The sequence below is a fragment of the Euleptes europaea genome, chromosome 11 (assembly GCF_029931775.1).
Source record: "Euleptes europaea isolate rEulEur1 chromosome 11, rEulEur1.hap1, whole genome shotgun sequence".
Lineage (NCBI taxonomy): Eukaryota > Metazoa > Chordata > Lepidosauria > Squamata > Sphaerodactylidae > Euleptes > Euleptes europaea.
Window position 1 is genome coordinate 22,310,443 of NC_079322.1, and position 71,928 is coordinate 22,382,370.

At 44.8% G+C, this 71,928-nt stretch overlaps 1 protein-coding gene across 2 annotated transcripts; it reads left to right on the forward strand.

The window, feature by feature from the left end:
• The first annotated feature begins 23,412 nt into the window (after nt 1-23,412).
• HERPUD2 (HERPUD family member 2) lies at nt 23,413-43,635 on the forward strand. 2 transcript variants are annotated; one of them, XM_056857385.1, is made up of 8 exons: nt 23,413-23,547; nt 29,709-29,786; nt 34,459-34,572; nt 35,986-36,140; nt 38,319-38,441; nt 39,863-40,186; nt 42,180-42,297; nt 43,340-43,635. In XM_056857385.1, exons 1-8 carry the CDS (start codon nt 23,416-23,418, stop codon nt 43,496-43,498), a joined length of 1,203 nt encoding a protein of 400 aa, XP_056713363.1. In that variant the 5' UTR covers nt 23,413-23,415; the 3' UTR covers nt 43,499-43,635. The 2 variants fall into 2 exon arrangements, with proteins under 2 accessions (XP_056713363.1, XP_056713364.1); XM_056857386.1 differs by lacking the exon at nt 29,709-29,786.
• The last annotated feature ends 28,293 nt before the right edge of the window (nt 43,636-71,928 follow it).

Sequence of the window (71,928 nt, forward strand, 5' to 3'; positions counted from 1 at the left end):
CAGGTCTTTCAACCTCTTTCCACCTCTAAAATTGACAAGTTAAAATACATTTGTCAGCATATTAAAATACAAAAGAAAAAAGAGGAAAAAATACATTATACCATGCTTCCCCCATCACTCATCATCTGGTGCATTGCAAAAAGTATAATCCTTTTTATTTTGAGTGTTCCTTTCAGTAATGGCCTTCCAACAAAATTTAGCTACGTCGTAAGATATAGTGGGATTTTTATCCTCGAGCAGAAATTGAGTGATTGAACTCTCATTGGTTATAGATTGATGTAAAAGGCCAATTTGTTGTAACCATGGGTCGATTATAGTTCTTCTAAATTCCAGGTACAATTCACAGTGTAATAAAATATGTGGCAGGGATTCTTCCTCTCCCGCTGTACATAAACATTTTCTCAGCTGTCTTGATTTAGAAATCTACCTAGGAGAATAGCCAAAGGAAGGGCATTAAATCGTGCTCTGGAGAATGCCCATCTCAGTTGAGGTGATATAATGTTAAAGAGATATGGTGGCTTTGCCACCACACAATAATAAATCCCTATACAATAATAAATCCCTATACACCCCAGAAGGTTGTGCAGTCGCTGATTGGAACTCCCTATCACTCAAGTTTTGATGGACTATAGCTTTTGCTCTGTCTAACCCTAGATCCATTAAATGCAAAGGATCGATGCCAATTGAAGTAAGTTTATGGATTATCCTAGCTGACCACTGTGGATACGGTGTAGCTGATAGAAGATATCTTAATAGACCAACTGGGTTAAGATGCACTTTCAGCCAGTAATTGATAGTGATACGCCATATCTTTGTTTCTACTTTGGGGAGGCCAGCCTCCAATCTAAGTGCAGCATTTGGTATACAGTTAGGTACATTAAAAAGAGCCCTAAGATAAACAGATTGGACTCTTTCCAAAGTGGTGAAATTATTATAAAATCCCAATTGTGCACCGTAACAGAGTTGGAATAAGGATTTGGCATTAAAGACCTTTATGGACGCAGGTATACATCCCCCACCTCTTGTCTCGGCGAACCTTAAAACAGCATTGGCACTCCTCTGCGCTGACGTAGTCACCTACTGGGTATGAGCTGTACTCTTGCTATTATATGAGTATACTACTCCCAAGTATCTAAAGGTTTTAACGTGCTCAATCTGACGTTCATTGATTTGCCATGATGATTTCCTATATCGTGAATTAAAGCGCATTATCTTGGACTTGTTTGCTAATACTTACAAGATATCGTGCTGCTCACAGCTTTTGAGCTCTTTTTGAAGGCATTTAATTTCCATTTGGGAGTTCTTTAAAATCTTTTTTAAAAATCAAGACATGCAAAGGTTGGAAGTGAATAATGATGCAATTGTGCAACATTGGGGGTTACCGCACTTGTATCCCCAGCGATGTATTAAGAGTTTGAAAATGTTATAAAAAATACTGTTCACACTTTGTTTGGCCCCTTTAGCTGTGAAGACGTCTTCCAACCATTTATAAGCCATGGTATCCAAAAACCCTTTTAAAGTGATGTTTTTTACAACATTTTCAAACTCTTAATACATCACTGGGAATACAAAGTGCGGTAACCCCCAGCATCTATCTATTGGCCAATCTATCGGCCTATCTACCCCATTTTCCTGGAGACTGGAGAAAGAAGGCTGAAAAAGGGTCATGGTCCAGATTAGGTAGGGGGTTATCTGGTCAACAGTGAATCCATGGTAGGGGGCTGGTTGCACATATATGGTTCAGGGGTTAATTTCCACAGGACAAGAGTTCATAGAGTTCACTGAATGAGCTTTAGAGCCAAACTAGAAGCTACCTGTGATGCAAGCTGAGCGTCCTGCAATCCAACCTGTAGTCACATATAACATTGGCTGACTAAAGTTCCCCACTGCTCCAGGGCCCAGCTCAGCTTGGGAATGCAGTTCCCGGGAAGGGGCAGCCAGTGTGAGAGTGCGCGAGAGAGAGGGGCACGAGTGTGATAAGTACGGTAACAATGCCCCACTTAAAATATCCATGGTAGATCCCACATGAATAAAGGATCATTTTCTTAGACATACATAACTCACTGTGCGTTTCTTTGGACCCTGGCCTTTAAGTCATGCCCTCTTTTTGTCGTTTTCCCAATGAAAATTTTGCCTTTCTCAAGGAGATCTTTGTTCAGTTTGTTCCTATCATGAGATCTTTGTTCAGTTTGTTCATATCACACTGTCCAAAAAAGCACCTGTGCCAGCTCAATCCAACCTGAAGAGAGGCCTGTGGTTTTGAATTTGCCTGCGAGAGATTTGGCACTGAGTTCTTGCCCATCTCAATCCGCTGCCAGTTTCTAAATGCTCTTTAGAATTGCTCTGGGACTGGACAGGTAAAAAAAGAAGCTGCTCCTGCGGGACATGATCACTGAACTATAAATTATCACTGCTTTATAAAAAAAATACCATTTCAAAGAAAGAGGTTTGGATTTTCAATGTTTTCACCACCCAGTGAACTCTGCTGGGACCCCACATTTTAAATAAAAAATAGCTCCCTTTTAATAGCATGAACACTGAATTCCCCTCTGATTTGTAGGGAGCTCATGAGATCAGCTGAGACAGAGTGCACAAGACTATCAAACCCGCTGCTATATCATTTGTTAAAAGGAGGAAGCCATACGATATCAATTCAAGGGTAAGAGGCTGGAAATGTGTATGTAGGCTTGCCAAATGTGGGTTGGGAAATGCCCGGAGATTTGAGGGTAGAGCTGGGGGAGGGCGTGGTTTAAGAAGGGGAAAGACTTCAGCAGCATGTAATGCCATACAGTCCGTCTTCCAAAGCAGCCATTTTCTCCAGGGGAACTGATCTCTGTCATCTGGAGATCAGTTGTAATTCTGGGAGCTCCCCAGCTCCCACCTGGAGTCTGGCAACCATCTATGTCCAAGGTCATTAATGTGGGACACATTGTATAAACAAAGTGTCATACCCAAACTTTTGCAGGGCAGGAGTAATTTGGGCTCACATGAAAGAAATGTTGGGGGGGAGGGATGGAGGGAGAAAAATGATTATAGGAAGCCCTTATAGGGCTCTTGGGAAGGATGAGAAAGCAGAACAGGAAATGTTTATGCAGATAAAGGAAGCCTGTGAAAACAGCCAAGGCAGTGTTGGTAAGAATTCCAGTCTGTAGACTCTTGAGCAGGATTGCAATTGGGAAACATTAAAAGAAGCAAGTTTGGAGTCTGAAACGCTATTACTTTCCTGGCTGCCTTATCTGAGCAGAGCTGGAAACTGAGGAGGTTCCTCAGAGTCTCCCAGCGTCTGCAAAATAACCTAGTTCTGAAATAGCCAGAATTTGTTGACCTACAGGGGTCACACTGTACAGATCTGTTTTCTCAGGCTTTGCAGAAATAGCTGCGATGGGGGGATGGTTTGCTCTGAGAGGAGGAGATATTTCTGCACTAAATGGGTTGTAATAAGGGAGGAGGATGAGAGAGATAGGTTGTGGGGCTGGAATATTTATTTTAGCATGAATCGGACAATTCACACTGGGCGCTGGAGGTTCTCTTGCACAAGAGCTGCTGAAATGAACAGGAGCTACAACCCCCCCCCCATAATTACCCCCACTTCATCACCGTGGACCATAAGGGATGGGGGAAAGAACCAAAATATGAGGCCCAATGTGTTTGATGATAAATGAACTATATCTTGAACCAGTAAGTCACAAGATCATACCATGAAACAATAGTAACAATTAGGGGCATTGCCTGTAGAAGAAAGCTTAGTGGGTTATTTCATAGAGTCATAGAATCATAGAATTGGAAGGGACCACCAGGGTCATCTAGTCCAACCCCCTGCACAATGCAGGAAATTCACAATTACCTTCCCCCCACCCCCAATGACTAGGGTTGCCAACTTCCAGGTAATAGCTGGAGATCTCCTGCTATTACAAGTGACCTCCAGCCGACAGAGATCAGTTTCCCTGGAAAAAATGGCCGCTTTGGCAATTGGTCTCTATGGTGCTGAAGTCCCTCCCCTCCCCAAACCCTCCCCTCCTCAGGCTCTGCCCTAAAAACCTCCTGCCGGTGGCGAGGAGGGACCTGGCAACCCTACCAATGACCGCTAAAAACCTCACCACCTCCCAAGGAATCCTGTTCCACTGAGGAACCGCTCTGTTAGAAAGTTCTTCCTAATGTCTAGACGGAAACTCTTTTGATTTAATTTCAACCTGTTGGTTCTGGTCCGACCTTCTGGGGCAACAGAAAACAACTTGGCACCATCCGCTATATGACAGCCATTCAAGTACTTGAAGATGGCTATCATATCACCTCTCAGTCTTCTCCTCTTCAGGCTAAACATACCCAGCTCCTTCAACCTTTCCTTACAGGACTTGGTCTCCAGACCCTCACCATCTTTGTTGCCCTCCTCTGGACATGTTCCAGCTTGTCTACATCCTTCTTAAATTGTGTATGTGTTGTTTCTCATCCTCCAATGGTCTCAGGGCGGTTTGCATGGCTCTCCCCTCAGTTTTATCCTTACAACATTGTGAAGTTGGTGAGAATATACATTGCACCTCACATGTAATTTTCATGGGGTCCCACGGCCATATGGCAGCTGCAAGTTCCCTGTGGCTCCTCAATTTACAAGCACTAAAGGGGCCCAATTTGGATCAGGATTACTGTCTCCCCCTGTGTCATTTTCCCAACCCAAAATACACATGCAAATAATGCTCCCCAGGGCCATCTCAGGTTGGGAAAATGACACCGTCCCAACCAGAATCGTGCCCTTATGTTGCTTCTAAATTGAGTTACCATGGGGAATTTGCAGCTGATTTCTTGCTACCAGTCCCTGTTGGGACCACACGTTAAACTTTATGTGTAGATTGGCACTCAATGACTGGCCTAAGATCACCCAGCTAGAGTCAGAGATCTGAACCTGAATATCCCCATGGGTGGTGTAGTGGTTAAGACTCTAATCTGGAGAACCGGGTTCGACCCCGCCCCCCACTCCTCCACACGAAGCCTGCTGGGTGACCTTGGGCCAGGCACAGCTCTCTCTGAACTCTTTCAACCCAGGTGGAGGCAAGCAATGGCAAACCACCTCTGAATGTCTCTTGCCTTGAAAGCCCTAAGGGGTGATCATAAGTCAGCTGTGAGTTGATGGCAAAATCACACACACACATACCCACACACACAGCAAAAGGGGGTGGGAAGTGAGGTGCAGACAAGGTTTGTTGGCCGAAGGCCCATTAGGGACTGGATGGCTAAACAAAGATTCAGGCAACCAGCTCATGAAGTGTGCTCTTACCCATCCTGAAATACCGATATAGTAAAAAAATTGCAATGCGTAGGCCATTAATTGGAAAGTAAACAGTTGTCTGACATCAGTGTTTAAGTATATTTCTGTGGCGTGAAATGGCATTCCTGAAGCAACAAGCATAAAAAATTCAGTTCCACCTGTCTTTTCAAGGCTTGTCCTTTCACACGGGGTGTGACACTCTCTCCGCAGGAACTGTCAGAGCGCTGCCGAACGAAACGCAGAGCTTTCCTTGAAACTGCTCTGCGTGCAGTTTCCCAGCGCGGCGTCACTCGAAATGCAGGCTGACAGGAGGATGGAGTTCCCTGATTTCCTGCCTGACCTGATATTTTGCTACATCAACACCAGTGGCTCTCCCAACCCTTAAACGCTGCTCTTTGAAGGCAAATTCTTTTCATCTCAGCCGAGTCCTTTTGCAGAGGCATGACTGTGACACGGAGCCCGGCGGGGAGCCTCTGGGCTATAAATCATTCTTCACCCTTCCACAGTTTGCCTGCACATTTTCCTTCGGCTAGGCAGTCAAATTTTATAGGCGACTTTCAATGATCTGAAATCTCCAAGCCTGTCAGACATCACATCTGGTTTTACACTTCTGTTATAGTTAAGTCATTTTTCTACCATTTTCATTTGTTTTTCCAAAAGCAAAATGCGTGGATTTCTACCTAAGTAGTAGTATCAACGTGACAGAATTCCTAGGAGCCGTCAACATGCATCACATCATAGAACCGTCTCTCCTGCCCAACATGCTCATCTCACCTGACTGAACCCTGTTCCAGATACCTCTGTGGCCAGAAGTCATAGGCCATTTATGCAGGGTCGAGTCTGCTCCTCTCTCAATGCTGATTTTTTAAATCCGACCTTTAAAATGACTATTCACGGTCCCAATGCAAGAGGAGAAAGTCAAACATGGCTGCCCTAGGCCTTAATAATGGATCGGGTAAAATGGCTAGGTATCTAGATAACCTAGAGATACCTTCTCAACGCCGCGCTTTTCTATTAGCTAGGGTTAATGCATTCCCATCTAGGATGCTCTTAGGCCGATACCTCCAGATCCCTAGACATGAACGCCTATGCACATGCGGTTTAAACTTGTTAGATACAATTGACCACATCCTTTTAGATTGCCCCTTCTATGTGACTCTGCGGGATAAACTGCTATCTACTTTGCTCCAGTACAAGACATACAGGAGAAATGAAGTGAAATGCAAATTTCTTTTGAGTGACCATGATCCTAAAATTACGGCTACCGTGGCTGAATTTCTTACAGGAGTTCTTAAAGAACAAGAAAAGTTTTATTAACCCGACTGTAACTTATATATATTGCCCTTTGGAGGTATATTGTTGTTTTTTTTCTATCTCTGTCTTTTGGTATGCCAATAAAGGTTAATGAAATGAAATGAAAAGAAAGTCAAACAAATTTACCCCCCCTCGCCTGCTCCTTCGCTCCTTCATTTGCATAGCCATTAGCAATGGCCGTTTGCATAGCTAAGCTGCGGCTGGGATTTTTCATGGTCCCTTCAGTAAATGCTTTGATGCGGGGCAGAGCAAATACAAAAGGTCACATTAAAGGGGCTCTTAAGAAATTCGAAGCAAGTATGCGCTGGCTTCGCAGTGGTGTCTGGAATGATGGATCAGCGTGAAGAAATAAAAAATGGAATGTGCTGCTAATTACCAAGCATAAACGGCCATACTGATATCTGCAGCAGCAGCAGTCTTTTCTGTGGTGGTGACTTATTTAAAGACTCTCACCTGAGAGGCCTCCCAGGAACATTCTGAAGACTTTGGTGGAGGTGCTGCAAACTTCATAGTGAACATATGGGAATCCCCGCTCTGCTATGGAAGCTCGCTGGGGGACGCTGGGCCACTCACACACTTGCAGCCTAAACCTACCTCAAATCAAATCATTTTTTTATTTCGATACAAGATCAGCTCGGAATAAAAATTAAAAGTTAGGTTAAAATAATTAAAAGGAAAAACGTGTTAATGGTTAATGGGAGAGATGATTCGAACAGGAGGAGGAAAGGTCAGCTATGGGGTAAGATTTTCAGTCGGCCGTTTTCAAAACCCACAAGACCGAAGGCAAAATTTGGCCACTTGGGTGGTTATCTCCCGAGAGGAGTCTGCTAAGAGAAGGGAAACCTTAGCTTCTTCAGATCTTCCAGGAAAGGTTGACGAATCGGGGAGAATATACTGCGATCTTATATCATTGTAAAAAGGGCATTGCAGCAGAACATGTTCTATGGTTTCCACTTTCTCTGTTTTGCATGGGCATAATCGTTGGTAAAAAAAAGGAATACGGCGGTACCTGCCTTCTAGGAAAGCTGAAGGTAACCTACCTCACAGGGTTGTTGTGAGGATAAAATGGAGGAGAGGAGAACAATGTAAGTTATGCTGGGTCTCCATTGGGGAGAAAAATGAGGTATAAATGGAGTAAATAAATACATGTTCAGCAGGCAAACTTATTGTTTTCAACAACCGTGATTGCTTGTGAGCTGAGCCTCAGATCTTGCCTCGCCACCAGTTGGCCAAACAGCTTTGCAGCTGCAGCAGAGGAGTTTAATTTCCTTCTGCAACAAGTCTTCCTGTCTACCTGTCTACCTAGTTTATTTATTTGACTTGTATGCCGTCCTTTCCCGACTTTCGGTTGGGCTCAGAGTGGCTCACATCATATTAATTCAATTAAAAACCCAACGATTTACCATTTAAAACCATAGAATCACTTAAAGATTCCCAGGCGCCTTAAAACCAGATCATAAAACCCTTGTGAGGACCTCCACAAAGGGAGGAACAGAGAAACAATAAACGCTTTCAGAAGGGAGGGATGGGGACTGCCAAATTAGAAGAAGAAGAAGAGTTGGTTTTTATATGCCGTCTTTCTCTACCACTTAAAACAGAATCAAACTGGCTTACAATCACCTTCCCTTCCCCTTCTCACAACAGATACCCCGTGTGGTAGGTGAAGCTGAGAGAGCATGACTGGCCCAAGGTCACCCAGCTGGCTTCATGTGTAGGAGTGGGGAAACAAATCCAGGTCACCAGATTAGCCTCTGCCACTCATGCGGAGGTGTGGGGAATCAAACCTGGTTCTCCAGATCAGAGTCCACCGTTCCAAACCACCACTCTTAACCACTACACCACGCTGGAAAGGAAAGGAAGGGAAGTCAGGGGGAAGGGATGCCAGCAAGAGGGGAGGGGCAATGGCTCAGTGGTAGAGCATCTGCTTGGTAGGCAGAAGGTCCCAGGTTCAGTCCCCGGCATCTCCAGTTAAAGGGACCAGGCAAGCAGGTGATGCGAAAGACCTCAGCTAGACCCTGGAGAGCCGCTGCCAGTCAGAGCAGACAATACTGACTTTGATGGACCAAGGGTCTGAGTCAGTATAAGGCAGCTTCATGTGTTTGGGTGTGTGTTCAAGATGGAAGCCATCACTGTCCTCAACCATAGGTCTGGTGGAACACCTCAGTCTTACAGGCCCTGAGGAACTGATTCAGGTCCTGCAGGTGCTGGGTTTCATCTGACTATGTTCTGTCTAAAGACATTTTATTATCATACCATGTTTTGTAGCTAGGAACAAATAAGATTAATCTTCACCTGCAGAACTGGTCCAAATACTATGCTGCCCTGCTTATTCCACACCCCTCTGATGATTTCAGCACTACCAGGTTGGAGGAAGCAGGCAGCTAGGCCCAGATATGGCCCCGAAGACCCTGACTACTGCCTCCCCTCCTTCTAACAGCCTCAGCAGGGGCCCCTGAATACTGTAACATACAATCCCCTCTCAAGTCACCTATCACGTGTCACTTCTTCTGGGAGGGGGTGTGACTCAGTTTGTAGAGCATCTGCTAGGCACGCAGAAGGTCCCAGGTTCAATCCCCGACATCTCCTGTTTAAGGAACCAGGCAAGTAAGGTGATGTGAAAGACCTCTGCCTGAGACCCTGGAGAGCCGTTGCCGATCTGAGTAGACAATACTGACATTGATGGACCAAGGGTCTGATTCAGTAGAAGGCAGCTTCATGTGTTCACTGCCCATATATGAGATTCCGGTCTTCTTTAGTGATTGTTCAAAGCCTGTCACCCCCACTGCATATTCTTTGTATGTGTGTGTGGTGTGCAGTCAAGTCACAGCTGCCTTATGGCAACCCCATAGGTAGGCTTACCAGGTCCCTCTTCTTCTTCGGCAGGAGTTTTTTGGAGTGGGGGGGGGGGTCGCACGCGGAAGTGCTGCATTGCAAAGGGCCAGTTTCCACTCAAACTCCCAGTTTGAGTGGTAGAGGCCTGTTGCGACGCGGCACTTCCGGGTGTAAAACGCACCACAAGGGGCCATTTGAGTGGGAAACGGCCCTTTGCAATGCAGCACTTCTGGGTGTGAACCGTAAGTGACCTGTCCCTGCCTGCACAGATTGCCCGCCGACCCTCAGCTTGTCAGCAGGCAGCCAGGTGGATTGGCGGGGGTTTGCCCACCACCACCTGGCACTTGGCAACCCTACCCATAGGGTTTTCAAGGCAAGAGACATTCGGAGGTGGTTTGCCATTGCCTGCCTCCACGTCACAACCCTGGTGTTCCTTGGAGGTCTCCCATCCAAATACTAGCCAGGGTGACCCTGCTTAGCTTTTGAGATGAGACAAGATCAGGCTCACCTGGGCGCTCTGGGTCAGGGCAGATTCTTGCATTATGCACTACACTTGCATAGGATTAATTGTGACAAATGCTAGAATTGTAGAGTCATCTCATTTTTGTTTGTTTGTTTGCAATACTTGGTACATGACATTAAACATTCCAGTACTATCTTCTGATCAGGGAGTCAACCTATGTTCTGTCTCAAGACATTTTATTATCATACCGTGTTTTTTCTTTTTCTTTTTTTAAAAAAGCAAAGGGCGGCACATCTATGTGAATTTAATACATGGGAATGCTGCCTCAGGGTCAGCCCTCCTAGCCGCAGCCCTCTATTTATCTACAGACTAGACAGAGAGCAGGCAAAGCGGTGTTCATTTTTCTTTCCTGCAACCCCAACAGCATGCCTCATTCCCAGTCTCCAGGGGGACTTTGTGTGGCAACGAGTCATTTTGGTATCATCAGCGCACCCCTATGTGCAACTCTTCCTCCTTCTGAGTAGAGGGCCAGCATGGTGTGGTGGTTAAGAGCGATGGTTTGGAGTGGTGGATTCTAATCTGGAGAACTGGGTTTGATTCCCCACTCCTCCACATGAGAGGCGGAGGCTAATCTGGTGAACTGAATTTGTTTCCCCACTCCTCCACATGAAGCCAGCTGGGTGACCTAGGGCTAGTCACAGTTCTCTCAGTCCCACCTACCTCACAGGGTGTCTGTTGTGGGGAGGGGAAGGGAAGGTGATTGTAAGCCAGTTTGATTCTTCCTTAAGTGGTAGAGAAAGTCAGCATATGGAATGATTAAACATTTTCCAGGTGGTAAATGGAATACCAGATCTGAGCTTGCTTGGAGGTTTAGAGAGGGCAGCAGACCAGGCTTGGACACACCCTAACAGCTTCTCATTGGCTCTGTGCCTGCAGCCTAGCACAATAAAGAAAAGCAGGGCTGAGCCACTGAATATTGTTTGCCAGGAAGGAAAAAATCAGAAACATTCAAGTTTGGCCAGCTGCAGATCAGCAGCAGCCAATAAATATTTTTTTTTTGGGGGGGGGGAGAATTTGGGGGAGTAGGTTCTTATTACAGCTTCTGAGCTAATAAACTGCTGGACCCCATGAATGGTCTATCCCAGAAGCCAGAACCTGGAATTTTAGCAGCAGTGTCTTTAAATGTTAAGGGTGCTAGCCACTAAGGAAAAAATTGTAGGTTTTGTTTTTCTTTCCAGCCGATTGCTGGACAAGCAGAAGAAAGGCCACATTTTTTTGGGGGGTGGGGGTGGTCTAGGTTTTTTAAAATGTTGCATAGTAGAGTTCAAAAGACAGCATTGTGCTGAGATCTGCTCCCAACCCTTTTAGAAACTGCTTAGCCCCACCTCAGACTTCCAACCTGCCTGGGCCATGCCCTTGCCCCATCTTGGCTCCATCCCAATTACAGGGCTCTGCCTCTAGACTTTGTTCCAAGATTAGAGCTCCTGACGTCCAAAACTGTCAATCCAAAACCCCACAACGGTTCTTAATTCATTCCAGATGTTATAATTTTTCAGAGTACTCAGTCCTACGGCTGCCTGCTTTGAACTTCCTTAAATAATTTCTCAGATGATTTGGGTTTTTTTTTTTTTTAATGTGGTGGTGGATCCTGGGGTGGGATGAAGGAGCTGAATCGGAGTGTAGAAATTACTAGACGTTACCTGGCTGGGGCCCAGAGAGAAGAGCCATAAGGAACAGGCTTCCTCAGGAGGTGGTAAGCTCTCCTTCCCTGGATGTTTTTAAGCAGAGGCTGGATGGTCATATGTCAGCAATGCTGATTCTATGACCTTAAGCAAATGATGAGAGAGAGGGCATCTTGGCCATCTTCTGGCCATGGAGTAGGGGTTGCAGGGTGTGTGTGTGTGTGTGGGGGAGGTAGTTATGAATTTCCTGCATTGTGCAGGGGGTTGAACTACATGACCCTGGTGGTCCCTTCCAACGTTATGATTCTATGAACATTTGAGAAACAGCCATAACACAATCCCCCCATACTGGTTGCAACATAGGCAATTACAGCATCTAGCGTTAAAAAAAGTCCAACTTTTCTACTCTAAAGCCTTTGCCAAGTGAATTTTGTGCGTGCAAACAATGTGTAGGGTTGCGGCAACTGACACCAGGGGAAGAATTCACAGTAGAAAGAAATTAACTGTCTGAAGGAATTCCTGCTTTCCCTGCAAATGTTCCTTTAAGTAAAAGAGCCAGGGATGAGGCAGGGCGGGGCAGGGACCAGTCCTCCGCAACTGGCAACCTTCTGCCTTCAGTGGCTACCCATGGACGTATAAAACATTCAGCTGCTATTTTTAATTCATTGGAAATTCTTTCTTCGCCACATCCTGGTGGCTTGTAAGGGTGTTCACTCTTCCGAAAACGTACAGCATTGGCTCCATCTAGTGACACTTCACCATAGTGCAAGCCTCCTCTTCTAATGGCATCAACGCATTGGGCCTCTTGTTTGCCTGGTCACTAGGGCTGACAGCTTTGGGCTGGGAAACACCTGGAGATTCTGGGAGTGGAGCCTGAGGAGGGCGGGGTTTGGAGAGGGGAGAGACTTCAATGCTATAGAGTCCAATTGCCAAAGCGTCCGTTTTCTCCAGGTGAACTGATCTCTATCGGCTAAAGATCAGTTGTAACAGCAGGAGATCTCCAGCCACCACTTGGAGGTTTGAAACTCTACTGGTCACTTGAACATTGCTTCCCACGCATGTTCAGGAAGTCTTCAGTAACTGGACACATCTTGAGGGAGAGGTAGACTTGATCACTCATTCGCCAACCCTTCATGTTTATATAAGACTGGAAGGGTCACCATATAATTTTATTGTCTTGTCTGTTCACTTGCCTTTAAGATGTTTTTTGTACATTGGGTCTAGTATTAGACCTATTAAAAATAGAATATTGGAGCATTGGGTGTGCATACGCGCAAAACTCCGTACCTCCCCGGTCGTAGATCATTTTATTACAGCTCACCATTCTGAAAATGACCTTCGCTTCTTTGTTATTTGGCATCTTAAAGGCAAGCGTTATGACAGAAGAAACACAGAAAGAATCTTGAGACAGAAAGAGGCTTTTTTTATCCACCTTTTTGATTCAGTTAAACTGAGAGGCTTAAACCTTGAAAATGATCTTTCCTGTTTCATTTAATTTGAGTAGTATACGGTAGTTGTCAGTAACAGTAGGTTTCCTTTTTGTAGAGTATACGGTAACTCAGGAAGGAGATGCACTTGGGAGCTGCGTGTCTGCAGCTGTTTTGTATTTAACTTCAAGTAAGAATTATAGAATTTTACCACACTAGTATCCCATTGGGAACCTGTTGACTGTGCTGCTGCAGAATGTTGAATTGAAATGGACTTGTATATGTAATTGACTTACTACAAAATGAATGTAAGTATGCTTTTCTATGTATTTATTATTAGTGGTTAAATCAGTATGATACCATTTTAAATAATATATTTATATGTAGGATGCAATGTGGGGCTGAAGAAACAAATGTGAAATGGCCGTCCCCTAGCTTTTGGATTTATACCTACTATTGGACATCCTGATGAACTGATTAATTTTGAAACTCAGAAGAGGACTTTTTGCCTCCAGATACACACCAATAGACTGTTTCATGCTTACTTGTATATTTGTATATAACCAATCACTTAGTTGCTAAGCTTTAATGTTGTACACTTGTTTTGTTCTTTCCATCTTCATTACTCATTATAGACGTGTTTTTTGCAACCTGTTTATGTGCATTTGTGTACCCCTTTCCTGTGCTAATTTCCAAATCTATTTGGTATAGGCACGGAGGTGCCTTTGTTTTTGTTTTGCTCAACCTCCAGGTACTAGCTGGATGTCTCCCGCTATTACAACTGATCTCCAGTTGATAGAAATCAGTTCACTTGGAGAAAATGGCCACTTTGGCAATTGGACTCTATGGCATTGAAGTCCCTCCGCTCCCCAAACCCCACCCTCCTCAGGCTCTGCCCCCAAATTCTCCAGGTATTTTCCAACCCGGAGTTGGCAACCCTAGGCATTAGAAGCACAGTGACTCTATAGCTAGGGAAAGGCAATGGTTATATATTGAGATAAGTATATAAGGAGGTTATGATTATGAAATGAAAAGGTAAGATGTAAACAGAGAGAACAAATTATTATGCAGAATTATCAGTTGTCTTCCATGTGTTGTTTTTATAAATAGTCGGTGTAATAAGACATTGCTTGACACCTCCATTCAAATTCATGAGAGGCATCAGGTACTCTGAAAACACAGGTGGTGCTCACTTTATACACTTTCTTCACCCCATGCATATTTTCAGTCTTTCCCCTAATAATCCCTTGCATACAATTTGCCTTTTTCACCACTGTGGATCTCTGACTTAACATTTTCATTGAGCTGTCCACCACAACCACAAGACCTTGCAGTTAGTCAGTCACCACCAGTTCAGCCCCCTATCAGCATTCTTTTACCCCAGCGTGCAACTTCCAAATATGTTAGCCCTAAACTTAAAAAATATATATGCATATGGGATCCTGCAACTGTTTTCACTCAGTCTCATCCAATTCCCAGCCATAGTAAAACCATGTGGCTTTTATGCATGCAGGCCCCATTAATTTTAACATAGCCTTTTTGGGTGGTCATAGATGACCTTCTTTTTCACCAGCAGAATAGCTGGTTTGATCCAACCCGATGTTATGACCACTATGGACTGTCCAGTCCTAGATGTCTTCCCAATGCTTCCCAAAATAACAGAAACGGTGTTTTGTTTCGATTGATGCATGTGTATATATGCATTTGAGCATTAATAACATCTCAGTAGTCAGAGTGGGGTGGGCAGCAATGAAAGCAAGAACGGCCAGAAAGAAAAGATCAGTCAGCTCTGTGTGTGTGTACAGATTGTTCTTGCTGTACGGATTGTGGGGGGGGGGGGAGGTTGTTGTGAATTTCCTGCATTGTGCAGGGGGTTGGACTTGATGGCCCTGGTGGTCCCTTCCAACTCTATGATTCTTTAGAGTGCAAAATCAACTCCTCACCCCTGTATCAGATAGAAATAGGATTCTTGGCTTACCTATTCCATGCATCTTGGTCCATTCATTCAAGAGACTTGAAGCCTGCTCTGCAGATATTCTAGATGATCTCTTTAGGCCAGGGCTCGACAAATCCCAGGAGACAGGGTGCCATGGCACCTGGAAATTTTATTGTGGCACCTAGTATTTTCACTAGTCATTTATTGCCTCTTGGTGATTCTCAGTAGACGTACAAAGCCTATTTAGGTGAAGGATAGAGGTTAGCCTTTGTTGTGATGACAACCAGGGTTACCCCCATTTTCAATAAACTACAAAACATTTGTTATGGCCTTAACAAAATGACAAGCAACTGTGAAGAGTTTAGATTTAGGTTTTGTGGTAGTAATAATTAGAAAGTATGGTCATTCAAATATAAAAGGCTGAAAAATAAGACCAGCTCCTAAATTTTTCCCAAAAGAAAACCAAGAGATAAGTCATCCTCATTCATACAGACCAATTTCACTTCTCAACGTAGATTATAAGATCTTCACATCAATACTAACAGAGAGACTTAAAAAAAAGTCCTGAAAATAATTCATCCCAATCAAACGGGTTTTGTACCAAAGAAGCAAATGAAAGATAATGTGAGAGTGGTTTTAGGAGCTATTAACCACATAAGACACACAAAGAAAGAGAGTGCTATCTTGTATTTGGATGCTGAAAAGGCTTTTGACAATGTTTCCTGGACTTTTTTAACCCAAGTATTAGCATGTCTAAAGCCTGGAGTCCAATTCTTAACAGCAATTAAAGCAATCTATGCAACTCAATCAGCTAGACTTGTAGTGAATGGAATTCCCTCAGATAAGATCAAAATTGAAAAAGAGACAAAATAAGGATGTCCCTTATCACCATTATTGTTCAATCTGGCAATGGAGGTCTTAGCAAACAAAACAAGAAGTGATCCCCAAATTAAAGGTTTGAAAGTTGAAGATCAAGAATATAAGATGAGAAGCTATACAGACGATGTAGTACTGATATCCAGTTTTCCATAACAAATAGTGTAATCCTTTCTCCAGTCCGTTTTTTTCCAATCTTATCTTGCGATCTTCAGGTTGTAGTATCCAATCTGTTAAAGTCACCAATGCAGCCGCTTGATAGTACAGGTTGAGATTTGGATAAATAAGATATTTAATGGTTGATAATGAAATTTAATGAAATCTGATTATATTATAAAATATAGTATCATAAAATTCTGTAATAGAAGATAAGGATCAATACAAAAATTAACAGTAGAGATAAATAGAAATTGTGGAAGTTAATAAGAATACTTATTTTAGAATAGAATTGTAATGAACATTACAATTACAGTTTAGAAATACACTGTATTAATGTGTCAGGTATTAGATGTGGGGGTATGTCACAAAATACATGTTTATTTTTACTTTTCCCTCCCCTCCCTTTTCCTGTTTTATTCTGTACCCTAAAAATCTAATATTTTTTTTCAAAAAAAACAAAACAAAAACAAATTTACTATTACAATTACTGAAATGATTCACTTTGAAAGTGAAGCCCATGCGCGTATCTTTGAACTCCTTAACCAGCAGCGCCTGTGTACAAGCAATGCAGTTCCCACAGCAGAAATGTCCTAAAGAGGGTTCTTTTTGTTGTGGTCTAAGAATATCAGAGTGGACTAGCCGGTCCTTAAGGGATCATGTTCTACTAAGCCCAAATCTAGGCGGTTGTGAGCAGCCCGGAATATCATGCACTAAATTCCAGTGTTTTTTTAATATATTTTGTATTTCTCTAGCTAGAGGTGAATACTGTAGAGATGTCGTAATTCCTGTAGCGGTACTTTCCTTATTATGTTCCGCTAGTAGTTCTGGTCTATTTCTAACATCTGCTCTCATTTTGGAATTCTGAATTATTTCACTAGGGAAACCCCTCTTGGATAACGTTTGACTTAAGACTTGGGCTTCCTGTTGGTAATCTCTATCTAATGTTGCATAACGTTTTAAATGCAGAAATTGTCCATACGGGAGATTCCTTTTCAGATGTTCTGGGTGATAGGAATTAAAATGTAACAATGCACCTCGGTCTGTGGGTTTCCTGAATGGTTTTATGGCTAGACTATGGTCCGAAGTTATATAAACGGAAATATCTGAAAAGTTAACCATATGCTGACACTGTACTGGTAAATTTTATGTATGCGTTTCTCTGATTAATCCATTCCAAAAATTGAAAAAATAACTCAGCTGCAGGAAATAAAGTAAAAATATCATCTATAAACCATTTCCAGTCCAGAATATGGAAGACAAGCTGGCTGTTGGCAACCCTAGCTTTAGGCTACTAGCATTGATATGTCCCTGTTCAGGCTTCTGAGGATACTGAATTAAGTTTTAACTACACACACAGGCAACCCATATAAGTCTGCTAGATGTCCTTCTAACTTTTCCATACAAAGACCTCAGGTTGGGCCCATGATAGCTTTTCTTTTGTGGTGGAGAATGGAGCATACAGACTTTGGGAAGTCCTCATACATCCCAGCAATAGTTCTACAACGTCATGGTAAGCACAGTTCACACTGGTTTTATAAGCAAGAAGATTCGGTGTAATTACTACTCAAAGGGTATACTTTTTGATGCAAGAGCCCGGGAATAACATTTATCCATTCCAGTCTTGAAATTAATTTGAAAACCACTAAGTGAGATGGAAATTAGGTTCCAAAGTAGCGCTGATTATCAAAATTGTATGTCTTGCTTCTAATTGCCACTCACAAGACACATCTGACATGCTGCCAGGATCCACGCCCAAATGTCTGGTCCAGGCAGCACACTATTTATCAATATAACCTGGAACAGTCACTTCTGAGGCTGCTAAGACCACACAGTCACAGTCATCTGCTGAACATGGAGGGTGAGAGATTCAAAATAGATCAAAGGAAGTATTTCTTCACACAATGCATAGTTACATTGTGGAACTCCCTGCCCCAGGATGTGGTGATGGTTGACTACTTGGAAGGCTTTAAGAGGGGAGTGGACATGTTCATGGAGGAGAGGGCTATCCATGGCTACTAGTAAAAATGGATACTAGTCATGATGCATACCTATTCTCTCCAGGATCAGAGGAGCATGACTGTTATATTACATGCTGTGGAACACAGGTAGGATGCTGCTGCTGCAGTTGTCTTGCTTGTGGGCTTCCTAGAGGCACCTGGTTGGCCACTGTGTGAAGAGACTGCTGGACTAGATGGGCCTTGGTCTGATCCAGCATGGCTTCTCTTATGTTCTTAAGTTCTTATGTTCACACACAACATGCAGACTAGGGTTGCCAGGTCCCTCTTCGTCACTGGTGGGAGATTTTTGGGGCGGAGACTGAGGAAGGCGGGGTTTGGGGAGGGGAGGGACTTCAATGCCATAGAGTTCAATTGCCAAAGCAGCCATTTTTCTCCAGGTGATCTGATCTCTATCGGCTGGAGATCAGCTGAATTAGCAGATCTCCTGCTACTACCTGGCAGTTGGCAACACTAACGCAGACAGTTGCTGCAAGATGAATCAGTGTTGAAAACCACATCAGAACCCAATTCAAGTGCCCTTACTGGGCTGTGTGAGGTGCAATCAGACTACAAGAGCTGCCAACTTTTAATTTCCCCCCCCCTGGGTAAGGCTTTTGAGCCTTCAGCAACCTCTTGTTTCCAAGCCTGGAACAATTTCCTTTACATTTCTGCTGCTCAAAGTGCAGGCAAGGCAGCGCCTCAGTGGTTGAGCTTTGCATGGAGAAGGTTCCAGGTTCAGTCTCCTATACTTCCAGGTAAAAAGGATGTGACAGACTCCAGAAAGCTGTGCCAGAGACCCCAGAAAGCTGCTGCCAGTAAGAGTAGATGAGACTGAACTCAATAGCCCGATGGCCTGTTTCATAGGGTTGCCAACCTCCAGGTACTAGCTGGAGATCTCCTGCTATTACAACTGATCTCCAGCTGATTGAGATCAGTTCACCTGCAGAAAATGGCCGCTTTGGCAATTGGACTCTATGGCGTTGAAGTCCTTCCCCTCCCCAAACCCCGCCCTCCTCTGGCTTCGCTCCAAAAACCTCCCGCCGGTGGTGAAGAGGGACCTGGCAACCCTACTGATTCAACCAAAGGCTTCATGTGTTCATGAGGAGGCCCAGTCTAAAACAGGCAACTAGCCAAAGTCCTTCTGATGAAATGTACCACAAATACCTGGGTCAGAGCTGTTTATGACAGAGAACGAGAGGTGGCCTTTGCTTCAAATCCCACACCCCAGTGACAAATTCACCGTGAGGCAAAGTGAAAAATGAAGCCTTGGATCAGAGCCCCTGCCTCCCTCCACCGTTGGTTTGGATCGGGGCCATGGCCCTGCTGTCTGCCAAACAGAAATCCTTACCTGAAGTTTCACACAAGGCAGTTAAAATGAAAGGGAGGGAGACAAAGACATTTCTCACCTTCCTCTTATTTCACTTGGCTGTGCTTAATCTTCAAGTAAAGAGAACTGTTGGGATTTCCTGGCTGGGTTGTCAGCTCTGGCTTAGGAAATTCCTGGAGATAATGGAGGTGGTGCTTGCGGAGGGGAGAAAGTTGTGCATGGATGTGACGCCATCCAGTTCACCCCCAAAATCCCTCAGGGGAATTAATCTCTGGCACCTAGGGATCGGTTGAAGTTCCAGGAAAACGCCAGGCTTCACCTGGAGGTTGGCAATTCTACTCCGAACATGCATTGTAAAGTGAAGGAAGGTTGACATGCAATTGTAAGTGAATCTTCCCGTGTGCCTGTCGTTTAACTCAGAAACATGGGACAAGCACATTTAAAGCTGCCTTTCTGTTTTTCACACCTGCACACATGTGTGAATTCAAGCTGAGTCTCCGGATGGAAGTACGCTGTATTATTCATAACTCCGCACACGCTCAGAGGCACTTTTGCCTTGATTACTGGTCCAGCTATTTCACAGCTGAGTTTAGGGTGGCTCTCTCTAATTGACTGAATAAGCAGATCTCAAAAAAAGATGGAAAAAGCTGACATATAAAGCTGCCTTATACTGAATCAGACCATCAGTCCACCACTGCTGGTATAGTCTACTCAGACTGATAGCAGCTCTCCAGGGTCTCAGGTAGAAGTCTTTCACATCATCTCCTAACTGATCCTTCAAGTGAAGATGCAAAGGATTGAACCTGGGACCATCTTCATGCCAAGCAGATGCTCTACCACTGAGCCACAGCCTCAAATTATAACATGGAACGGAAAAAAATCTTCCTGTGGTTTCAGTTATTGGCAGAGTCTTCTTGTGGAAAGAAACAAAGATTCTACACGGGAATGTTGAATACCATTGCTTTCTTTGTGCATTCCCAGTCAGATGCATACCTTTAGTGTTTAATCTTTATTTTATATTGCTATGGTTTTTTGAAAAAAACATTTTGTAAAATAAATTGCATTTGTTCATGCACATCCATAGAAGTAAATTTACATATACGTAATTACTGTTACAGCTCTGCCTGCCTATCACTCAAATGTTTACCAAAAGTTTTGGCGAAAAAAATAAAACAACATAAATCTCTTTAGCCCTTTTTAGTGGCCAGAAACAGAATCACAGCATTTTGGAGAAAGGCATTTTTTTAAAAAAAGGGACTATCCTCTGAAAAAATGGTCATCTGGCTACCCTAGTTGAGTCCCAAAAGGGAAAATGAGAGTGTAAGGCTGAGAGACTTGCCACACAGTAGGGAGATCTAGGTGATGTCAGCAGCTGGATCTCTCTTGCTAATGGGTGCCAGGATGGCACGGGGACCAAGGACTGGCAGCAACGCAGGACACTGCTGTCCACAAAATGGAGGCCACTCAGAGAGTTCTGGGAGCCATTTTGTATGTATAACATAGGCAGAGAAGGCATTGACAGCTGTGAATTTTCCTACCTCCCAAAGGTATGGCAGGCTAGACAATGGGGCTGGCTAGTCTCCACTGTGACACCTTAAGATGATTTAATCAGTTCTCCTAGCTGACCATTAATTATCTTAGCTGGGCCCATTCTGGGAAATCAATCAGTATTCAGAATAGCCCAGGCACTCTCCCGCATCCTGACGACTCGAGCCTCTCCTATCTTTTTGTTCCAACTCCAGTAAAGCAATCAATTCTGTGTCTCTGGCTTTCCTGCCAGATTACCTCATAGTGCCTCAGGGCTTATTTTGGGATATAAACCCTTGGCTATTCATAGTGGTGTGTGTCTTGGATCCATGCATGCACCCCCATTTGTGTGTGGGCTCCTCTTTTGCTCCCAGAAACACAGGCTGGTCCTTCCTCAACACTGCCTTCTCTGATCACCTCTTCAGGAACGGTAAATATAACCCATCCCTGAACTATTCCAATTTTCCACCCTTCCATTCCTTGGCTCTTGTATGATTTGTGTTTGTTTGCCTACTACTTGAAAGCATACTCTTTATTATTATTATTATTCTTTAATAAAACCCATTTAATTGTATAACTGCCTGCTTATTTGAGTTTCCCCCAAGATTAATCCTGGTATTACACAGGGTTGTAGGTCCCAGTTACCTGCCTCTCGCTCGGTCTCCTCAGCTAATTCCCCCAACCAAAGTGGACGCTGCCTAATTTGGGTAACAGTGACAGCCCTGTGTTTCCGCCTCAGGGTTTTTGCCATCTGTTTCTTCCCCAGTTCCCTCTCTGTTTCTTCCTCGGCTGGAAAATAAGAAACCATGCAGAGGCAAAGAGAAAGTGGTTTAGATCTCACGCCACAGAGCCAAATTCACTGACGATGCCTCAAATCAGACCCCCTGTCTTCTTCCATTATCGGTTTGGATCGGGGCCGTGGCCCTGCTGTCTGCCAGACCCCCCTCTAGTTAAGCACTGATGGGAAAGACTGGTTTTGCCTTGGATTTTCTGCACATTTCCCCATTTGAATGATCAAAACTCTGCATGGGGGGTGTTATTTTTGAGTTTAGAGGATTCGGATGAGGAAAATGTGCATCTAGACAGTGGCAAATCCAAGGTAAAATCTCTTGTACATCAGTGGCCAGAGAGAAGGAAAACTTCAGGCAATAGATTCTCTGGTCTGGTTGCCGCCAGTGTTTCCCTTCAGTGCTTACCTGGGGGGGGGGGGATCTGGCAGACAGCGGCCAATCTAAAGCAAAACCTCCCTTGCATAAATGGCCCGTTTTTTGTCCCCTGCAACTTTGCTTAATTTCTTCATTCTCCCATTTCTGCTCGGTCTTTCTTTCTTTCTTTGGCCATTTACCCATGGGAGGTTTTGCCTTGGGTTTGCCGCTCTCTCGATGCACGTTTTCCCCATCTGAATGCTCAAAACTCAAAAACAAGCCCCCGTGCAGAGTTTTGAGAACTCAGATGGGGGGAAACGTGCATCTAGAGAGCGGCAAAACCAAGGCAAAACCTCCCATGGGTAAATGGCCCTTCCTTCCTTCTCTTCCTTTCCTTCCTTCTCTTTCCTTCCTTCTTTCTTTCTTTCCTTTCGTCCCTTCTCTTTCTTTCTTCCTTTCTTCCTCTTCCTTCCTTCTCTTTCTTTCCTTCCTTCCCTTTCTTTCCTTCCTTCTCTTCCTTCCTTTCTTCCCTTCCTTCCTTCTTTCCTCCCTTCTCTTTCCTTCCTTCCTTCTTTCTTTTCTTCCTTCCTTTCTTTTCTTCCTTCTTTCTTTTCTTCCTTCCTTCTCTTTCCTTTCTTTCTTTCCTTTCTTCCTTTCCTTCTCTTCCTTCCCTTCTTTCTTCCTTCCTTCTCTTTCTTCCTTCCTTTCCTTCCTTCTCTTCCTTTCTTTTCTTCCTTCCTTCTCTTCCTTTCCTTTCTTTCTTCCTTCTCTTTCTTTCCTTCCTTCTTTCTTTTCTTCCTTCCTTCTCTTTCCTTTCTTTTCTTCCTTCCTTCTCCTTCCTTCCTTCTCTTCCTTCCTCCCTCCCTCCCAACCGAAGCTTCCCCCGTCAGAGCCACGAAGGGCCTTTCCTGCTCCTCGCGCACCCCTGCCTGCCCCGTCCCACAGCTCTCAGAGGCCCCGCAACAACAACGGCCTTGGCGTCGTTTGCTGGGTCCCACCCAAAGGCGCGGCCCAGGCGGATTCCTCTCCCAGAAAAACCCCGGCCCCACACAGCCGCCCCCCCATTGCAGCCCCCACAGCGCCCCCTGCCGCCCCCCGCCCCGCGAGAGCCGCCGCCAGCTGGGGCGGCCGGTTGGTTCTTCTTCCGGCCTCCATTTTAGGCCCGGGCGGCGGTTTCCTGCGCGCTTCCCGGGGCGGCGAGGCTACCTGAGGGCCCGGCTCGGGGCCCTTGTTGCGCGGGCCTGGTGTGTGACGCCGCCGCCGCCGCCGCTGGGGCCGGCCTCCTCCGTGCGCGGCTGAGGCGAGGTCCGAGGCGGAAGCGGCCGCAGCAGCAGCAGCAGCTCCGGCTCGCCGTGGACGGAGATGGGCCTGCTCGCCGCTCGCCGCCGCCGCTCGCCTGCCGCCGGCAGCCGCTGAGGCGGCCCCCTTGGCCCCCTGCTGCTTCTCTCTCGCCCTCGCCGCCCCGGCCCGATGGAGCCGCCCGTCACGCTCATCATCAAGGCGCCCAACCAGAAGTACACCGACCAGGCCGTCAGCTGCTGCCCGGACTGGACCGTGGGCCGCCTCAAGCGCCACCTCGCCCAGGTGTACCCCAGCAAGCCGGTGAGCCCCCCCCCCCCGCACCCCATCCCCTCTTCACCTTCCTCCCTTCACTCCGGGGAGCGGCCGTGGCTGAGTGGTAGAGCATCTGCTTGGCAGGCAGAAGGTCCCCGGTTCAATCCCCCGCATGACCAGTTAAAGGGACCAGGCGAGTAGGTGATGTGAAGGAGCCTGAGACCCTGGAGAGCTGCTGCTGGTCTGGGTAGACAAGACTGACTTTGATGGACCGAGCGTCTGGTTCAATATAAGGCAGCTTCATGTAATCTCAGTTTGGGGAGAGGCTGTGGCTCAGTGGTTGAGCCTCTGCTTGGCATGCAGACGGTCCCCGGTTCAATCCCCGGCATCTCCAGTTAGAGGAACCAGGCGAGTAGGTGATGTGAAAGACCCCTGCCTGAGACCCTGGAGATACTGACTTTGATGGACCCAGGGTCTGATTCAGTGTCAGGCAGCTTCATGTGTTCATGTGTCCCAGTTTCAATCCCCAGCATCTCCAGTTAAAAGGACCAGGCCAGTAGGTGATGTGGAAGACCCCTCCCTGAGACCGTGGAGAGCCGCTGCTGGTCTGAGTCGACAATGCTGACTTTGATGGACCAAGGGTCCGGTTCAGTATAGGGCAGCTTCATGCGTCCCAGGTTCAATCCCCGGCATCTCCAGTTAAAGGGACTAGGCAAGTAGGTTTTCGAAAGACCTCTGCCTGAGACCCTGGAGAGCTGCTGCCGGTCTGAGTAGACAATGCTGACTTTGATGGACCAAGGGTCTGATTCAGTATAAGGCGGCTTCATATGTTCCTTCCACCCCCCTCCCCCCAGGAGCCCCTTTTTTCTCTCCCCCCGAGCTCCTGGGGCAGGCACAACGGCCCCTGCTAAACAAGGCAAGAACCCTTAAAAGCAGCAGTTCTCAACCTTTTTTCTTTTTTGCTCCTTTCGCCATTGCCCAGAATATTATTCCCCCCCTTCCCAAGAGATTCTAACTAAAAAAAAAAAAATTACAATTACAATTTTACAGCTTGCACATGATCTACAGGACATCGCATGGTCTCCCTAAATGTGTTTCTTCTCATGCAATTTGCTCTGAACTAGGCCAGAATTTGTGTGAAACCAAGGTTTGGTGATTAACTATTCGATGTTGGCTCAAACTATGTTTTAGAACTGAGCGTGGTTCCCTTTTATCACTGTTGTTAAAAGAACTTCGCAATACCTCCTGGGATTGTATAATTTTGACCAAAATAAGGTCTATCGGAGTTTCCTTGGAAGATTTGGCTCCAACTACTGCAGACCACATTTTTAAAATGATTAAACAATGTCTCTTAGATATGGAGCTTCAAAAGATGCACCCAATCCAACCTTATGTTTGCTCTTCAGCAATGTTGGGTCTTATGAATAAAATTGACAGTATCCCCCACTACTTTTACAATCTGGATATCCCTATCCTCCATAGAGCATTCTCTCTTGCTAGGGTCAATGCCTTTCCATCAAGGATGCTGTATGGAAGGTACCACCAAATCCCAATACAGGAACGGATTTGTCCTTGTGGTTCCAACTCCCTGGATACAATTGAACACATAATGTTTGACTGTTCTCTATACAAAACATCCCATGGGAAATGGTTAAAAACTTGGTTATATTCAAAACATCACCTGTCTAATAAAGTAAAATGTCAATTTTTATTGAATGATTCAGTACCAGAGATTACTGAGGGTGTTGCCAATTTTCTAGTGGATGTGATGAATCAGACCATTAAAGGTTTATGATGATGATATAGGACATCGCACTTTGCTGGACAGTGGTCCAAATTCCCCGCCCCGGAACCCTAAAATTCCCCCCTTGTTGGGAAACCCCCCCAAAGGACTTCACATTTTTTCCAGCTCCAGCTTTCTTTCCGTGGCAAGTTAGTGCTCACTTCGTCATATGCATCGGAGTGGACATCTCCAGCAGATATATATTGGCCATCTTCTGGGCATGGAGTGTGGGTCATTGGGTGTGTGTGTGTGTGGGGGGGAGGTAGTTGTGAATTTCCTGCATTGTGCAGGGGGTTGGACTAGATGACCCTGGTGGTGCCTTCCAACTCTGATTCTATGAAAGTGACAAGCAAGTAGATAGGATGTGGGTGTAGACTGTGCACATAGAAGGATGCTCAGAAGCTGGGGCTGGAGTAAGTGTTATCATTTAAGGTGCCCTGAAAGGACTTCATATTTATTTCAGCATGAGCTTTATTTCCTTGGCAAGTTTGCGCTCATTTTGTCATACACGTTGGAGTGGACATCTCCAGCAGACATATTCAAAGTGACAAACAAATAGATAAGATGTGGGTATAGACTGTGCACATAGAATGAAGCTCAGAAGCTGGACTGGAATAAGAGTTATCCTTTAAGGTGCCACTGGACTCCTGTTTAATTTTGCTGCAATAGATTAACATGGGCACTCCTCTCAAATTATTATCGTGGAACACCCCCCCCCCTCACTAAATGTAATTGCTATTCCCTTTGCCCGGCATTTGATACAGGAACTGTTTGTGCCAGGCTGCTGGTAGAGAGGCATAGTGGAAACGGTGCCAATAAACAAGGGAAGCCTTAGTGGGCAGCCAGTCTCCCCACTTCCCTCTTCTGCAATGCCTCAAAGGAAGATAGGGGGGACCCTTGCTGTGCCTTGTCTTGGTACCACACAGGACCCCTCACTCTCTGCCCTGCGGTGCTGAAATTGCTCTTCAAGAAAGCAGTGAGATTGTTTCTTAGTGTCACACTGGGCAGCTCATCCACTAGCAGCTGTTCATTGTCCCTTTTTCTGAAATCAGCCCAGGCCAGGAGGGTGCAGTGGTTAGACTAGGATCTCACACAGCAGTAAAGGCAGGTCCAGACAAGAAGCGCCTTAGCAGCCCTCTGGTATTCTGGCCTGGCGCAACTCCTGGCTGGGCAGCATAGGAATCTGCTCTTATCTTCCATAATGCAATATTATATTTTTCAACTTGGTAAATTCCTTAGCCCTATCCTGGAATTCAGCTGGCTGTCGTAGCCAGCTGTTTCTCTCATCTGAAGCATGTTCCTTTGAATGTAGGGCCCAGGAAGGCAGACTGTTGCCCCCCGCAGCCCCACATTCTTGTTGCATTTATGGCAGAAAATGCAACCACCTGTTCCCTTGTTAAAATACCTCCCTTCCAAGCTGTCTGTCTCTCCCAGCCTGTGACCGCCTCTCTCTGTTTGGCTCCTGCTGGGTATCACAATAGTTCTGGCTTTCTGCTTTAACCTTGTCTGTTTAAGGTACATCCCAGCTATGTACTCTGCTCATTCCTGGCTTTTCACATCCTTGCCCTGGTATTAACTCTTCTGCTGAAACTTTCTCCAGCATGTTCCTGATCAAGTCAGCGAGCATTCCCTCCTCACTCGGTTCACTTAGCCACCTGTTTTCTCATATGTACAACAGCTGGTCTTCTTTCCAAAATAAGATTTCATAAAGTATAGACTAGCAAGCTGTGAACTTGCTTACGTCCCCCCCCCCCCCCATCTTCACCCTCTGCTGAAAATCTGACATGTGTAGGTGAACGTTGGGGAAAGTAATACTGCTCTTGGCTTTCATTTGGCTTCAAATCTTTCTTCCTCAGACATGCCTTCCTTTTCAGATAAGACCTTTATTCATGCAGTGTCAGAGTAAGCTAATGGGAGAGATGGGGTAGCCATGAGAGTGGTTGGTACACATCATGGGTTTTAATGGGGTGTACATGACCCCATACACAATACGGGGTCATGTAACTGAATGTAGGGGTTGCAAAAAAAAATATTTATTATCAGTAAATGTTGATTTGTATACCTATATACCTGGGGTCAATTAAAAATTTATTGAGCAAAAAGGGGTCATGAGTGGGAAAAGTTTAAGAAGTCCTGCTCTAGACATAGGAGGAAGAACTGGTCAAATCCTATTCCCTTATTTGGGTTGTTGAAGTTGAATTTATTATCACACACAGATTCATTGATTTGTGTGTGTGTGTGCATTCCTGTTTTAGTGTGTTCTCATACCTGTTCTTCTGTTTGGAGCAGTGCACGTGGAAATACAAATTGGGGGCTAAGAGCCCCATGCCAAACAGTCTCTTAGTGATAAGGAACCTGTGTGCCTTGAAAGAAATTTAGTGTTCGTATCTGTTAATAAAACAGTTGTGTTTATTTGAGCACAAATCCCCCCCCCCCCAATACCTGGGTAAAGAACAGCGTTAGAAAATGACAACAGTTAGCATTTACATGTTATACCATCTGTTTTTCACTCTGCTTAATTTTCTTTTTTCCCCCTCCTTGCTTCTAAAAGTGTTATTATATAGGTTTCTTGAAGCACTACTAGTATTCCTAGTACATGTTTATTTGTCTTTTTTTTTAAAAAAAGAGAGAGGCTGATTTCATCATCTAGTACTCGTGTACCTGAAGGATTCATAGTCAATAGAAACATTATCCTGTGTTTACTTAACTTGGGAGTCAGCAGTTGAACAGATGAGACTTCTTAGTAAATATACACAGGATCGCACTGCAAGTGATAGTGTAGTTTGAATTTCCTGACACATACACGCTTCTTAGCATTCGGGGTCAGGTTGCAGTCCTGCTGCCCCATAAGCTAGGAGAAGAGCCCTCCTGTGCAAAAGGGGAAGGGGAAGATAGTTCCTCCTGGTGGCAGCCCCTAGAACCTACTGGGGGCAAATGTTTGGAGGTGTTCCCTTGCCTTTGAGGAGATTTTTGATGGTTGCACAGGGCTGCAAAGAGGGAGGTGACCAGTCCCCTGCAACAATGGAAAAACATTTTATGTATGTATGTATGTATGTATGTATGTATGTGTGTTTCAAATTTCTATCCTGCCCTTCCCAGCTGAAGCTGGGCTCAGGGCGGGTAACAGCAATAAAATCACAGTAGAACGATGCAGTTAAAACAAAAAACCTAACCTTACAATGAACACAGTAAAACAACAGATGGCACTCGATTAAAATAGTGACCACCAAAAGGTTCTGTAATCAGACATTCCCCCGATTTCACAAGATGAACAGAATAATAGAGGGTGGGGGGGGGGAGGTAGGGAGGCCAGCGGATGACACCCACGGCTGCCCTCAATTGTAGGCCTGGTGGAATAACTCCGCCTTACAGGCCCCGCAGAACTCTTTAAGGACCCGCAGGACCCTGATGTCATTCGGAAAGGAGTTCCACCAGGCCGGAGCGAGGGTCGACGACAGCCGCACACTCCTGGGGCTGGAGACCACCAACAAGTTGTTAACTTTGGATCGTAATGTCCTTTGGGGGTATACCAGGAGAGGTGGTCCCGATGTGTGCCACTTTGGATCCTAATCCTGGTGTGTGTTACCAAAGAGGAAGTCCGTGTAGCTCGGGTGCTCATCTGTCATATATTTTAAAACCAGAATCAGTGCTGCAGAAATCTTAGCTACTGCCAGCCAGAGTTGACACTGCTGAGTTAGATGAACCAGTAGTAAGACTTGAGATAAAGAGGCAGCTGTATGTTTCATAAGTAGTCTGGTTTCTAACTTTCTTGTATAGCAACCACAGCAAAACTAGCGTTAATAAGTGGTCATAAGTGCCAGAGCAGCTAAAATATGTATGGATTTACTTTGCTCTGAAAACTTGTGGGGCCATAAATGTATCTCAGCTGTATTAAACAACTGCTTTGTATTTACTTTGGCAAGAGAGAGACTGTACTCCTTGTTTGTATGCCTTTATAGTTTCACTGCACTGAAATGGACTTTGTCTTCAACCACCAACCTCCCACTGTAGGGGAATTGTTACTTTAGATTCCCCCCCCCAAAAAAAAAGTGTTGCTCCACACCCTTACCTTGAAATTTAGCCACAACCAACACTTTTTAAAAGCACAAGGGATATTTCTTACTCTTCTGTGTTTCTCTGTAGGTATCCTTGGCCTCACGCTTACAGATACTAGAGAAGTTATTCTGAGAAGCGTAGGGCTTAAGTATGCTTATACTTACAACTCTGTGGATTAGTTTAACGAGCTGTACTATGGCTGTACCTCTTGGTTAAGTTGGCATGTAAAAGATGGCATTCTAAAAATCACTGGTGTGTATCATATGTTAACCATTAAGAAAGGAATGTAAGCTGTTTTCACCAACAAATGTTTCCAGCTTTAGAACAATGGAGCTGAAAAAAGAGATTTTTTTTTTGTCCCTTCTCTTAGTCAACAAAGGATCAGAGGCTGGTATATTCTGGCAGATTGCTTCCTGATCACCTGCAGCTGAAAGATATACTCAGAAAAGTAAGCTTTATTTTTTAACACTGAGTAAACGTGTCACAAATTCTAAAGAAAGTTCTGTTGTACAATGGCTGTTGCTGTGCTGGAATGTGGCAGTTCAGACTCCGACTGCATACAGAAAATGAATATAAAGTGGGGGTGTTCTTATTTGTATCAATTAAATTAATTTATGTGTCTAAGGAATATTATGGTGTAGACAGCAATCCTAGTTGTGTGTGGTTAATTGAAAGTAGACTTGGACATTTGACATTTGACTGGTGGAACAGGTAAATGTTTAACTGTGCAGTCCTATGCAGAACTATTTATTTTATTCCTGTATTCTGTTCTTTATGCTCGCGGAATTGAGGGGGAGGAAGAGGGGGAGGAAGATGTTGTATTTCTGTATGTTTGGTTATTTCTGTATTATTGAATTTACTGTATTCAGTAAATTCAATAATACAGAAATAACCAAACATACAGAAATACAATATCTTCCTCCCCCTCAATTCTGTTGTCCACACTTCTCCTGATGGCCTCTGGAATGACAACTACTGTTCCCATCTGTTTGCCTGGATGGGAGAGTAGGAGCTGAAGGTTTAGAGCAGGGGTGTCAAACATGTGGCCCATGGGCTGGATCCGGCCCCCGGGGGGCTTTTATCCAGCCCTCTGGAGCCTAGGCAGATAGTCCCCCTTCCCTCCTCAACCTTTTCTGGGCTTCCTGGGGCCGGATCTGGCCCCACCCGCCAGCCAGAAGCCTTCCCTCCTCCCTCCCCGGGCCGGATCCAGTCCGTGTGCCAGCCTGAAGCCTCCCCCCTCCTTCCTGAGCTGCGTTGAGAGGCAACGGAGGCAGAAAGACAGGTTGTGTTTCTGCCTCCGCTGCTCTTCCCATTGCCTCTGAACACAGCTCGGGGCTTCTTGCAGGCTCCCAAATGCACGTGCACTTGGAAGCCTGCAAACAGCCCCAGCTGTGTTGAGGGGCAACGCTGTCCCTCTGTTACCTCTAAATTCAGCTTGGGGCTGTTTGCAGGCTCCCAAATGCAAGTGCACATGCTGCCTTCAGAGGAAATGGAGGGGCAGCCTTTCTTTCTGCCTCCGTTGCCCCTCGGCGTTGCTTGCAGGCTTCCTGTGGTCTGTGTTTGTATTGCACGCTTTGGCATTGGAACTGCAGTGCGCCCTCCCAGCCGCTTCCAGTCTTGCCTACAAGTGCAGAAAGTCTTCAGCTTTGCAGATTTGTGTGAAAAGTCAAGGGTGTTCCTCTTTCCCCTTCTCTCCTCCCCCCCCCCCACTCTCTGGGCATGTGCTGAGCTGGTGCTGTTAGAGAACTCAAAGCTCTTTCAGAGATCCAGAAGGAGGTTGCTGTTTTAGAAGCTGAAGTTTGGGGCCATGTGGTCTGTGATTGTAACATATTGTGAGGGTGTTGTTGGTTTCTCCCCCCCCCCCTTGCGATTAGTAATCTCTGCAGACGCTCCTTTTGCTGCTGGATTTGTTTGACAGGAATGGGGGACAGAGGGGAGGGTGGCTGGAGGTGTTTCCAAGCAAAGTTATTTTTCCATTTACTCCCCCCCCCCCCAATTTTGCAATCGGCTCAAAGATTGTGCACTCCTCCCTACTGACTCTTCCGGCAACAAATGGCAAGTGCTTCAGAAGTGTGCACTGGTTTCCAAGTCTGGTTGTTGATGGGAGATGCTGGACTAGGCTGTCCTCTTTGTTTTTAAAGTGTTCAGTGCCTCCTCTTGCAGGCACCAGGGACTTCTTAAGAATTGGCTCCAAGAAGTTGGTTTTTAAATAATAGTTTGTTATCTTTAGACTCAAGGAAGACCATTTCTATCTTCCTTTCCTTCCTCACCCTTCTTACAGTCCCTTTTCTGTTCTAAGGTATTCTGTGTTTGTTATGACATTGTGCTTAAAAAGGTAAAAATCTGTTCTATGGGCTAGAAATCTCCATGTTATTGAGGGACTTCTCAATGGCTGCTTTACATGAGACCTATTTTTTGAAGTGCCACCCCCCTTCAATTTTGCTTTTATTCAGGAAACATAGAGCTGGAAGGGAATTCAAGGGTCATCTCGTCCAACCCCTGCACAATGCAGAAAATTCACAGCTATTCCCCACTCCCCCACTGATCCCTACACTATGCCCAGAAGAAGGCAAAACACCTCCAGGATCTCTGGATTGGAGGAAAATTCCTTCCTGGCCCCAAAGTAGCAACTGGCATTACTTGGCCATGTAAGAAAGGACCAAGAGAGCAGAGCACTGACTCATCCCTTCCTGCCCTCCCTCTCATGATCTACCTAAGTTCCTAGTTAGAATGGATTAGTTAGAATGGATACTAGTCGTGCTGCATACCTATTCTCTCTAGAATCAGAGGAGCATGCCTATTATTTTGGGTGAGGTGGAACACAGGCAGGATGGTGCTGCTGCAGTCATCTTGTTTGTGGCTTCCTGGAGGCACCTGGTTGCCCACTGTGTGAACAGACTGCTGGACTTGATGGGCCTTGGTCTGATCCAGCAGGGCCTTTTCTTATGTTCTTATAGAGGTATGTCCAATGTTGTATTAATTGCCTACACTTCGCTACTTACAAACATGCACTTGGGAGCCTGCAAGCAGCGCCGAGCTGCATTCAGGGGCAACTGAGGAAGGGAGACAGGCTATCTTTCTCCCTCCGCTGCCCCTCCATTGCCTTTGAACACAGCTCGGGGCTGCTTGCAGGCTCCCACGTTCATGTGCTGCATTCAGGGGCAACAGAGGCAGAAAGACAGGTGGGGGTGGGCTAAAAATACGGGAAAGGGAGACAAGAGAATCATAGGAAAGCTGCCCCAGGTTCATTTGTGAATATTCTCAGCACAAAATGGCACTGTCCAGTTCCCAAGAAGTCTGACTTGTCAACCAAATGACCCTCCTTCATACCATTTTGGAAATGTTTGCAGCCCAATCAACTACTTCTTTGGGAACGGTAGATTAACCTGCTAATCTTCACTACCTTGGAAGCAGTATGCTGAGAGGTGACCCCCAATGTTGAAATGAATGTAGTTCTTATTTATTTATATGTTTAATTGATTAGATACACTTGGCCCGGCCTGACCAAGTGACATTTATGTCCTATCCGACCCTCCGAACAAATGAGTTTGACACCCCTGGTTTAGAGGAAAGGAGTTCCTGAATTTTGTAGTGAATCCCACACCACAAGAGAACATAGTAGATATCGCAGTTGTGGATTCTGACTATTCTGACTTTCACATGAGCTTTGGAAGTGCCATAATTCATTAGCAGTGACAGTCCATTTCTGCTTGGCATGCAGAAAGTCCCAGGTTCAGTCCCCGGCATCTCCAGTTAAAGGGACTAAGCTAGTAGGTGATATGAGAGATCTCTGCTTGAGATCCTGGAGAGCCGCTGCCGGTCTGAGTAGGCAATACCGACTTTGATGGACCAAGGGTCTGATTCAGTAAAAGGCAACATCATGTCTTCATGTGTTCATACTGGTTGTGATTTAGTCTTTGTGCGCACATAGCCTCTCTGTTGCCAGCCAAGCCCAGGGCTCTGAGTACAAAAGACTATTTCCATTACCATAGTTAATCCACAGGGGAGCGTCTGTTTACACACATGGAATTAAATGTAGGAATAATGATACTTTGATTCTCCAAAGCATTTCACATATATTGGTAATGGTTACAATAGCCATATGAGGTAGGCCCATAGTTATCTCCAGGTATAACTGCTGGCTGATAGTAATACTTTTTGGATATGCTTACTGTTTACAAAAAAATTAGTGCCTTCAGCCGTTGTAAATGTGTTGTCTCCTGTGTGTTACAACCGTGGTTTTCAAACCATGTTCCTGGGAAACAGAATTCCGCTTTAGTGGGCCATTGGTGGGAAGGTGAATAGTCCAGCCACCCCCTACAATATAGTATAGTGGAGGCTGTGTACTAGGCTGCACTCAGTTTGCAAGTGACAAACTGAACAAGGCTAGTTGGCGGTTATGAAGCCCCCTGGAACTCATACTTGAACCCTACTGAAACGTGCTGGGATTCTGCAGTAATCATCCAGAAGCTGTATGCCGGATTAATGGGAAAGGGTTGAAATCCATGGCTTTATGACCATCCATTTTGTGCTTTTCGGGTGTTTGCTGTTTGAAGTGTTTTTAGCTGGAATTCTTTTGTGTTGGGAGATTTCTTTAGAAAAATACAAGCTTTGGTTTTCCTGCTGTACAGGCTCCCAAAGTATAATGGCAGCTGTAGACCTTTTATTTTCAATACATGTTTAGCTAAGTATAGATAGCATACATCATGTTTTTCACAGGAGTTGATTCATTTCTCTCTTACTAGAGGAGGTTCTTAAATTTTAGAGTATGTTAACACATTTTAACGAAGATGAAAGTATAGTTGTAATGAGAATTGGTGTGTGACAGTATCATTTCTTGGTTTAGCTCCTTTTCATGTGTTTTTTTTAACAAAAACATAAGAATATGTCTTTTCAAGGATCATTCTTATCCAGATAGGTTTTTCTTCTGTGAGTATGAAAACATCTGACAATCTTTTTGGACGCCAATAATTCTTGCTTAAAAGAGTAGTTTAAATGTTAGGGAACTTAAACAGCATCCAACACCTGTGCTATTCAGTTATAATTAGGTGTGTGTGTGTGTGCTAAGTCTGGAAATCTGCCAAATTCTGCTGATAAAAATCACTCATTTTTTATTTTAGCAAGATGAGTATCATATGGTTCATCTAGTATGTTCTTCGCGGACACCCCCAAGTTCTCCAAAGCCTGACACCAGTAGGGAAGACTCTGGATCGTCAGCGTCTAGTAACATCTCGGTGAGCTGGGTTTGTACATGATGCAATTGTTAAGCCATTTGTAGTGTTTATATCCCCATAATAACATAGGCACAGGGTATGTCAAGGCAACATATGAGCCCTCAAGTATTTTATCCATTTCAAGTTCAAAAATATGCTAGATTTGAGTTTTATAACAAAACAGATGCAAGCCGTTATAAGAATGTAAGATTTTCAGGGTAGTTATTTTAAAACTTTTTCATTTTTTTCTTTCCCATTATTAAGGATCCTTAGTCTTTAGCAGGCCTGATTTCCCTTTGTGTTATGTGTATGATAGTGCTCTTTCCACCCAAGAAGCATTTAGTGAGAATGATTCTCTTGTTGAAATCTTTCTGTTTTTGTTACACCCCCTCCCCTATTTAAAAGCCAGAGCAATTTCACACGTGGTGATGTTCCTGTGTGAATATAATACCTGTTTTAATTAAGAAAATGCTGTCCTTTGTGGCGAAATACTGAGGCTTAATTTGCCGAGTTATTAGGCTGGGAAACTGGGTCCTATAGTTAGTGTTTACAGGTTTTTTTTTAAAGCAGTTAAGTTGTAGTCTACCCATGGCCTGTAGTGTATAAAGTGACTATTGAGCATTAACGTGCTGATGACAAAACCATGTAGTGAGTACCTGCAGATGTCACAGACTAAGCAGGAATTGCTCATCGCAGGGAGGCTATTTTTGGTAGCATTGCTGAGGCAATCGCAATGTGGTCTGGCTCCATGCTCAGTTTGTTTTTATTTTCCTGTTTGCTTGACTTGTGATTTTATTTCCTTACTTACTTCTTGTATACCCCCACCTTTCCCTCCAACGGGGACACAAAGCAACTGACGTTGTTCTCCTCCATTTTATCCTTGCAACAGCCCTGTGTGCTAGGTTAGCCTGGGAGTGACCGGCCCAAGGTCACCCAGCAAGCTTCCGTGGCAGAGTGGAGATTTGAACCTGAGTCTCCCAGATCCTAGCCCAACACTCTAACCATTACGCCACACAGGCTGTTGTGACCTGTAGTGGGGAGGGGCCATGGCTCAGTGATAGAGCATCTGCTTTGCACGTGGAAGGTCCCTGGTTCAATCCCTGGCATTTCCAATCTAAAAAAGGATCCAGGTAGTTAGTGGTAGGAAAGACCTCTACCTAAGACCCTGAAGCAGTGATGCCAGTCTAAGGAGACAGTGCTGACCTTGGTGGACCAGTGGTCTGAGTCAGTGTAAGGTAGCTTCGTTTGGTGCTGTAGCGAATAGAAATCAGCCCGGCACGAAGAATAGTTGGGTTTTTACAAGCCGACCAGGAATGGTTGGTGTTGAGCAAAATCCTAGGTAATAATCTGGGGAACCAGATTACTTCACATAAAATGCGGAATCCTCTCTACCACTACTATAAATTGTTAAGGGCAGTTGCATTTTATTTTAAGAGTTCAGAACATTCAGGATCAACGACTCCTTCAGCGACTCAAGAAACTTTGCATACAGCTACCAGCAGTAGCTCTGATGGTTTGAGACATCGTAACCTTCCGCAAGCCCAAAGCAATCCAACACAAAGCCATCCGTTCCCGTATATAATGCAAGGGTAAGTGAAGCACCTCATCGAAATATTTTATTTTTGTTTCAAATGTATTGGACTAGCACTCTTGCCACATTATCTGTGGCTGGTTTGTTGGTGACGCATCTCAGACCTGGTTTGGAAGAAGTTAGGGTTGGGGGAAGGACTTGCTGCTGCAACCCGCGGAAGAGGAATGGCCTTCTCCTTCAGGGCTAGAAAGGAACAGACACGTGTAATGGCCCTTTCCAAGTTTCTAGCAGTAAATAATGTGTTCTCAGTAGGAAGATTGTTTTTCCAAGTGAACGTGGTTCTTATTTATGGTTGCTACGATATCCTTGGAGAGTGCTGTGTATTAAGCAATCTTCTAAGCACCCAGTGGCTTTCTGTTCCATGGTAGCTTATGAAACAAATCTGCACTTGCCCTAGGTCAAAGACAGTGTTTCAGTAAATGCTTGTTTTTCTGCTTGGTCTATACCAAAGCTAACAGTGAAGGATAAAGAAACGTTATAGTTTGTAAGAAAGAGAAGGAGTGAAAAAAGTGATCAGGGTCAAAAAACGAAACCATTCATTCTTCCTAGTTTTCATACATTTTCTGCCTCATACTAATTTCAAGAGCTGTAAACAAGTATGTTTTGTTTTAGCAAACAATTAGTGTGTATTCTTGTTCAGAAAATACATGAATTACAGAACTGGAGATCTAGTTTTACAAATCCACCCTAGTGAACCAATCCTCCAGTGGGTTAGAACGTTGAATTCACCCACTGATGTGCATTGAAATCCTTAATGCCCACCCATTTAGTGTGTTGTCACTCCTTCCTGAAAGTAGTTTGCTTAAATTCTTAGTATGCTTCGAAAAGGCTTTTAAAAATAGTTCCTTGCAAGGGAAAAAAATCTTTTGCAGAAGTGCATGTAGCATAAAAGGAACAATGGGAGGGAAGGGGGGTATTTATTTCCAGATCCCTTCTGCTGCCTCTTGTTTCCTTGCCTTCTTTACAGTCTGACGTTCTCGCTTGACTGAGTACATAGTGAACTAGTGAGGTCTCCTGTGACATCTTGGAGCCAATTTTCTTTCTGAGATAGAATTGTGGTCTGATGCAATATGGTTGCATCAACTCATGATGCTGGGCCTGTGAGCAGCACACTTAACTTCTGTTGCCCTGAAAGTTAACAGGAGGCGTCTCCATTCTAAAGAACCTTTTAAAGAAATGCGAGTTGCCTTAGGCTTTCTGTCATGCTTAGCTGCCAGTGTGGTGTGCTTAAGAGCGGTGGACTTTAATCTGGGGAACCGGATTTGATTCCCCTCTCCTCCACACGAGTGGCAGACTCTAATCCAGTGAACTGGGTTGGTTTCCCCACTCCTCCACATGAAGCCTGCTGGGTGACCTTGGGCCGGTCACAGTTCCCTCAGAACTCTGCCAGCCCACATGGAGGCAGGCAATGGCAAACCACCCCTGAACATCTCTTGCCTTGAAAACTCTACGGGGTCACCATAGGTCAGCTGTGACTTGATGGCACTTTCCTCCATCACCACCCCGCAACCCCATGTGGTAGGTTAGGCTGTGTGTGTGTGTGTGTGACTGGCCCAAGGTCACCCAGCAAGCTTCCCCAGCAGAGTAGAGATTTAAACGCAGGTCTCTCAGATCCTAGCCCATCACTCTAGCCACTATACCACACTGGTATATTCAGATGTGTGAGCTCAGTGGAACTCTAGAGAGTATAACATTAGAGTGGCAGCATGGTGTAGTGGTTAGAGTGTCTGACTAGCATTTGGGAGAGCCAGGTTCAAATTCTCACTGCCACGGAGGCTCACTAGGTGGTCCCAGTAGACCAGTCATTTCCTCTCAGCCTAACATACCTTGCAAGGTTATTGTAATAATCAGAAATGAAGAATGTTATAAGCCACTTTGGGTTTTCATGGGGGAGGAAAGTGTGGCATAAATCTCTAAATAAATATATTACTACTTGTTTGCAGAATTCTTGGAAGCCCTTTTTAAGTACGTTCAGGAAACTGGCACATGAAATTGCCATGGTAATATTTAATGGTTTGGTTGCTTTTCACCATGATAGATCTGGCCTAAAATCAGATACTCATTTCCCCCACATTTCTCCTTGTGGGAAAACTTTGGGAGTTGCAAAGATATTCTGTCCACGTTACCTCTCCACCAAGTGTCAACCTGTCATGTAATTGGTTCTAATTCTCTGCAGCAACGTGGGCAACCAGTTCCCTGGGCAAGGAGCGCCAGCTGGATTCCCTGTGTATCCTGCTTTCAGCCCACTCCAGATGATATGGTGGCAGCAGATGTATGCGCGGCAGTACTATATGCAATAGTAAGTACCTCTGGTGTGTTCTTTTAGCTGATATTGCGATGCTGGGGGAGAGGCTCGCACACAGTCTTTCCTGCATCTTCTCCATTGTGTAGCTTTAGTAAACGGAATCTGGCTTAGAAACATCACTTCTTTTGAATACTCACTACAAAAAAAAAATGGGTTGTTTGTGCATGCCCTTGTTTTTGGTGGCTGACTCAGGAACGTGATGGCGAAGAAGCCGTGTCTTCTGCCCAGCATACTTTCATGATGAGAAGTGGTTTTTGTTTTTGTTTTTTTGTAGAACTTGTCTTCCCAATCCTTCAGGATGAGCCCCTGCAGAATTGTTGGGGAAATGACCTCTTCTGGTGGCTTCCCCATTCTGAGCGGTTTTGTGAACTTACCCTTGTACAGCCTAGGAATCAGATTTTTGCCATACATCTTTGCTTCCTATCTTGATGGTTGTGTGCTTGCTTTGAAATGTGTAGCTCACTTTGGCACCACGAGGAATGGGGCCTGCCTTGCTGGGGTCATTTTAAGGTGAGGCAGAAGCAAGCGCCCAGTGTTCATCTTCTCTTACGTCCTGCTTTTGCCTCGCTTCAGCCTTCGATTAAAAGTATTGCATGTCTTAACAGGTGACAGCTTGAAATGATGTAAGAGTTTGTCATCCCAGGGTAATCGCTCGTGCAAATGAAGCGCTTAAGTTTCATAATTATTATCCAGAGTGGCTCCTCTGCTCAGTGAACAAGATCTTGCTCATAATAGCAAGTGAAAGGCAGAAGGCTTCTCGTTTCAGTGCAGGACTTTGGTACCTGATTCTTGTACAGTGCATCATTATTAACACATCGAGCTGGTCATCCCCACATTAATTTAAATTAATTGCAGCTGGCACTTGGGATGAAGCAGTGTTTCCCAAATATTTACTACCTGGGATTGGATGTGTGTTCAGACTAGGATCAGGGAGTCAAAAGTTTAGGGTGCCTTGATGGTACACTTCTATGGGAAGAGGTGGCTGTTCTGGATTAGGCCAATGTGAGAAAAACTAGCCTTTGAAACTGGTGTCTTCCCTGCTCCAAGGGCATTTGTAAACCCGGTAAGAATTTCTGTTTTGTGATGATTGTGATGAAAGGAAAGCATAAGTAACTTTATTCATCTAGAGCAGGAGTGTCAAACATAAGGCCCACTGGCCAGATTTGTCCCCTTGAGAGCTCTTATCCAGCCTGAGAGCCAGCCGAGGCAGCAACTCCCCCGCCCCGCTCTCGATCTGGGCTGGTGAGTTGTGGCCCGGTCCAACCAAATGACATTTATGTCATATCCGGCTCTCGTAACAATTGAGTTTGACACCCCCGATCTAGAGTATTTGTTGACAGTTGTGAACTATAAAAATGTGTACATACGCGGCTCATCCGCAGTTCACTTCCAACTCTTGTGTGTTTATATTACAGCCAAGCTGCAGTTTCAGCCCAGGCAGCGCCCAGCTCCGAGTCCGTCGGTCCTTCAGCCCCACAGCCTGCAAATTCTGAGCGTGCTCCTACCAACGAGCCCCCTGCAGCCCCAAATGTAGCCGCCCAGGAGAACAGGCCCGTGAATCAAAATGTCCAGATGAATGCGCAGGGAGGCCCAGTAATGAACGAGGAGGACTTCAATCAAGACTGGCTGGACTGGATGTACATGGTTTCCAGAGCAGCGATTCTCCTTAGCATTGTATATTTCTATTCCTCCTTCAGTCGGTTTGTGATGGTGATGGGAGCCATGTTACTGGTGTGCCTGTGAGTAAATATTTGCATGACGTTTTCCCTCCCTGCGTCCAAAGCGCTTTGCATGCCTTATCTCAGTGTGGTTCACCAGAAAATTGTGAGGTGGGCCACTATGGTTATGTCCCGTTTTGCACAGGAAGAACTGAAGGTGAGAGAGAGTAGCTTGCTGAAGAGAAGTTCCGGGCTGAGGTGAGATTTGAACCAGGGGCTTCCCAGTCTTCAGCTGAGGCTCATAGCCTCTGGCACCAGCTTTCTAAAATACCATGTGCAACAAAGAACACCACTCTTCTCTCTCCCCTCACCTTGCCTGGCCTTATAAACACTTGTCACAGCTTTGTGTTGATCACAAACTTTAACTGATGCAACAACAGTCCATTAAAAGTTAACTCTCATTTGTATTGAAAAAGCTTAATTTAACTTCATGGCTTTAAAAAACGTGCTTTCTGTGTGCTGCGTATTGCGTTTATATTCTGCTTTCACAAAATTAAGGCCCATGCTTGAAATCTCAGTTTATTGCACAAGGGTTTAGATAAGTAAAAGAAACTCTGGTTTTTTCCCAAGTGGCTTTCAGAAATGTTTAAATGTTTCAAATAGGCTTTTCTGGAAGCCACTTGAAAAAAGTACCCATGTAGAACCAGTGTGGCTCAGTGGTTAGAGTATCAGACTAGGACCGGGGAAATCTGGGTTCAAATCCTCACAGCCACAAAGCCCATTTATGCCCTTCCTTACTTCCACCTTGAAACTTGGGGCCGCATACAGCCGGGGTCCCAGGAGGTCTCCAATCTAGGTACTGAACAAACTCAGATCTGCTTCATATGCATTTCAGAATTACTGTAGGACTTGGTGTAATGCTCTGTACAACCATACCTGAACATGTAGACCAGGGGTTCCCAACCTGGTGTCTGCCAACACTTTCCTTGGTGCCTGCCAAGTGTTTTTTAGAAAGTGGGCAGGACTAGCTTTGGATTGGCCTTTAGAGATTTGATTGGCAGCACAGATTTTTTAAAAAGGTGGTTTTGGCGGCAGCCACCTGCCACCACCGCACAAGAATCTTAACTGTGTGACTGAAGGCCAACTGTGACAGCCATTTTGTGGCTGGTTCCACCTCCTGCGGCAGCCATTTTGTGGCTGTGCCCACCATGCTGTGTCAGGATTCCAAAGGTGGCTGCAGACTCAGTAAGGTTGGGGACCCCCTGATGTCGAGAGTGTACACGAAGTGGGGTTAGCAGGATTTCCCCCCTTGATTTTGAGGACCAAGGATTGAGCATGCCTGCATTGGATTCCAACCATGTAGATCTCATCCCCAGATAATATGAGACAAGGCAGACATATTGGGATGGGTGGGAAGGGTGGAGGCAGGAGTAAATGATCTTGCACATGTATCAGGAGTGCACATTTCTGTGATTTAAGATTTCGGCTGCACACTTAGGTTAATGGTGGTGACCCTGTTACTGTTTGGGTTTTGTCCACCAAGGTTGTCGTGCACAGCTTTTAATGAAAGTGAAAATAACGTTCCTGCATACTGAACTAAGGATTCTTTTTAAAGTGAAATGGTATCTGCTGCTGTATATTTGCATTCATTAGCTTAAAATGTGTAGCGGAGAGATGGAAGAGTGGCTCCCTCTCACTAAAAGTAGATGACACAAACCTTGATTGCTCTGCTATCTGCTGTCAAGGTTGACAATTAAAATGGAGCTTTCCTGCAACAGTGGGGTGAGAATTAACACTGAGTTCTGTGAAGTACTTACTGTGCCGGTGGCAGGGACGTACTTCAGTTTGCCTGCCATAATCACAGCTTCTCAAAGTTCTCCTACATCATGCTGTTCCTAAAGTTAGGGTTATTTCAAATTACCCTTTGTTTGGGGATTCCACTGTAAGACTTCAAGCGGATGGTTTGTTTGTTGCCGTACCTTTGTGTGTTAACGTTTTCCGCAGCACCCTTGGCTTAGACAGGTGTATGAATTCAAATAGTGTTCTGTTGTTGTTTTTAATTTGAATAAAACAGACACCAAGCTGGGTGGTTTCCATTCAGGCAAGAAGGAATTCAGCAGCCTGCTGCGAACAACAATGCAGAGATGAACCATGATGGGCAAAATGTAAATAATGCTGGCCTTGAAGAGATGGTGAGTAGAGACAGGTTTCGGCTTGTTCTTTATTTTTAAGGGTGGAAGAGTGGTACTAACTTGGGGAAAGGGTTACGGCTCAGTGGTGCAGCATAAGAAGAACCTTGTTGGATCAGACTGATGGTCCAGCATGGTGTAGTGGTTAAGAGCAGTGGACTCTAATCTGGAGAACCCGGTTGTTTCCCCACTCCTCCACATGAAGCTAGTCACTTTGGGCTAGTCACAGTTCTCATTGTGCTCTCTCAGCCCCACCTACCTCACAAGGTGTTTGTTGTGGGGAGGGGAAGGAGATTGTAAGCTGATTTGAGCCTCCTTTTAAAAAAAAGGTAGAGAAAATCGGCATATAAAAACCACCTCTTCTTCTTCCTTATCATTCAGCATTATATTCTGGGGGGCATATCATGCCCCCGGGGTGGGGGAACAAACAGGGCATAGAGGCCAAAGCCCTTCTCGTGTTGCCTCCTATACTCCCAGGATTGAAACGTCTAATCGTTTTACAAGTTCAAGCTCAATCTTGGTTCATGCTTCTCACACTCCATGCATCGAACAACTTTGGACTTTCTGAGGATTTCCATGTTGCCTCCTAGCACTGGGTTTCAGAGGTTTCCTGCACATCATGCAGAAAGTCCCATGTTTTATTTTTGGCGTCTCTGGTAACAAATGCAGAGACGGGCCTGAGATCCTGGAGAGCTGCAGCTACTCAGAGGAGACAGTTCTGGGCTAGATGGGGCAGATACATGATGCTCATATCTTCATACCTTCAGTTATATTAACTGTTGCAATTTACTGTTGAACACTATTCTTTTAAGGTTACGAAATGAGATTAAAGTTAATTTCACAATTCAGACAGGTAGCATTAACCTTGGTTGCTCCTTTATCAATATTGTACCTGCTTACCAAAGTTCCTGCCTGCAATCTCTGTCCCTGCGCTTGAGAAAACAGAATAGGGTATTCCACGGGGGGTGGGGAGTGTCCATTAATATAATATGTATCTCTCTGGATTAAAACAGTTTAAACCACTCAGAGCATTTCTTTTGTCAAGGAGCGCCTTATGGATGATGGAATCGACGAAGAGAGTGGCGAAGATGGGGTCGATGGGAACGCAGAGCAGCATCCGGGATTTATGGCTTCTGCTTGGTCCTTCGTCACCACCTTCTTTACATCCCTCATTCCTGAAGGGCCGCCTCCGGTGGGCAACTAGGCGAAGGACAAGCGGCGAGCAATAGAACAGTTGTACTTAAAAGTGGACGTTGACTCTAGTAGTATTTTAAATACAGTGCAATTTCAAAAGGTTTATTATGTAAACTCTCTGATCATGGTGTAAAGAAAAAAATGTGTATTTCCTTCCCCCCCCCTTCCAGCTTTCTCACGCATATAAATATTTTAAGCGACTGCGGACTACTTACAAACAGCTTTTTAAGAGATTCTTCTTTGTCTAAAGAAGTATAAAATGTACAAAAAAGATTGGTCTTCCATGTTTTGTTTTACCTGTGTTAACTCTGAGACGAGTTTGTAGTTGATGTGCAGTGTCATCCCTCTAAGGAGCTGTTTAAATTACAAAATGAAATTCTTAACAATTAGATGAAATTTTGTGTGGGAATTTTACTTTATGCAAAAAACAAACCCAAAACATATCTTCCCCTTAAAATCCACACCCAAGTTTTGCGTTTATGGCAACTCTTGCCTTGCCCGAAAGCATGTGTGGTTCCTCATGCTGAATGTGGCAAAGCAGCTCTTCAAAGGGAATGAACAGTGGTGGAGTGCGCTACAAATGTTGAATACATGCTGTACTACTTTTTCCTTAAAGGCATGTACTAGGAAGCACAGACACATGTAATTACTTTTTTTTAAATAAAAAAAAGAAGCTACAGTGGAAAAGAACACGAATTTATTTATATCCTGTAATAAAACATCCTTATGAATACACCAAGCTCAGGTGGAAGGGGGGGAGGGGGATCGTATTAATGCAGAAGTTGTTTTCAAGACTGGAGAGAGTTTGAATGCACCCTTGCTGAAGGATTAGAATTTTTGTTTATCTGCTGTGGGTATTTTCAGTTAAACCAAACAAGACCAAAGTAGCGATAATACTGGTGTGATACTCCCCAACCTTTTTGAGCCTGTGGGCATCTTTGGAGTTTCGGCACAGGATGGTGGGTGTACCCCACAAAGGCTTCTGTGGGAGTTGGAGCTGTACATACAGAGAAAAATCCCAAGGGCAGGGGAGAAGAGGGGTAATTTTAAAAAGCACTGGGGAAGAGAAGTGAGAGAGTAAAACCAACACTGCAGTTGGCAGGTTCCTCTGATACAATGCTGTTTTAATCTGCACAGTCAGCCAGATCTCCTGCTGGGCAAGAGCCCCATGTGGCCTCATCCACTTTCTAGAAATGCTTGGTGAACACGAGGAAAGGTGTCAGCAGGTGCAATAGCTCTCATGGGCGCCACGTGGGGGACCCCTGGTTTAGTTAGTCAGCTTTTTATGAATTGGACTTCTGTTGTGACCTAAATACGGGGCACGATGCACAGTGGTGCGTTTTAGGATGTCTTTGAAGTTTTTAAAGAAGCACCTGCATTGACTTGCCTTGCTTACTGAAATAATAATCTTTAGACCCAACATAAGAAGGGTCTTGTCATGAAAAAGTGCACCAAAAACCTGTTCCGGACCACACTTGTTAGGTAATTAACAGTTGAAGTGTAGAGAAGTTTCTTCATCGGTTACAAATGCTACATATGAAAATGTAAACAAAAGTTCTTCAGGTAGACAGTTCTTTGTAAAGTATTAACTTTAAAAGGCATTTAAATGACCTTGGCCCCCAACTATGAATGTTAAGCCTATGTAAGCTAATTATTACATTGCCTTGGTACTTCAACAGCTGTCATTCTTGAAATAATTTTGTATATTTTATTGTCTACAAAAGTCTTGAGTGCTTCCTATTTATTATGGGCAGAAGCCAGACAATCCCTTCTCGTTCTAGGCGAAGGGCATCTTGTCATTCGCGGGTATTACCATCACGTGCCCAGGGAGGCAGGACTAAATCTTTTCTTCAGCTTCCTGTCTCCCTGGGCGGGAAGCCCAGTTTTTCCGTCCTGCCTTGGTTAGGGTGGCAGCTTCATTGTAGAACTCCGACTTGCTTGAAAGTATTCTCCTAGTGTGTGTTCAGTTTGTGTTCACCCTTCTCCTTGCCTTAGTCCGTCTACCTTCCTTTTCCCCCTTCTGCCGTTTCGCTGTCTTCGGCCACAAACGCCTTTCTTTTCCCCACTAAACTCTTCCCGCCTTACGTTCCCTTCCCGCCCCCACTTCGCCCCGCTGGGCAAGATGGCGGACGGCAGGAGAGATTCTGACTCGGACCTCCTGTCCGAGGAAGACCGCGACTCAGCCCTCGTCGCCTCGACAGGGTGACGTCGCAAGGAAACCGCCAGCGGCCGTAGTTGCGGTTCTGCGGTACGTGCCACGGAGGGGCCCCCTGAAGGAAGGCACCTCAACTGAAATTGATCCTCAGCAGGGGGGTAACGTATTGCGGACCGAGCCTGAGGCTCCTGTTACGCGGCGGGAAATGCTTGGTTTATTTAATGGGGTGTTAGACAAGCAAGCTCAGATGATGATTGCCTTTAGAGACTCCATCGCTCCTCTTATGCAGGGCGCTGATTCGAATCCCTCCCATACTACTCCCCCTCCTCCACAACAGGGACAGGGGGAACAGGAGGGACGCCCCAGTTCCCATTGGCGCACGAAAGCGGCCTTAAAAGCTCACCCTCACTCACAACACCTTCAAACTTTAGAAGACTGCTCATCTGTGGTTTCAGAGACAGAGAGCAGAGAAGAAGGGGAGTTTGATTCCGCCGAGGACAGTCCAATTCTATTAGAGGAACAACACCCCCGCCTATTCTCGGCCGAGGACTTCCAGGGATTATTAAGCAAGGCACTAATGGCCCTGGACCTCAACGAGGACCCAGCTCCCGTGGCTCAGTCCATACCTAAACCCAGGAAAAGGAGCCAAAGAATTTTTCCCCAGTACAAAACCTCGCATCTGGGAAATTGGACCCTGCCAAGAGTGTGGGAACAATGGCAATGTGGCCCTCTAGATGGCGGTGTTGGCACATAAATAGCCAGGTTGGGAGGGAGTTTTAACACTTCCTGCTTAGGCCACCTGTGCCCTAGGGGTTCTTTTCAAGGGTCAGCAAGGAAATAAATACTGGTCTTTCCAAAAGGGCTTTGGGGAGCGGAGGGGGAAGTAAGTACGTGTGGTATGTGGTTCAATGCCCAAGGTTTCTTCATACAGGAAGTTTAAATGCCACCTTGTTATATCCCCCCAGGTTTGTCCCGGCCAATTCAGCTGGCACCAACCGCACTGGACACATTCTTTAATTTGCCTATGAATTTAAAGCTTCCTTTAAATCAAAAAAATCCTGTCTTTGTCATCAATAGATTAATACAGTTGAGGTGAGGACTGGTTGGTGATGCAGAGGGCCTTTCTGATGAGAGTCAGCGTGGTGTACTGGTTAAGAGCAGTGGTTTGGAGCAGTGGAGTCTGATCTGGAGAACCGGGTTTGAATCCCCACTCCTCCACATGAGCAGCGGAGGCTAATCTTGTGAAATGGGTTTGTTTCCCCGCTCCTACACATGAAGCCAGCTGGGTGACCTTGGGCTAGTCCCGCTCTCTCAGCCCCACTTACCTTACAGGGTGTCTGTTGTGGGTAAGGGAAGGTGATTGTAAGCAAGCTTGATTCTTAAGTGGTAGAGAAAGCCAGCACATAAAAACCAACCCTTCCTTCCTTTCTCCCCTGGATTAAGAGACCAGATGTTCAGAAGCAGAATGTTGCTTTGGCCTCTTGTGGGGGGCAAAGACTGAGTGGAGAGCCTTGTTGAAAAGGGGAAAATACCTCCATCCTCCCTTCCTTATTGCAGAGACCCATGGGAAGCTGCTACTCCCCCCCCTTCTCAGACTGGAGACAAAACAGTGAGGAAGAGTAGCTTTTCTTGTCCTCACCCCCTGCAATGCTAAGGTAAGCAATACAGAAGAGATGCATGGTTACCACTGGTGCACATTACTGCTGCCTGAAAAGATAAGTAACAATGCACTCTTTGCAGGTCTCGCAAAATACAGGACAAAGAGGGGAGACAATTCCTCACCCGCTCAGCGGAAGCATTGCCACGCAGAACTCTGTACGAGCCAACGACCCCGTGTGATGGTTAATCTGACCTCAAGCTCGTCTATGCCCCACCTAATCAAGATGAAGCCGCGTTTCAAGGACTACTTTTTCTGGTTTAAGTGTTCCTCTGGCATTCCCCAGTAATTTTCATTAGGAGAGGTCACGCTTCCATTAGGAAGAATAAATGGATACATCCTTCATGTTTTCTTTAATCTGATTCCTCTACCTTTTAGTTGTTTTAATTTAATAACCTCTGACGTGTTAAATTTGAAGAATACCCGTTGGAGAGTTTTGACTTACCGCTGCGCTTACAGTTGATGTCCGTGCCTCTAATTCCACCTATGCTTGTTAATATCACCTGCCACGTGCTTCTCTTTGCTCTACTGCCTGCTGCGTATTGTGTGAAATTAGGCTGCTTATAAAATCATCAGTTTCACTAGGAGGTGAAACTGGTCTCCGAACTGCACTCTGAGCTCATCACAACTCTAACTGTACCTTTATAGTTGAAAGAAGCTGGAAATTTTAATATTCACGCTGTCAGAAAGTACTACGTAGCCTTTTCCTTGTTACACTGCTTTTTAAAAAAACCTTATTATATTTCATCCCTGTTGGTTGTTTATGCATGGGTACTTTCAGACCAGGGGCGAACGTGAGTGAATCGGTTGTTCCTTGGAGTTCTGCGTGAGTTTTCCATCCATTAGAGATGATCTCGCTGCAAGCCCTGGCAATGTCTGGGTCTTCCCATTCCTCTGTTAATCCGACTCTTCCATCTTCCCTGAGCAAATCCCGGGGGAAATCCCCGTGCTTAAGGCGAAGTGTGGGGCATGCAAGCTTGGTTTTGCTCACAACCAATTACAAAGTAGCATGTCCAGAGGCAGGGACTGAAATACTTCCTGCTTCCACGGAGCTCTTTCTGAGCAGAAGAAAATCTTTTTAAAACTGAGGCTTGGATTTCACCACCCCTTCCTTTCAGATTGCTCTGTTTTTTATGTTGTTCTTAAAATGCTTTTTAATGTGGCAATTGGGTTGGGGTGAATTTTCTCTCTCAGTAAGCGCTACAGGTAAGCCAATTACAAAGCTACATTTAAAGGGGCGAGGACTTGATTTGAGCTTGGAGGCTGCTGGTGCATAGATTCCCAACAGGAAAGTGTGTAGGTTTGCCTGGTCCCTCTTTGCTACCGGTGGGAGGTTTTTGGGACGGAGCCTGAGGAGGGCGGGGTTTGGGAAGGGGAGGAACTTCAGTGCCATAGAGTCCAATTGCCAAAGCGGCCATTTTCACCAGGTGAACTGATCTCTATCAGTTGGAGATCAGTTGTAATAGCAGGAGATCTCCAGCTAGTACCTGGAGGTTGGCAACCCTAAAAGTGTGGGTCCAGCAAGCAACGAACCTCAGGTAAAACTCCCATGCATAAACGACCGTTGCTCCAGTTGCTGCTCAGGAAGGCAAATCTGTCTTTCAGTTACTCTGGACAGCAATCCCAAGCAGAACAGCTGATGGTTGGCAATCTAACAAGCCTCTGCCACTTTCACTGAACCCAGGCCTGGTCTCAATAGTGAGCTGAAGGGCTCCAAAGCAATCAAACTGTTTCCTTTGTAGAAAACCATGTTCTGAACTGATTTATTGGGAGGTGGGAAGCCAGAGCTACGCAGAGCAAGGCCCGTCCTGTAAGAAGCTGCCATGATTCCTTGGCTATTTAGAACCAGAACATTTATTGTATATGGCCGTCGCAAATAGCTAATATGTAATATGGTAAATAGTAGTACATGCATACAATTAGCTAAAACATAGTAATACAGCAATATAAATAAAACAAATAGGGAATTAAAATATTATAGCAGATACCAACATGTACTAACTCACTGTTTTAAACTTAATAACTCCTTCAGAAACTTTAGATCTTATTTTCTTTGCCACTAGGGCAAACAAAGAAACCCTATGTGTTACATAAGCATCTATGTCAGACAGCAAAAAATTAATTTTATCCTCATTCAAATATACCATAATAACAGATAATATTCCTGCTAAGAATTTGGCCCTAGAACCATCATACAGGGGGCAAAAAAAAAAGGATATAATGAGGTAAGTCTTCCGGATTTGAGGCTCCACAAATGCACACACATTGTTTGATTCCTTGGCTATTTACACTTTCTAGAGGGAGTAGCATTAATTATCTAGCCGGGAGAGCCAGTGTGGTATACAAGCATGTGTGTGAAGTGCCGTCAAATCGCAGCCGACTTATGGCGACCCCTTTTGGGGTTTTCATGGCAAGAGACTAACAGAGGTGGTTTGCCAGTGCCTTCCTCTGCACAGCAACCCTGGTATTCCTTGGTGGTCTCCCATCCAAATACTAACCAGCGCCGACCCTGCTTAGCTTCTGAGATCAAAAGAGATCAGTAGGGTTGCCAAGTGCCAGGTGGTGGCGGGCAAACCCCCATCAATCCACCTGGCCTCCCGCTGACCAGCTGACGGTCGGCGGGCAATCTGTGCAGGCAGGGACAGGTCACCTCCGGTTCACACCCGGAAGTGCTGCATTGCAAAGGGCTGGTTTCCACTCAAACTCCCAGTTTGAGTGGTAAAGGCCTGTTGCAATGCCGCACTTCTGGGTGTAAAACACATCACAAGGGGCCATTTGAGTGGAAAACAGCCCCTTGTGGTGCGTTTTACACCCGGAAGTGCCGCAGCGCAACAGGCCTTTACCACTCAAACTGGGAGTTTGAATGGAAACCGGCCCTTTGCAATGCAGCACTTCCGAGAGCATGCGATCCCACCCCACCTTCACTCCAAAAACCTTCCGCCAAAGAAGAAGAGGGACCTGGTAAGCCTAGAGATCAGGCTACCTCAGAGCTATAGCTGGTTCGGTTCCAGACAAATGTCACAATAAAACAAGTCACTAATTTTTTGGTTCCCCAGTGCATACAAAAGTTATGTTTGCACTATACTGTAGTCTATTAAGTGTGCAATAGCATTATATCTAAAAACACAATGTACCTTAATAATAATGAAAAAGTTTGAAGTATTGCGAGAATTACCATAATGTGACACAGAGTCGCAAAGAGAGCACATGCTGTTGGGAAAATGGCATTGATAGACTTGCTTGAAAACACAGTATCTGTGAAGCGCAAGAAAACATGGTATGCCTGTAGCGATTAGCTGGGCTAGGGTTTATGCTGGCCTAGGGTTTATTTAAATATTTATATCCTATTTAAACATGTATTTAAATATTTATCTCCTTCATGGCTCAAGATGGCATGGAAGTTTGCTATGTGACCTCGGGCCAGTCATTGTCTGTCAGCCTGACCTGCCTCATACTGGTTGCGAGGATAAGACGGAGGGGGAGAACCATCGAATCTGTTTTGGGTCCTCATTATTGAGAAAACCATAGTGTGAATATCTAAACTTCGTGGTGGGCACAGAAGATCATTTTAACACCCATCGGCCACTTGTTGGTTGCAGAAGTCTCCTTACTGCTAGCCAGAATGGTACATTTGATTAAGCTGCAATAGGACAAGAAAGATCACCTGAGGATAGTTTGGTATTATGTGTGTGGGGTGGTGGGGCTGGCTCTTCACCAGAGTGGGCATCTTTTAAACATCACCTAGGCATTTCATCATCTACTCGTGAGTGACAACTATTAGGATTCCCTCCCCCAATGACTGAAAGTTGTCATACTTGTACTCCTATTTCCTCCCACAGAGTGAATAGATTTAGATGTATGAATGTATGTATAGAATCGTAGATTTGAAAGGGGCCGTACAGGCCATCTAGTCCAACCCCCTGCATAATGCAGGATCAGCCTAGAGCATCCCTAACAAGTGCATGTCCAGCCTCTGCTTAAAGACTGCCAGTATGTACGCATGCATGCATGCGAGGAAATGGTTAAATATCCCTCTCCTGGTGCCAGTTCCCTGATGCAAGTCAGGCCCTTCACAGATGCTCTAAAAACAAAACAAAAAACAAATAATCCAATCATAGATCAGATCTCATCTAGTTTGGTCTGCATCTCAGCAAATAAGCCACCCATCCTGGCCAACACTTGATGTAGAAGCAATCGGCATGTCTATAACTGAATTCCCAAATCTCGAGAAGTAAAATTGATTCTGAGAAGTCTGCAAAAAAAAAAAAAAAAAAAGACAAGAACAGTAATGGTGTATGTTCATCCACTTACGCTGATTGACAGTTGGAGAACTCTTCCCTTAAAAACGTGCAGCCATCTTTTTGGCAGGGCACGAGAGCTTTCCAATTAAACCGCAATTCCTTAAAAGATGTCCCAGCCTGGCGATGCAAATAGCTTTCAAGACGACACAGAAGTGATGGAATCCTTGATCGCAGACGTAGATAAGAATAGACAAAGAAACATAAGAGACAAGAAGGATGTAAAAATGCCATCATGAGCTCTTGCATCTTGAGAGAACCTCTAATCTAATGAGAATGGATTTTGTTGGAGAGATTGTACAAGTACAATTAATTATTCATGGCAGTGACATCATTAGGATTTCATTTTGTTTAAAGGCCTCTAAGTGACTTAGGAAATTGGGTTACGCTGAAGAAGAGTTTCAAGGGAAAGGACGGGGAAAGCTTTTCATTGTATTGACTTGGTCTAATATTTTCCAAAGTAGGAAATATACACATTATTCTTCAACTCTTGAAAATCCCTACTTTCAAGCTGGATGTAAATTAGATCGAGAGATCCAGCCGAAGCTAGATTTCAGATGGCTCTTTGCTAAATATTTTAGAAATCATTTAAATAAACAATTGCTGGATTATCTTTGGGAGTTTCAAGACGTCGTTGGCAGTACTTTTCAATAGTTCCATTTATTGCAAGAAGCATTTAGAAATTTCACTCTCAGAGGACCCAAAGGATAGACAGTAGGAGCATGTGGGTTCGATCTCACTGGGAAAATGAGTGGGAATTGGCATCTAGCTGTAGCATAGCTTGTCACCTAGGTTTTTACCCAGAAGTTCCAGATGAGCCATTCGGGGATAACCAGAACTAAATTTGAGCCCACTCTCTTAGCATATAAGAAGTTCTGTATCCTGATGTTGCTGACTTCGGGCTTTTTAACTTTTAAGAAGGCCTGTTGACAAGGAAGAGTTTTGCATAGTTACATTAAACTATGCCAATTGATCAAACGATGAACATCGCTATTTGCACATCACGCAACTTCTTACTAGCACATGATAGCCTGGGAATTGTAAGTAAGCCATCTCCTATCCAAGCAGGTTAGAGCAGTGGTATTCCACCCACGTAGGTTGAGGAATCCCACCTCTTTGGTCCAAGCTGCCCTCAATCCACCACTGTCTGTTTGCGTTTGGAACAGGACCTGCTGTTCATGCAGTTGAAATGCACCACACCTTCTGCTTCTCTGTGCACATGCTGAGAGAAGCCAGAAGGAGAGCAAGGCGAGGTCACTCAGCAGGGGGGAGAATTCCTCCCTATCTCTAACCTTTAGCGCATTCCTTACTGTGGTACACTTCTAGCACTTGATTTATATTTCCTGGCTTTGATTCTCTTGGTCCACATTTCAAACTCTTGCTCTTGATATAGGGTTGCCAGGCCCTTCTTCGCCACCGGCGGGAGGTTTTTGGGGCGGAGCCTGAGGAAGGCGGAGTTTGAGGAGGGGAGGGACTTCAATGCCATAGAGTCCAATTGCCAAAGGGGCCATTTTCTGCAGGTGAACTGATCTCTATCGGCTGGAGATCTCCAGCTAGTACCTGGAGGCTGGCAACCCTATCTTGATGTCAGGGAGGTCACAACTCTGGGTCTCCTCCTCTCGTCACGTGACACTGGTGTCATGTGATTTTGCTGCCATGTGCTTTCAACATGGTGGGTCCCATACTGCCACCAGGTACTTAAGAAGAAGAGTGGGCTTTTTACATGCTGACTTTATCTACCTTTTAAGGAGAATCAAACTGGTTTACAATCTCCTCCCTTCCTCTCCCCACAACAGACACCCTGTGAGGTAGGTGGGGCTGAGAGAGCTCTAAGAGCTGTGACTAGCCCAAGGTCACCCAGCAGGCTTCATGTGGAGGAGTGGGGAATCAAATCCCATTCTCCAGATTAGAGTCCACCACTCCTAACCACTACACCATGCTTGCTGGGTCCTGGGTCTAGAAAGGTTGAAGATTGCTGATTTAGATAGACAGTCCTGTTTAGCTTTCAGACTGTTCTCTGGGTCTCCTTCCTAACTGACAGAGGCACATACACCATGCATCGAGCAGTCTACCTTGAATTGCTGGCAGGCTCTCCCCCATACACGCACACTAGAACTGTGTGTATTTGTTGTTATTTATTGTTTAAAATATTTCTCAGGGTGAACTTGAAAAGAAAAACCAATACAATAAAACCTTATAAACAAAAAGCGCAAAGCAAAAAGAAGCACAAGAGCGGCAGCATCACATCATCCGAAAGAGTAGCACGCTCAAGATGCAAAAGCCCACTGGGAAAGCACTGCTTTAACTTTACAACGGAGCCTCACTATCCCATCCTTCCTTCAGAGAGCAAGTCAAGCATCCCTTTACAGAGCAGTCTATCAAGGTGCCACAACAGAAAAAAGTTTTCCCCACATAACGGCACACCGCTGTTCCAATGACGAACATGCACGTGGAAAGTCCTCTGAGGATGACCAAAGCGTCAGTCTAGGCCAGGGGTCCCCTATAGCATAGGGTTTCATTCCATCTTTCTCTCTCCCAGACAAGCTTTGCTGCAAGGAGCCTGAGCAAATCCTGCCATGAGTACGGGGTCAGGGAAAGACCTGTTCTCCATGACCCTTTCCCAGCTGTCTTCTGGTAGTTAAGAGGAGGAGAAGCAAAGCAGCTGGTAGATAGTACAAGAATTAACGTGCTGGATTTGCACAATTAGCAAACAATTTGGGCAGTATATCAATTAAGTTACTTGGCTGAGGGGGGTGCTGAGTATGGTAGCCCTACCCCTGCTGTGTTTGTGAACTTTGAGGGGCATCTCTGAACGGCTGCTGTCGGAAGCAGAGTAACCCCAGGTCTCATCCCACAATGCAGTTTGTCTGTTCTTGCGCACTGTGGCAAAACTGTGCTGAACTTAAATAGGGCCCTTGAATTTCATTTTCTTAGGTCCAAACTAGATATTACATTTGATATGACCAGCTCTGATATCTGTACAGCCAAACATGATATCAGGAAACCAAAGGTCTCAAGTGTGCCTCCGGGCCCAATTTGGGAATAGGGTTGCCAGGTCCCTCTTTTCCACCGGAGGGAGATTTTGGGGGTGGATCCTGAGAAGGGCAGGGTTTGCGGAGGAGAGGGACTTTAATGCCATAGAGTTCAATTGCCAAAGTGGTCATTTTCTCCAGGTGAACTGATCTCTATTGGCTGGAGATCAGTTGTAATAGCTGAAGATAGCTCTCTACCCGGTTACTTCTACACTCTGACTTCCCCTTCCCTCAGACGCCTTTTTATGCAAGCCCACCTAAATATCCTTCCCACGGCCTGGACCAGGGACAGATATGCCAAGGTCCCCTATGTTAAAAGGCTATGCTCTTGTGCCATCGGCCAAGCCGAAAAAGTGGCCCACGTTTTGCTACATTGTGAGCACGGCTCACCCTTTCGAGAACAGATCATCGAACCCCTCCTGAAAGATTGCCTTGGCAGCACCGATAAGGAGCTAGTCAGATTTCTTTTAAGGGATAGTCACTCTCAGGTTACTGCAGGAGTTGCCAACTTCCTGGGACTTATTTTTAAACTACTCTAAACCACGTGTATGATCCTAAGGATCATACTTACTCAACTTACTCAAGTTTTAAAACCTCCTTTTGGTGTGTTGCTGGGACTGCCCTCCGCATGGAATTGGCCCAACCCTCGCTCGAGGCACGTGCGTGGAGGAGGACAATTAAGCTAAGGTTTAAGTTGTCCGACGCCAGTCTTCCGTCCCAAGCAGGGTTTCTCCATCTTATTCTCAAGGATCCTGCCCCCAACCCTTGGCTGACTCTTCTAGCGCAAAAACTAAAAGCACTGGGACTCCTAATTTCAGCTCCTACTGATAATCTTGTGTCATCTCAATCAGCGGTAATTTTGAAGAAACTGAAGGAGTTAGATTATGTTGGGTAGGTTTAATGGGATACCCTATTCAGATCGTCTCTGCCCATGCAATATGGGTGAAATTGAAACCTTGGACCATTTGATGCTTCGTTGTCCTCACTGGTCTCAGGACAGAGAGGCCTTTATTGCTCCATTTCTTACCAACTTGAACCTTCTTTCACATTCCTGGGTATTGTCATTTTTGCTTGGCGATTCAAACAATGGTTTGGTAACATCGAATGTGGCACGCTTTCTGGCCACGGTTGCTGCTCTTAAGAAGAAAGAATTCTCAACGCCTACCTTTGGTAACCTCTAGTCAGTTTGCTCCGCCCCTAGTCTAGCTTAGTTAGGAAATTTTATTCCCTGGGCTGACGCCTGGTTTTTTAGCATTGTTAATCTAGTATTGTTTTTATGCCTTTTATGTTCTTCTATGTCTTTTATCCCTTCCTTGTTTCCCTATCCCTCCCTCCTTTCTTGGTCCAAGACTGCGGTCCTAGACTTAATATATATGTATAAACCTTTATATATATATTTATATATATAAACCTCCTTTTATCCTAATATGTATTTATTTATTTTATGCCAATAAAGGTTTTGAGATATATATACACACCTCCTTTTATCCTAATATGTATTTATTTATTTATTTTATGCCAATAAAGGTTTTGATATTGATACTGAATAGCTGAAGATCTCCAGCTAGTACCTGGAGGTTGGCAACTCTACTTGGGAACATGGTGCAGGGGAAAGAAGGGCTTCAGATTCATCCCCATACCATTTTCCTGAGCCGAAGTGGACTTCAGGGAAACCAATTTGCCCTACTGCAGGGCTCCCTGTGCTGCAGTCCCAACACAGTGTCACCAACCCCAGATTGGGAAATACTTGGAGATTTTTGGGGTGGATCCCACGGAGGGTGGGGTTTGGGGAGGAGAGGGACCTCCGCAGAGTATGATACCATGCAGTCCACCCTCCAAACCAGCTATTTTCTCCAGGAGAACTGAACTACGGCATCTGGAGATCAGTTGTAATTCTGGGAGATCTCCAGCCCTCACCTGGAAGCTGTAGAAAGGATAATACCAAGCTCGAAATTATTCAAATTGAAATTTATATTCTAACAGTGTATAAGTGAAAAGGTGCTATCCAACATCATGTGAAACAAAAATCAAAGGAAACTTACTAATATAAACAACATACAAAGGAACGAGTTTACACAAAGTAGCTGTATACAAACGCTACAACGTTTTGCAAGGCAACAATGTCACAAGGTAGCAAGGTAAATATAAATAGCAATTATGTTAGTATCAAAATCTTTTTTCTTTTCAGAGTCAAAAGAGTCTGAAAAGAAAAAAAGATTTGCCTTGTAAAACGTTGTAGCGTTTGTATACAGCTACTTTGTGTAAACTCGTTCCTTTGTATGTTGTTTATATTAGTAAGTTTCCTTTGATTTTTGTTTCGCATGATGTTGTATAGCACCTTTTCACTTATACACTGTTAGAATATAAGTTTCAATTTGAATAATTTCGAGCTTGGTATTATCCTTTCTACAGCTTGTCTATTTAATACCAGTGCATTTTTGGGTTTACCCACCTGGAAGCTGGCAACCCTAGTCTCAAGTTGAATTGGGACATGGTGCACTTGGGAACTTTTGTTCCCTGATATCAACTTTTGCTATGGAAGCATTACATTTAGATCAAAGGAACCCCAGCCTGACTCGTGGCCAAAAGTAATGTCTAGTTTGGGTAGGGTTGCCAACCTCCAGGTACTAGCTGGAGATCACCTGCTATTGCAACTGATCTCCAGCCGATAGAGATCAGTTCACCTGGAGAAAATGGCCATGTTGGCAATTGGACTCTGTGGCATTGAAGTCCCTCCCCTCCCCAAGCCCCACCCTCCTCAGGCTCCGCCCCCAAAACCTCCTGCTGGTGGCGAAGAGGGACCTGGCAACCCTAAGTTTGGGCCTCAATGAAAAGACAAGCTTGAGATATGTGAGTTGTGTTCCCAGTTTTGAATGTGTGTTGTTCTTTCCTCGGCTAATTTGAGTGTTGTTTTTTGCCGGGGTTTCCAAAGACGTTTGAAATGTACGGATGGGAGCTTGGGAATGACTCTGGGGTCTGATTGTTTGAAACGTCTGGCTCCTTTTCTCCCCTTCCCCATTTTTTCCTCCCTGTTTATTTATTCATTTCCTCGCAGCCCCCACTAGTAACTCAGGGACATCATTCAGGGACCGATTTAAACCGAAGCAGACCGTCTCCCGTTCTGGCCTGTCCCTTGGACTGTTGGGTTTGTTTAAAGTGGGCTGTTTGCGGAACGCTTGGAACGATGGGAATGCATCTGTCTTTATTTTTTCACTTCATATCATGTGTGAGGAGATAAGTGCCCCTGTTAATATGCGAGGCGCTCGCATGGCCGTGATGCTAAAGCCTCTGTTATGATTGGCCAAATGTCTGTAAACTCTTCTCAATAGCTTACTGATGGCAGATGGGAATAAGAGGCCAGCCATCCAAAATGATGTGGGAAGGGAGACTTTCTAGCCAAGCGTGAGCCTAGGTAAATAAATGAAGCTTCCATGTTGAGTCGCATACCTCTGTTAGACAAATTATGGCTGCTTTCAGAGAAGATTTATATGCGATGGGAGGGGTGGGTGGGGGTAGGGTTGCCAACCTCCAGGTAATAGCTGGAGATTTCCTGCTATTACAACTGATCTCCTGCCGATAGAGATCAGTTCACCTGGAGAAAATGGCCGCTTTGGCAATTGGACTCTATGGCATTGAAGTAGGGTTGCCAGGTCCCTCTTTGTCACCGGCGGGAGGTTTTGGGGACAGAGCCTGCAGGGTTTGGGGAGGGGAGGGACTTCAATGCCATACAGTCCAATAGCCAAAGCAGCCATTTTCTCCAGGAGATCAGTTGTAATAGCAGGAGAACTCCAGCTAGTACCTGGAGGTTGGCAGCCCTACATTGAAGTCCCTCCCCAAACCCTGTCCTCCTCAGGTTCTGCCCCAAAAACCTCCCACTGGTGGAGAGGGGGGACCTGGCAACCCTAGTGTGGGGGTAAGGATAGGGCGGAAATTTTGGGATTGACAGGGCAGGTACATTTGTAGTAAAGAGATTGGTGTGTTAGACTAGTATCCAGCAGTCTGGGTTTAATTATTCTCTCTGCCATTAAGCTCAGTGAGTGAGCTTGGGTCAGCCACATTTTCTCAGCCTCGCCTACTTCACTGGGTTGTTGTGAAGATAAAATGGAGGAGGGGAGGGCCATGTGAGTTATCCTGAGCTCCTCAAAGAGAGGATGGGATAAAAATGAAATCAAAATTTAAAAAAATTCGCAGGGCACTTTCTCCTCTTATAATTAACAAGTTTCCTGTTTTCACTCTTCTTTAATTCTGGATTTCCCATTCAAACTCAGAAAAGCAAATTGGAAGAAGCGACAGACAAGAAAAAGGTCAAACACCACCAACTCCTCCCACCCACCACCCCATCCAACAAGATGCCCATCACACCTCCCATCAGCATCTAGGTCAAGTTGTAAGCTGGGAAGTATGAGTTTTACTCATATAGTTTTCCTCTTTCAAGTGGGTGTTTGTGTGAATAAGGCCTAGGAATGGGAGGGCCCCGCTAAGTATTCTTGGTGAGCCCTGGATTTATTTCTCTCCCACTTTTTTTTTTTTAATTTCCATATGTATAGTGGTTCGAAAAAACCAAAATGCTCTCTGTTTTCTGTGTTTCTGACATCCCTCATTAGCTATACCCATTCCTTTCGTTTTATCAAGGAAAGGAAACCAATGTGCCTATATACTGACACACTCTATGAAATGCTGCATGTTACTGTCCTTGTTTGGAGCATACCGTGGAGGGAATTCCGTGCCACGGCTTATACATTTTACAGCGACATGTTTGGCGCTCAGAAATAATCCTAACCTTTTAAGCCGAACGCTTGGCTTTCAACACCACTTCCTTCATACCACAGGCAGGGTGGAATTTCCCAGCCTCAGAGCTGGTTTCACCGTTCTCTGCTGAAACCAAATGCAATGTCCAGGGACTAGGCCCATCCTCCATGGGTGCTGGTAGGAAATGTTTTCCATGTTAGCTCAGCTTGCGGCCACACTGGGAGAATTTGTTTTCACACCAAAGAGATGACTGATTTCTCTCTTTTGGGGAAGAGAACCTATGAGTGATTGCTGAGCAGAAGAATTTTACTTTGGGGAAGGCTCGCATCAAAAATACCGGTGCTGAAAAGTACAGCATTTGGGTTCAATGTGTGGCTTTTACAGGATGCACCTTCCTTTTGCATAAATTTCATGAATTCATTTGTAGATGTTTGCCCTGATCCAGCCTGAGTTGCATGCAAGTTAGCAGTGTGATGCAGTCTCCTAAAAGGAGAATGCTATTTTAGGCTGTGTTAATAGAAGCATAGTGTCTAAGTCCCAAGAAATACACTGTTCTTCACTCTAATCTGGTTTACTGTGTCCAATGTACCCTCACTCCAAGACTTAAAGGGTCTTAAAGGTAAGAACCAGCACTTTGAATAGTGCCCAGAAGTTGATGGGTAGCTAGGGTTGCCAACCTCCAGATGCGCCATTATCTTAGGTTTTAGAATTTTATCATTGATTTTTTTATGGATATTTATATTGGTTTGTTGTAATTTTTAAATGATGTTACCCACCCTGAGCCGGCTTGCTGGGGTGGGCTATAAGAGAAAGAAAGAAAGAAAGAAAGAAAGAAAGAAAGAAAGAAAGAAAGAAAGAAAGAAAGAAAGAAAAAAAGAAAGAAAGAAAGAAAGAAAGAAAGAAAGAAAGAAAGAAAGAAAGAAAGAAAGGCTGGAGATCTCCTGCTATTACAACTGATCTCCAGCCGATAGAGACCAGTTCACTGGGAGAAAATGGCCGCTTTGGCAGTTGGGCTCTATGGCATTGAAGTCCTTCCCCTCCACAAACCCCAGCCTCCTCAGGCTCCACCCCAAAAACCTCCCGCCGGTGGCGAAGGGGGTTGTCGTAGGCCAACCTGAGCTTCCCTCCTCCTCTGAGGAAGAGGAGGAGTGGGAACCTGGGCCCGTTCCTCCAATGACTGCACTGGAACAGCAGGAACGGGCATCAGAGCCACCAAGGCCCATGGCAGGGGATGAGGGCTGTTCATTCTGGCAGCAAACAGAACAGCAAGAAGAGCAGGATTCATCACCTGCAAGTTCTCCCAAGCTGGCTGAGAAGCAGAGAATCAGGGCCCGGCTTCAATTAAGGGAACGAAGGCAAAAGGCCAGGTGGGCCTTGAGAGATAGAACAAAGACAATCAAGCCTAATCAGGGAGGAGTGGAAAATGCTGGAACCGCAAGGCTGATAAAAGGCCAGGCAGATTGCCAGAGTTCTTGTGGGTTCAACACATGTTGAAGGCCTCTGACTGAAAGAAGCTCCGGCAACCGAAGTCATCCCAGTCAACCCCGGCGTGCAAGCTGATGCCTGATCTGAGAGACAAGGAGATTGGACTGGTAAGTGCCTCTACTCCTTTACCTGCTAATTACCTTGGTCTAGCCCGGTCCACGGGAAGAGAAAAGCCTGTGTCAGGCTCTGGTCAGCGCAGTACTCCCATTGCTGTTGAAACCAGAGGCCAAACCTTGGGCCTGGTTACTGCCCGCACGCTACACTCCTGCCTGAGTACGACAGGGGTCCTGGCATCCCTATGGGTAGCCATTGCAGAACTTTCTGCCCAGGAGTAATACAGTTCCTGTAACCAACCCCTGACAGTAGCCTTGATGCCACATCCAAAGGTGGTAAACCTCTGAATACCAGTAGGGTTGCCAGGTCACTTGCCCACAATCCAATCTATTGACAGGCTCAGGAGCAGGGATTGCACATGCAGCGGCTGTGTGCAATGCGATTACATCACTTCCTGTTTACACCTGGAAGTGCCGCGTGATGACAGGCCGCTTTACAACTCAACCCCCATTTTGGGGGGTTGTCGTGATGTGGCTCTTCTGGGTGTAAACTGGAAATGATGTAATCACGGTGTGTACAGCATGCAATCCCCACTCCAGCTCTACCCCAAAAACCTCCTGCCGGAGTAGAGGGGGGGACCTGTGTGTGTGTTAAATGCCGTCAAGTCACTTCTGACTCATGGCGACCCTATGAATCAAAGTCCTCCAAAATGTGCTGTCTTTGACAGCCTTGCTCAGATCTTGCAAACTGAGGGCTGTGGCTTCTTTTATGGAGTCAATCCATCGCTTGCTGGGTCTTCCTCTTTTCCTGCTGCCCTCAACTTTTCCAGCACCTGGCAACCCTAAATACCAGTGCCAAGAGACAGCATCTGGAGAAGGCCTTGGACTCCATACCCTGTTTTTGTGGCCCTCTAGGGCAACTGGTTGGCTGCTCTGTGAAACAGCATGCCAGACTACATGGATCCCTGGAACAATCCTGTATAGCTTCACATGCTATCCCAATTTATTTTTTAGAAACACATGTCTTTAAATCAACAATAATGTAAATGTTTAAAAAACTTATCTGAGAAAACGTTCAGCCGAAAGAGGGGGAAGAAAGCCATGTTTTCAGAAGGAGGAGGGGAAGCGATTTGCTGGGAGGCTGAGCCTTGTTCTGCTCCCACAGCAACCACAGGCCTCTCTCTCACGCCCATGCCAGAGACAACACAGCTCAGCGCCGCACTGATGCCCAGTTTGGAAAGGTTCCTGCCCACTTTGGTATTGGTTGGAGCAGAGACTAATAGGATTTGTCAGCATATAATCAATCTTATTTTTGAGCCTCACTTCCTTGGCAAATCATTTGAAGCTTGTGCTGAAATTCTGAAACGTCTTCCTTGTAGATATACTCAAGATAATGGCTCTGCATTGTTTATGTGATGTGGGATAGATGCAGCCAAGAGCTCCCAATGGTTCAGGGATGGCTTTCTTTGCATTTCATTTGTTTTGTGCTTTGAGGTAAAGTATTCAGTGGCTCTCCCTTTCTCTCCAGCCTTAGAGTAGTCCTGTGTTCCCCCACTGTGTGCTGGAATGAACTAGTGCAATGTTCAAAATAGATAGTTACAGGTTCCCAAAATGCTGACCCAGAGTGGAGGCTGCCTGCCGCAACTCTGCATAATTCCCTGCTCTGGCCTTGCTGCCTTTAGGCTCTACTGGTAGTGGATGTTCCTGCCACATCTCTGTGGAATCCTTAAATTGCTTCTGATGCAGAGATGTGACAGGATGGCTCACCTGCACAGGAGACCACCCATTGCCATTTGCACATATTGAAAGCAGCCTTTTTCACACATTAAGAGTGAATTGTGTCTCCAATTTCAATTCAGAAAAAAAGGATGCCTTGGTTATCCCATGTCAACATCATCATCATTCCTTTATTGGCATAAAAACATAATACAAAAAGGGTGCAAAAGGAATGGCGATATTAAAAAGTGCCCTTTATGGCATAGTTAAAAGACAGTTACATCAAATAGTGCTGTTTGTTGATCCTGCCATCTAATTAACCGTTTGGCTGGCTTTTTAAACAAACTTTAAAAGCTGTGCCACCGTCTCCAATATCTGGGGCGAACAATTGTTCAATAAATAGGAAACGTTAAAAGAATCTGAGACTTTCTGTCTATTAACCAACAGGGGGCTTAAAAATTCGTTACACGATTCTGTGTAGAAACTACAATAAAATAAGACATGAGCAACTGTTTCAATACAATTGTTGCCACAAGGGCAAAGGCTGTCAGACAAAGGAATTTTCCGAAATCTGCCTTCAAGTAGCCCAGATGGCAAAACATTAAATCTGGCCAGAGAAATGGCTCTATGTTGAGAAGGATCACACGGGTGAGATAAGTATGGGGAGGGCTTATCCCATGACTTGGGGTCACTGGATGAATCTCTTGATGGATCAAACTTGACCAAGGTAGAAAAGATTTGTCATCTCAGAAGAAAATATATTATTGGGATCCAAAAAACCTAGTGCATGAGAGGGAGGTGTTTCTGCTCACTGGAGGAGACATTGCCAACTTTCTTTGATTGCAGTCTTTGCACCATGTCATATCCTGTTCCTGAGAGTCCCCTGCCATGCAGAATAGGGTTGCCAACCTCCAGGTACTCAACAACAAAGACTCAAAACCACTGTTAATACAAGAATGTAGGAAAGAAACAGGGCAGGCTCAAAGTATCAAAAAGCTATATTCCATAAGTGCAAAACTTAAGCTAATGAGGCATACAATGATACAAATATACAACAATATACAGCAGCTGTTCCACAAAGTCAACAGCAATTACAAAAGCCAAATGGCAATCTCCAGAAGGGGACGTGAAGCAAGTCCAATGTGTGAAAAGTTGGTCAGATGTAAATTTCAAGGTAAAAACCTCAGTCTTGCTGCTGTCAAAGCAGCGCAAAAAAGAGGAAACCCCTTCCTGGGTAGTTGAAGTGCTTTCACCTAGTAAAGCTTCATCAGCCTCATTTAAGAGGAAACATTCACAGTTTGCCTGAGCAAATCATAGTAATCCATTAGTGTATTTCTGCTGTAAGTTTGACTGAACGTCTTCTAATATTTTGCTATTTTTATATATATTTTCTCTATAATGGGAGCATAAAACTTTATAGAGAAATATATATAAAAATAGCAAAATATTAGAAGACGTTCAGTCAAACTTACAGCAGAAATACGCTAATGGATTCCTATGATTACTATGATTTGCTCAGGCAAACTGTGAATGTTTCCTCTTAAATGAGGCTGATGAAGCCCAAGGTCACCCAGCTGGCTTCATGTGGAGGAGTGGGGAAACAAACCCAGTCCACCAGATTAGTCTCCGCCACTCATGTGGAGGAGTGGGGAATCAAACTCAGTTCTCCAGATCAGAGTCCACCGCTCCAAACCACCGCTCTTAACCACTACACCACACTGGCTCCCCTCCAAGCATCTAGGACAGCATTATGAATACAATCCTTTTCCTTTTATCCCTTAGAAGCTCCTTGATCAATTGATCTTGAGCAGCAAATTATGAATACAATACAATGAATACAATGTTCACATTTGGGTGTTGTAAGCTGGAATGATTCTGATCAGTTTCCCCGCTACCTTTCTGGAGGGATGTTCCTGATCAGTATGCATCAGGCTTTCAAACAGCCTTCCAATCTCTGTTGAAACCGTCTTGTTTTTCTCTTGGCAAAATATGCAAGATCATCACTTGCAGACGGTTTTGACGTGAAGGCATAAATCATTCCGAGTTTGCTTAGTGTGGTTGAGATCAGTTTTAAGGCTACAGCCAAGCTTACACTGATGATGGAAAACTTGCAGCGAACCAGGGCTCATTTAGCAGGGTTTCTTTTTTGAAAAAGAAGAAATGAAAATACTTGTTGTGGTTTTGCTTTTGACCCTGAAAATATTGTGCACAAGAAGGAAAGGGAGAACATTCACGGAATACTTCAGAAATGGAATGGAACGGAAAACAAGAGCGATAAAAACCTGTAAAAATAATGGCCTCCGTAATAGCTTTCAGTGTCGGATTCAGTTCAGTGATCACATGGAGCTCAAAAGATTGTTCCATTCAGTACAACTGAGGGGGCGCCTCCTTTTGCACATTGGCAGAGGTTTCTGCTCTCTCGAAGGGAATGGGAGATGCTGGCCTCTATGTGAGTTCCATCTGTGCATCAGTACATGTAAAGAGCTCTGGATGTTTAGTGAAGTCAGTAAAAAAATTATAATAAACTATAACCCTAAATTTTAGTAAAGTTCTATTTTTCACATACGTTTTTGCTAAAAGATTTTTTTTGGTAATCCTAATAAATACAGATCCCAAGAGCTTGTGTAATACAGTTAGGGTTGCCAACCTCCAGGTACTAGCTGGAGATCTCCTGCTATTCCAACTGATCTCCAGGAGATAGAGATCACCTGGAGAAAATGGCCGCTTTGGCAATTGATCTCTATGGCATTGAAGTCCCTCCCCAAACCCGGCCCTCCTCAGGCTCGGCCCCAAAAGCCTCCTGGGGATGGCGAAGAGGAACCTGGCAACCCTAAATACAGTGGCTAAGAGTGAGATCAGTGTTCCTGGCGATCCTAGGGTTGAACTGGTGAACTGATCTCTATCGGCTGGAGATTAGTTGTAATAGCAGGAGATCTCCTGCTACTACTTGGAGGTTGGCAACCCTAGGCGATCCCCAAGACAAATCTTGTCTTAGCTGTGGATGTATTATTTACTTCTTCTTTTTTTAGGTATTTATACCCCAAGTTTCTTCCCAGTGAAGACCCAAAGTGGCTTACAACATCGTTCTCCCCTCCTCTATTTGGTATCCCTATAAACAACCCTATAAAGCATGTTAGGCTGAGAAAGTATGTGACAGGCCCAAAGCCATGCAGCGGGCTTCCATGGCAGGGTAGGGAGTCAAACCTGGCCTCCCAAATCCTAGTCAAACACTCTACCCACTACACCACACTAGCTGTGCTAGGTGAACTTATGAATATATGGATTCACTGATCCATCTATCCCTGTAGCTCAGTCCTGTGATTGGCGATAGCGCTCGAGGTCTCAGATCGAGGTCTTTCTCAGCCTGGTATATAAATCTTTTAAAAGGAAGATGCCAGGAGCTGAAAATCAGCCGTTTGGAATGAAAGTATGTGCTCTACCACTGAATTATGGCCTGAGCCAAATCATCATCTCTCACTTTCAGACTGCCACCTGCAATATAGAATCAAAGTGTTGTTCTAAGGATAACTGAAATAAAGAAGAAGAGTTGGTTTTTATATGCCTACTTTCTCTACCACTTAAGGAAGAATCAAACCAGCTTACAATCCCCTTCCCTTCCCCACAACACACACCTTGTGAGGTAGGTGGGGCTGAGAGAGCTGTAAGAGGACTGTGACTAGCCCAAGGTCAACCAGCTAGCTTCATGTGTAGAAGTGGGGAAATTGGTTCACCAGATTAGCGTCTGCTGCTCATGTGTAGGAGTGGGGAATCAAACCCGGTTCTCCAGATTAGAGTCCACCACTCCAAACCACTGCTCTTAACCATTACACTATGCTGAAGTACATATGAAGTTGCCTTACAGTAACTCTGTTCACAAGTTACAGTGAATACATGTACAGTCATGTACAGTGTACACTTGATTTTTCTTTAAACATGCATTGAGTAATTCTCACATTCAACACATGTCCAGCTGCATGTGTGTTTGAAACTCAACATTTGTTCAGGTACTTGTCCCCAGTTGCATTTGGAAAGTGAACTTGTGCTGACTTTTTCTTACAAGCTGTTTGCAGTTACATAAAGATTGTGCATGCATGTACTGTAGTATGTGAACAGGGCTAGTGAGTCAGACCATTGGTCCATGGAAGTCAGTAGTATCTATTCTGACTGGCAGTGGCTCAGGGAGAGGTTTTTAACATTATCTACTTCCTGAGACCCTGGAGAGCCACTGCCGGTCTGAGTAGACAATACTGACTTTGATGGACCAAGGGTCTGATTCAGTATAAGGCAGCTTCGTGTGTTCATGTGAGAGACTGTGACTGGCCCTGGTCTTTTAACTGGAGATGCTGGGGCTTGAACCTGGGACCTTCGGCGTGCAAACAGCTGCTCTGCTACTGAGCCATGGCCACTCCCATACTTTGATGAAAACTCTTAACTGGTTAGATCAGTTCTAAGTCGCCTGTTTACAGGTGAAATGGATGCATCATCCAAATAAGTGCATTTGTAACTGGAGTGCGAAAGAAGCTTCGCTTCTGAAATGGACTTGATCGAACAGGGTTATGATTAAAAGTGATGCGTACTCGAGGTAGCAGAAGCAGAAAGCCCCGAAACGCACCTTTCTGGCGTTAACATAACTGAATCAGCTTCGGCTGAGATAGATAGTCAGTTCAGTAGCTGATGACCAAATGAAACATGCTGAATAACTGTGGTCTTTAGTATAATCTCACACAATCGTATTACCTCCCAATTACTTTTTTGACCTTTTAATGACTGCACTCCCCTTAAAACACACAATATCGGCAATTCCGGACATCCTTGCAATGCATAATGTACTGAGCAAATCAATTGATCACAAAGAATGCATATCTGAATTGTAATCTCTGTTTGTAATAATGTAGTTCCATATTGCTTGCCATAACCATTCCATACAAAACCGCGCTCTGTGACAGATGTCTCTCTTTGGTTCTGAGCTCTTAAGAACCCTCGCATCAGCCGTTCTGGTTTTTTGAGGTGTGTCTAAAGAACAGAAAAGATGTATATTTTCACTAAACATTTGACTGAAAGATTTGAAATATGCAAGGAAGGGAATGTGACACCACTTAAAATTATTGCATTTCCTAGATTGCTTGGAAAGACTCCCTCAGCATCAGTACTTAAGATTTATGGAAGGTGGGATATGGAAAGTGCTTACTGTGGATTTGTGTCAGTTCATAGGAATGTAGACTCCAAAGGGGAGCAAGACTGAAGCTAATGCTCCGCACTTAAGAACAGCCCAGTTTTCTGGATCTTATTCTTTAGGACTGGCCTGCAGTTGGTTGCTCTCCTTAAAGCAGACTTTTCAAAGTTTCCCTATCCAGACAACCTTTCCTCTTTACTGTGTCTGATGAGGAGCCCCCTGCACATCCCAGAAGATTCTGGGGAATGCCTTGGGTGGAGTGGTGGAAAGCGCCATCAAATCACAGCTGACTTATGACAACCCCGTAGGGTTTCCAATGCAAGAGAAGAACGGATGTGGTTTGCCATTGCCTGCCTCTGTGTAGCAACCCTGGACTTCCTTGGTGGTCTCCAAGTATTAACAAGGGCCGACACTGCTTAGCTTCCAAGATCTGATGATATTGGGCTAGCCTGGGACATCCAGGTCAGGGCATACCTTGGGTGAATAAATTATAATGCAGGGAAGGCTTGCAGAGCTTCATTGTTTAGTAGGATTGCCAGTTCCGGGTTGGGAAATACCTGGAGATTTGGAGGGCGGGGTTTGTAGAGGGGAGGGACTTCAATGCCATAGAGTCCAATTGCCAAAATAGCCATTTTCTCCAGGGGAACTGATCTCTATCAGCTGGAGATCAGTTGTAGTAGCAGGAGACCTCCAGCCACTACCTGGAGGCTGGCAACCCTATTGTTTAGTGTGATGTTGTAAATTTACAGTGAATGATTGCTTCACATAATCTTGCCTTACCTATAACTCTGCTGGTCAAATAACCGTAAATAAATAAACTGAACTGAGCCTTACCTATCAAGTTGGTGGGGGAACCAAAACCTACAACAAAAGCTTACGCATGGTAACATTTCTTAACTATCATAGATGATCCCTTCAGTAGACCTTAGTTGTTGAGGAATGGCTTTGTTCAGTGGAAGAGGCGCCTCCACTTTTGGCTGAAGGGATTCCACCCCCTCCCCCCTCTTCACAGTAGTGGGGTTCCACAACCCTGGAATAATCTTCACTGGTGTCGGAAATGGCTGCCACATGGGAAGGGAAAGACCTGAAGTCCTTGTGCTGGATCCAACACTGCAAATGTCCATATTATATAGCTTATTTTTCTGTTTTTGACTACAGTGTACAACTTACTCTAATTTGTTAGGGAGTAGCAAGAGCTATTCAAGGCACCCTCCCATTGTGCCTCTGGAAATATTGCTCATCCAGCTCTGTTTTTTGTTTTTATATTCTTATCTGTGTGTTCTCAAACCTATGTTCATAGCCATAAGGACTAGTAACTTGTTTTTTTGTTTTTAAAAAATGAAAGCTGAGATTCTCAGGAGGGAAAAAGTGGGCTACGTCTAGCACAAAGTCCTAGAAGGCATACACATGATGTGTTCCAGCCCTGAATATGGCAGGGCAAAACTTTTAGAGATTTTAAGAGGGGAAAGAAGCGCATTCATGCAAAGATCAAACAGTGGTCATTTATTGCTGCTAAAAAAGAAAAGAAAAGAAGATCCTTTGGGAAGAGCCTTAGTGAATGTATCTTATCAGCTGCTTACATGCCCAGTATTTAAAGGCATGGTATCTGGTGGTAGAATCCTATTCATCTTGCTGATTCCATGTTTCAGAACAGTTTAGATTTAAAACAATGCATGCAGCAGGACTGAATTCCACAGTTATCTTCACATCTTGGTTTGAGGAAAGTAATCATGGACTAGATAAAGCCAACTTCTGAAGTTTGGTATCTTCTGGTTAGCAGATTTAATATATGTCTTTTGTTGTGGCTTTCGCGGACTATATTTTACTATGGATTTGGCATTTCCTGTATTCTTGGTACGTGTGTATGTGGGTAAGCAAGATCCAAATCCAACATGCAAACCACTATACCACACAAGCTCCCCATGCATCAGTGTTTTTCCCCCTGATTTAATTGTTTTAAATATACTCATTAGGAAATTCATACCTTTTAATACAGAATAATCAGTATTTTGAATAATTAAATATAACATCCCACAACAAAAGCAGTAAAATCTAAACTAAAAGATTAACTGTGCCATCTCAAGTAGAGTTACAGAGTAGCTCACTGAAGTCGATGGGTGTATGGATGGGACAGTAACTATGTTGCTACTAATTTTTTTTGTTAAATTCCACAGTAACCATATTGTTTGGTCAGTTGGTGGCATAAAAACTTTTCAATTAATACATCTAAATAGGGTTGCTAACCTCCAGGTACTAGCTGGCGATCTCCTGCTATTACAACTGATCTCCAGCCGATAGAGATCAGTTCACCTGGAGAAAATGGCCGTTTTGGCAATTGGACTCTATGGCATTGAAGTCCCTCCCCTCCCCAAACCCTGCCCTCCTCAGGCGCCGCCCCAAACACCTCCCGCCAGTGGCAAAGAGGGACCCGGCAACCCTACATAAAATTCTTAGCCCTTTTCGGTTGTTATGTTCATGGCGCTGTGAATGATATATATGATCACCGTTTCTTCTGAAATGGGCAATGTATGTATACTCTAGTTCCAGACTCCAATTAATGTGGTGTTTAGTACATTTGTCCTGAAGTAGAAAAAAATAGGCTTTGCTCCTTTCAGAAGAAACAGCATTTCCACAAATCAGGAGGATCACATGTAGCATATCCATCCTATATATACACTCAAAGCACCACATAATGTCTGAAAAGGACTACTATCATTGGCTATCATTGGCTATGTACACAGAATACTGTCTTTCTCTCTATGGTGAAACTGTTTGCATCGGAAAACAGAGTGAAATCCAGAACAATTTTTTAAACCTGAAATATAAGTAATGACTCTATTAGGCCTGTACTTTCTTGGTCACTTAGTTGTCAGAGCTGAGCTATTGGATCCCAATAACTGACCAATACAGCCGATAGAGATCAGTTCACCTGGAGAAAATGGCCGTTTTGGCAACTGGACTCTATGGCATCAAAGTCCCTCCCCTCCCCAATCCCTGCCCTCCTCAGGCTCCGCCACAAACACCTCCCGCCAGTGGCGAAGAGGGAGGGGAGGGACTTCAATGCCATAGAGTCCAATTGCCAAAGCAGCCATTTTTTCCAGATGAACTGATCTCTGTCTGCTGGAGATCACTTGTAATAGCTAGTACCTGGAGGTTGGCAACCCTACCTTTTAAAGATTATGTGGTATTCAAAATGTGCTACAATTTTTCTTTTTCAGTACAGGTATATCAATCTATGGCCGAGAAAAGACGAAACGCCTTTCATTGATTCAAGGGAATCAATGTTTACTTAGCTTGATATAGACAGGCAAATGTTTAGCCAAGTGATTGGGGGAATTAAGCACACTGCCTTCCCTTCTGCTAAAAGGAGAATTCTCATTTGGCCTCCATAACCACTGTGCAAAACCAAACGAAAATAGGCCCCTCAAACCGGATGGCATGAAACAGTCTGTTGAAAGACTTCTAATTTCCCTCAAAAGAAAATAGACCTTGGTAGACAGTTTAGTGTTCGCATACATCCAAAGTGCCAAGGCTGTGATCATTTCTATGTATCCCAGCCTTCAAATTGTAGAAGTCCTTCTCCCCCTTAAAAGGTTACTAATGTTTTTTACAACTCCAACCTTATTTGAACATGGGATCTGCCTCATCTTTTGACAAGTATAAACAATGAATGAATGAATGAATAAAGCCAACCAAACCAGTCTCCTGTACTTCAGCCTGTACCCTTGTCTCTCACACTTATTATTAGCCTGTTTCATTCCCTAGTGGGGGTCCTGCCCACCATTAAACAAGGTGCCATGTCCTGTCTCAGGTGGTAGATTTGGGGACACTATGAAGGGGCAGTAAATTGCTCCATTTACCTTTTCTGCCTCAACTGTCAAGGTCTTTCTCTGTTCCTTAGTCGTCCCCACTGTAGCAATCAGTGACTACCAGAAAGAAGAACTGCAGAAACATCCCTATCCACCAATGTTCTTTCCTTCCACTTTTCAGGGCCATGTCAGGGTTGGCATGGTTGGGCAGCTGCTATTTGGCCTGGCAGAGGGACCACCACCAACCAGAGATGCTTGGCCCGTCCACTCCTACTAGAAAATGGAAGATTACTCCATAGGTTCCTGTGGCAGT

Bases quoted from the DNA above. Each gene is read 5' to 3' on its own strand.
- HERPUD2 (XM_056857385.1), top strand. From the start codon at position 23,416: ATGGAGCCGCCCGTCACGCTCATCATCAAGGCGCCCAACCAGAAGTAC. The intron at 23,548-29,708 runs GTGAGCCCCCCC...CCCTTCTCTTAG, and splicing joins AGGTGTACCCCAGCAAGCCG to TCAACAAAGGATCAGAGGCT. The intron at 40,187-42,179 runs GTGAGTAAATAT...TGAATAAAACAG, and splicing joins GCCATGTTACTGGTGTGCCT to ACACCAAGCTGGGTGGTTTC.